General features: G+C 64.1%; 1 protein-coding gene and 1 long non-coding RNA gene across 5 annotated transcripts; both read left to right on the forward strand.

The window, feature by feature from the left end:
* The first annotated feature begins 15,337 nt into the window (after positions 1-15,337).
* On the forward strand, positions 15,338-16,831 carry LOC123927235. Its single transcript, XR_006815390.1, has 3 exons — positions 15,338-15,389; positions 15,876-16,017; positions 16,668-16,831. It is a non-coding gene; the product is annotated as an uncharacterized LOC123927235 (long non-coding RNA).
* Positions 16,832-29,430: 12,599 nt separating this feature from the next.
* On the forward strand, positions 29,431-52,448 carry SLCO4A1 (solute carrier organic anion transporter family member 4A1). 4 transcript variants are annotated; one of them, XM_045980914.1, is made up of 12 exons: positions 29,431-29,562; positions 40,013-40,896; positions 41,755-41,845; positions 42,474-42,595; positions 42,954-43,065; positions 46,401-46,555; positions 47,242-47,437; positions 48,409-48,574; positions 48,671-48,843; positions 49,093-49,157; positions 49,530-49,678; positions 51,374-52,448. In XM_045980914.1, the coding sequence occupies exons 1-12, from the start codon at positions 29,489-29,491 to the stop codon at positions 51,536-51,538; spliced, it is 2,352 nt and encodes a 783-aa protein (XP_045836870.1). In that variant the 5' UTR covers positions 29,431-29,488; the 3' UTR covers positions 51,539-52,448. The 4 variants fall into 4 exon arrangements, with proteins under 4 accessions (XP_045836870.1, XP_045836872.1, XP_045836873.1 ...); XM_045980915.1 differs by lacking the exon at positions 29,431-29,562 and adding an exon at positions 29,596-30,881; XM_045980916.1 differs by lacking the exon at positions 51,374-52,448 and having other exon boundaries at positions 48,814-48,925; positions 49,530-49,671.
* The last annotated feature ends 14,084 nt before the right edge of the window (positions 52,449-66,532 follow it).

The raw sequence follows: 66,532 nt of genomic DNA on the forward strand, positions 1-66,532 counted from the left end.
GTCCAGACCCTCCGAAGACAGCTCTGCCCGCACAGGGATGACCATGCCCCTCCCCCCAGCCCGATCCTAACCGTCAGCAGGAAAGGAGAGGCTGGGGCGTCCGTGTCCGAGGCAGCACCTAGGGCCTCCCTGGCTGGGCGGCTCAGGTCCCGAGTCAATGCGTCCGGCCATCCCTCCAGGCCTCGCTCATCCTGGGACAATGACTCAACCCATCCATCACCCTGACGTTCAGCAGACAGCGAGGGCTTAAAACCAGCCAGCGCCCCCGGGCCTTGGACGCAACGGTGTCCGCGAAGCCAAGGTTTGGCAGAGGACCGAAGCGCGGGCGACGGGCACAGTATGGTCCGCCCCGAACCGGCCTTTCCTACCCCAGCTCTCAGCGGTGCCCGGGAGCCAGTCCCAGCCTCCGAGAGAGCCCCACGCGGGGCCAGGCCTTCCCAGGCTGGGCTGGGCTGGCGCGAGGTGGGTAGGGCTCTGTCTCTCCTCTTCGCCCCATGGAGGCCCTGAGACAGATGGCAGAGGTGTGGGGCAGCTGGTGGACTGCAGAGAGACAAGCACGTGGACGGGGACGCCGGCTCTGCACACCTAGCCGACACCTGCCTGCGGCCGTCTCGGCACCAGCTCACCCGCAGAGAGGCTCTGTGGGGACGGCATGGGCTGGGGCCTTGCCAATGCCAGCGGCGGGGCTGAGGAGGGCCTCCCTGGGCATCTACCCTGGGCCATCCTCACGGTGGCCACAGGGCAGGCCCCTTGCTCAGGAAAGGACACAGAGGTCCCCACAGGCCGGGGGGCCCCGGGCAGGGGGAGGCATGAGGACGACACATGGTGGACCCGGTGACCGGCCCGTGCTGGCTCCCAGCATTAGGATCTGGCAGAGATGAGCTCCCCAAAGTCATCTCAGGAAGGCAGTGACCTTAAGCCTTCAAGAGCCAGGAGGGGAGACAGGGCCGGTGGCCACCTGGGCCTGCTCTATCATCGAGCTCTGAGCGTCCCTCCCTGCCAGCCCCCCGTGGGACCTGTGGGAGGAAGGGCTGACTCTGGGTGGGGGTTCTGAAGCACACGACAGCTTGCCCAGACAGTCACCGGGGGCTCTGGCCGTGTCCGCCTCGCTCTGACCAGCTGTGGGTGCAGGAGAGACAGTGCGGGGCTTCCCTGGGCAGGCGGAAGGGAAGGCCGGGCCACGTGAGCATCAGGCCAGCTCAGGTGGCCCTGACCGTACCGTAGACCGGCTGCTTCCGACAACAGAAACTCCTCCTGTCGGGCTTCCGGAGGCTGGAATTCTGAGATCAGGGTGCCAGGGTTCTGGTTCTGGGCGAGGGTCTCGCCCACTTTGCAGACCGCATCCTGTCACTCTCCTCTGATGGCCCCTCCATGACGTGCCCGTGGGCAGGTTGACCCACCCAATAGGGCCCAGAATCCCCCCCAGGATGGTCCCATCCTCATGGCTCCATCCACCCCAATCACTTCCGCCACCGCACACCGTCACGCTGGAGTTAGGGTTTCAGCGTCCGAATTCTGAGAGGCTTTGGGGTGGGGTCATAAACATTCAGTCCATTACAGATACAAAATCCTTCAACAAATACCGCGAAACAGAATCCGGCAAGAATACAAATAAACGCTCTCCTGACCCAGCGGAGTTAACCGCACGACACGCGGCTCGTGTGGTATCGAGTCCCGCGGTCGCCACATGGACAGTTCAGAGAGCAGGCGCCGTGAGAACATCTCTGATGTTATAAGAGAATCGGAAAGTACTTGACGTCAACTCATGATGAAAACCCTCAGCACGCTCGGAATAGAGGGGGCTCCTCCCCCGGATGCCGGGCATCTGCAAAATAATAATAATAGACAAGAAACCCACACCCAACCTCACTTGATGGTGAAAGGCCTGGACAGCGTAATAAGACCGCGAAGAAGCTGGTGTACGAACTGCGGCGGGAGAGACCCACAGAGCCGTCTCTACCCACGACGACGCGAGTCTGCAGACACAGCCCCAGAGGGCTGACAAGAAGCTGCAGGAGGCAGTAAGTGAGTTTTGCGAGTTCCTCGGATACAGAGTCGCCACACGGAAATCAGTACTAGGTTTGTTACTAGCGGCGAACCCCTGCAAACTGAGATGAAAAACAGTTCCATCTCTGACGGCACCGAATACACACGAGATACTTGGATAGAAATCTAGTGAAATGAGAGAACGTTGGGTCAGCTGAAGCCCGAAAACCCGGACTGTAGAACTCAGCTACGACGCACACAAACGGAGAGGCGAACCATGTTCATGGATCGCTTGCGTGTTCCTTCCCCCAAACTGGCCCACAGAGCCAGCGCAAATCCGAGCAGAAGAAAAAGCAGCAGGATGTTCTGTAGCCGTTGGAAAACCTATTTTTAAGACTTACGGGGAAAGGAGAAGGAGCTGGACTCGCCGAAAGAAGAGCAAAGGGGCAGATTCACACCACTTACGGCCTGATAGACGCACGGAACAAAACAGAGACGCCAGAATGAGGCCCACACAGAGTCGACTCCCTTCACTGAAGGTTCAAAGATAATGCAATGGGGAAAGGCAGTCTTTTTGACAAACGGCGCTGGAACCGTTGGTTATTAGGTGCCAAACAAGACAGAAGGAACGGCCCATGCGTTGCAGCATATTCAAAAAGTTAATTCAAAATGCCTCAGAGACCCGAATCGAAAATCGGCAGCCGTGAAACTTCTAGACGATAGAAAAGGAAATTCTTAGATCTGACACATAAAAACATTGACCCATTAAAAAAACAGTTTGTAAATTGAATTTAATGGACATTAGGAACGTCCGCTCTTTCTGGGGTAGGTCAGAGTGCATGAAGACGGGAGCTGCAGACTGGGAGGAAACACTTGCACGTCCTCTTACCTGACAAAGAACTTGAGTTCGGAACGTATAAAGTTCTGAAACTCAGTAAAAAGCAGCCTACATTTTTTTTTAAGATTTTATTTATTCGCGAGTGAGCATGACTGGGGGAGAGAATGGTTGAATGCCGTGTCCCTTCGGATGACTTTATCTGCCCGTGTCGGTATGTAACGCATCTCCTGTGGCCGGTGCATACTGGGATGGGCTTCCTTATATCCACTGCATCAATCTCCAGCTTTTGGGGTTTTTTTCAAGTAGGCTCCATACCCAGGGCAGAGCCCGATGTGGGGCTAGAACTCGCAACCCTGAGATCAAGGCCTGAGCGGAGACTGAGTCAGACGCGTAACCGAGGAGCCAGCCGGGGTACAGAACTTTCTCAGTGTGGTTTTCTTCAAGTTTATCCTCTTTGGGATTCTCTGAGCTTCCTGAATGTTTTCACTTATTTCTCTCACCAAAGTTAGGGTGTTTCTGTCATTTTTCCTTCAAATACTTGCCCACCGTTCTCCTCTCTTCCCGGAACTCTGAGAGTGCACCGGACCCTGCCGTTGTCCCCAATCCCTGAGCGTCCCTCCGCTTCCTCTCCCTACCCCTCTCTGGAGATGGCGTATTTCCCCTTCACCTTCAATTCACTGACTTTCTCCTTCATCTCTGTTCCGCTCTGGGTCCAACAGTGAATTTTTTTTATCTCAGATACTGTATTTGGGGATGTGGAAATACTCATTTGTTCATTTCTTATATTTCCTACTTCTCTGCTGAGAATTCTTACATTCACTTCAGATCCTGTTCTGTCCTGTCTGTGAGAGAGACGGGGCACGGTCTCACCGACGGAGTTAGGACGCCCTCTGGAAGCCGCGGTCAGCCTGGGGCTGCTTGGCCCTCGGCCCTCCTCCGGAGGGTGGGTCCTTTCCCTGGTTTCCGTTGAGCGATTCTGTTCTACATCCTGGGCGGCCGTGCGGTGCAGACTCCGGGTCCCGCTTCCCTCAGACGCTGGGCCACGCGCGGGCCTGTCTCGCCTTCTGTGGACCAAGCTTCGCGTGTGGCCTACGGGGCCGTCCCGAGGCGTGCACAGGGCCATGCTCACTACGGGGAGACCCTCTTGTCCGGCTCTCTCCCTCCCGGGAGTCCCCCCACTCCCTTGCCTGCAGGGGCCCCCTTTCCTGGTGTCTCTCTGCGTCCTGTCTCCTGTGCGGACCGGCCGGTTTGAGGCCGGGACTTGCCGCCTGGACAGAACTGCAGGAAAGACCCCGAAACACCTTTCAGGTTGTCCCTCTGTGTCGGTGTGTCCTCAGCAGCACTCGCTGTTTGCATCTTGTCCAGATTTTAGTCAGCATTAGTGGAGGGATGGGCCAGAGCCCAGTCCGCACCAGGGCCGTGCTCCCTCAAGGGTTTCCTGAGAGTGAGGCTTGGTGGTGAGATCGCTGTGGGCCCCGAGGGGTCATGTGGCCCCCGCTGTGTGCCGGGCCCGGGCCAGGTCGAGCCCGTAGCCCAGGCCGGTGGTGAGGACTCTGCAGGGGGCTCTTTTCTGGGGAGCTGGTCAGAGCTGTCCTGCATCCGGCAGGGGCGGCCGGCCGGGTCAGGCCGAGGGGAATGTCATCGTTGTGGGGACACAGCGTCTTCCTTTGCTGAGTCTAAGTCGGACCGAGCTCCTCAGACGCGGGCAGCAGCAGGAGCCGCCGCCAGTCGACCGGCAGCCGTGGGGACAGGAGGGGCAGAGCCGGGGCTCAGGACCATGTTCCCCACCACGCGGAGGCCCTGCCTGGCATTCTCGGAGCCACTCCCGCCGCTTGGTGCAGCAGAGCCCGCGTGGGACCCAGGTTTCCTTGGCGCCGCGCCGCAGCTCTGGGACTGAGCCCGGGGGAGAGGGTCGGTCTGGCTGAGCAGCCGTGACTCGATGGCTAGGAGGAGACGGGAGCAGAGGCTTCTCCTGCTCAGTGGCACAGAGGGCTGGGAAGGAGGGTACGTGCTGGCGTGTGGACCATCCGGCCACACCCAGGTGGCCATGAACCCGGGCTCCTCCCTGCCTGCTCCCTGGGACGCCCACTAACCTGGGGGGAGCCTCCCAGGACCCGCCCACAGGAACTGAGAGGTGGGGGGCTGCGGGGTCTGAGGGCCCCAGACCCAACCCTTGCCACCCAGGGCTGCAGTCCGGCCCACACGCTTGGGTCCTTCCAGATCTGGTGTCCTTGTTTGGGAAGAACGGTGAGGTCAGAAGGGACCTGGGCATATCCCCCAAAGAGCCTAGAGTAAGAGCAGATCAGCAGGCCCCAGGCAGCGAGAGCTCCCTTGGGGACAGGGCTGGCCCTTCTCTGCCGCTGCAACCCTGTCACTCCCCACCCGCAGGGGCCACCATCAGTCCCCCGGTTCTCCCAGTCGCTCCTGCCTCCGCACTCAACACCCGAGCATCCAGCTCCTACTGACCCGTCCACGAGCGGCGCTAGTGATTGCAGGGGCAGTCCTCATCCCCCGCCCAGCCCGCTCCCTCCCGGCTCACTGAGTAGCCCCCCCCAGCCAGACCAGGGCTCCAGGGCTCCCTCGCAGGGCTCCCCCTCCTGTCTCTGAGATACCTGCCCACCTGGATCTCCGCAGGCAAAGGCACCCAGGCAGCGCTGCCTACCTCCACTCAGGACAGCGGGGTGCCTCTCCCACGGACACCCAGCACACCCCCCTGTATGTTTGGCGCCCTCTGGGGCTGCTCAGATGAGGTCACGGACGGCCCAGACCCCTGGAGGTGTCTGAGCCCCCCTCCCCACGTTGGCCCCGGGCTTCCCTCTGCGGCACCCGAATCCTCACCATAGCCCTCACAGCCCCTCCGCGAGGACTCTGGGCCATATCTGCTCACAGGTCACTGTGTCCTTACATGCGCAGTGACTGGTGACCGGGTCGTTACCCTGGGGATCCCCCGCTCCCCCCTCCGCAGGGCCCCGGGCATGTCTGTGCACACAGACGTGTGTGGCCCCTGTTCTGATCCTGTGTGACAAACCATTCCCTTCAGGGAGCGCCAAGTGCGCCCTAAAGCTGAGCCTCCGAGCGAGCTCTCCGTGTGAGCGGCACTTTCTTATTTAAGAGCAGCCTGTAAGCCCGGCTCTTCTTCGGGACCCAGAGGAAGCTCTCGTCCCGGCGCTAACTGTTTTCGGGGAGAAGACAGTGCCTGGAGACCTGCCAGCAGGTTAAGGATTTGGGATTTCAGGAGGTGCCCAGTTGATTGGGGGTTCATACTGTGGTGGGGGGTGTGAGCTCCCGGGCTCAGGGGGAGGTGGGGCCTGCAGAGGGAAGACTGGGCCGCCACGACCCCTCTGCTCCAGACATCCGACTGCCCCCCTCAGGCCCCACCTGGGACCCCTCTGGGGTACCAACCCCCCCCCAGGTTCCCCTGCATTTCAGCCTCTCTGGGGCAGCAGGGTGTTGCCTGCTGCGGTGGGATCGGGTCGCCGGGGCAGCGCAGGAAGGCTGTTCCGCGGGCCGGTCCCAGTCCCTGTCCTGATGGGCGTGGGGCAGCTCCGGCCCTCATGCCAGCGGGCCTGTGGCTCTGAGCGGAGTGAGCGCGGCCAAGCCCCAGTGGCCCCTCCGGGACTGAGCACGAGCGCTTCTCTGAGGCCGCGCTGTGGCTTGGTCCGTGATGGGGCCAGCGTCCCGGGGAAATTTCAACGCTGCCCCTTTGGGGAGTTGCAGGCAGGCGCCCGCCTCCCAAAGGCTCCCGCTCGCCCCCTGCAAGCAGCTCTGCGTCCTGGTTTCCTCGGGGAGGGTCACAGTGCTCCCAGGTGACGTCCCTCGACCAGACACAGGCCGTTTGCTTTCACACCAGCGGAGGACGGGACCTGACCGCCGCAGGGAGGGGAACGTGCAGCGCCAAGACTGAGCGGGGGGACAGCCAGCAGGAGACAGACGGCCGGCCCTCCTGGCACAGCAAAGGGGGCGGCCGGTGAGGCCAGGCTCTCCCTGCTCCCCGGGACCCTCACGTGGACCCTGAGCCGGGAAGTGCAGGGCTGGACCCGCCGCTATTCCCCAGCAGTTCACGCAGTTCATGCAGCAGGAGGGTCGAGGGGCTGAGGAGGGGCGCCCCAAGCCGCAGCTTCCTCTCTGTGCTCAGGGCTCTGTCCTGGGGGGTGCTGCTCCCCAGGCCTGCCCACGGAACGGCACCAGCCGACGTGGGCCACCAGCTCCGGCTCTCGGAGAATTTGGAGGCCCCGGGAGGGGTGGGGGCCGAGGGCGGATACCTGGATTGGTGACAGCTGCGGGCGTCAAAATTCCCTAGCATCCCTTGCGTGTCCCCTACCACAGGTGACCAACACCCCAGCAAAGCCGCTCTGCGGGCTTCGGCCCTGGGACTCTCCTGTCCACACCACACTCCAAGCGGCGTGCCAGCCCGTCTCCCGCTGAAGACGGTGAGGGCCACTGTGTGTCCATCACAGGCCAGGGTCATTTAGGTCATCGTGAAAATGAAGTTCCTCCATAAATCCCATTCGAGGGAGCGAGCAAACCGTCGCCTCCCCAGGCAAGCTCCTGGTGAAGGACACGGGCCTCGTCTACACCATGCATGGGCCTCGTCTACACTGTGCCCCAAACGACCTTTCTCATCCTGCAGACACCTCTTCGTGGCTCCGGGTCACTCGGCTCCACATACGGGGCTGCTTCCGACCCAGGCAACAGTGCCTCGTCACCCGGAATACCATCGTGGGGGCATCGACACCACATCTCACACTGTGTGATCGGAGCCGGGGCTGAGGGCAGGAGCCACCCTCCACGGGGCTCCAGGGCCTGTGTCTGCTCGGGATCTCTTCTCTATCGCAGAAGACATTCATGGGGGACCCAGTCCCCTCCTCCTGCGGCGGTGGGCTGTGTTTGCCTTGGGCATCTACGGCTGCTCTGTTCTAGCCCATGCATTCCCGGCACGGCCGGCTGGCAGCCATCCACGCTGGAGCATGCAGCTCTGGGAAGATCAGTGTGAGTCGGTTCCAGGAGGTGGGATTTGGGGCTGCATCCGTGTTGGTGAGGTGGACTCATGAGGACAGAGCCAGTGCAGGTGAGGCACAGAAATCTCCTCTTAGCAATACGTTTTAAGCCCTTGATCAAGCCATACCTGAAACAAGCCTGCTCTGAACTTCCAGGTTGTGTCTTCTGTCACCTGCCACTGAAGGAGGCCACCGTGTTCAGGCTGAAGCAGTGGGCTGGGTGGTGCAGCGCTGGGCTTGTGTGACCTGCGTCGGGCAGCAGAGAAGACATGAAGAGCCCATCATGGGAAAAGCCTCAGAAAAATCCAAATTGAGGGGCATTTACAAAACACTGGACCAGTCGTCCTCACAATTGTCGGGCCACCAAAAAAAGGACAGTCTGAGAGAGAGAGCATCCCAGCTGAGAGGAGCCCAAGGGGACATGCTGACCCAGTGTCCTGTGGGTCCTGGGGTGGAAAGAGGACGTGAGGAGAGTAGTGAAGCCGGTTCCCATCCCGTGTTCCCTTGTTGTGACAGGTGTTCCACGACGGTGTGTGTTGGGAGCTGCCGGGCGGTGTGGGGCATGTGGGGATGCCCCACACTCTCTTTGCAATGTTTCTGTAGATCCAGAACTCTTCTGAAATGTCAACGCATATTCAGAAAAGGAAGGAGAAAAATAAATCAGGATCTGAACGTTCCCTGCAGAAGGGACCGTTTTGCGGAGACAAGGTGGTCGGTTTGGTGGCAGCTCTGGAAGGGAGGGGCTCGAGGGCTGTGTGGCCACACGTGGGTCTGACGCCTTGTTGTGGGTGCGAGTGGCCCAGACGACCACAGAACCCCGCGGCAGGAAGCACACAGGCACTGGGCCCGTGGGATGGGTGGGCGCACACCGGGTTTTCGGCAGACGTACTACTTGAGAGCCGGTAGCCACAGTAGAGAAGAGTTTAAATTCATGGTATTGTGCGGAGAAGAGTCGGGGAGGAGGTGGGCGGGGGGGGGGGGGGGGTAGGTGCGGGGGGAGGGTGTGGGGGGGAGGAGGCAGGGAGAGGGAGGGGGCGGGGCAGGGAGGAGGAGGCAGGGGCGGTCCCAGCATCTCCTGAGGGTGGGGCTGGAGCCCAGGGGAGGGGGGAGAAGCCAGGCGGGAGGGCACCTCCCTGCCCGCAGCCTCTGCAGGCAAACAGGCACTCAGCCCACATGCCCTTCCCAGCTCGCTGCTCTGCTGAGCTGCCATGGGGCCGGACCGCTCAGGCAGGACCGGGGCCCGTGTGGCCCAGAGTCTGTGCCCCCGCCTCTCGTGGCTCAGGACAACGGGGACGATCACAGGGTTGGCAGAAACTCAGAGTGAGGGGCTGTGAGGACCGTGGCCTCTCCCGCCCCATTGGAAGTAAGCGCTCGGGCAGAGGCAGCAGCCGCCGGCTGTAGCCGTGGACGTGGCTTTTGGAGTGGGGCCGGCCGGCAGGCTTCCTGATGGCTGAGGGACCTGCGCTGCTCTTCAGCAACGCCATGGCTGGGCATGGAAGGCGTGGGGGGGGGGGCAGACGAGAGGCAGGAGGGGGGAGCTCCGCGTGGGAGGCAGTGGGGCCCTGCCCGAGGGATGTGGACCGGGCACCGTGGGGGTCAGCTTGTAAGAGCAAAGGACGGCTATCAGTGCGCTTTGCCGGGGCGGGGGGGTGGGTGGGAAGAGGGGAGGGAGGGGAGACAACACCTGAATCCCTGAGACCTCCCAGCTGTCACACACGGGGTCAGTGACAAGCAGCCCCAGGGGCAGGAGGCAAGAGCATTTCCTTCTCACTCCCGGGTCTGAGGTTGGCGGGGCAGGGCGGACCCAGCTGGCTCCGGGCTGTGGGCTGGGCTCTGCCCCCGCGTGGCAGGTGCTCCCCCCAGGCCACATCGGAGGGACGGCACATGCAGGAGAACACAAACCCCGCATCTACGCACAATTCAGGCCTTCGCTTGGGTCACGTCCGCCAACATCTCACTGGCTAGTGGACGGAAACGCCTCCCACCCGCAGCCCCACTCACGGGGGCGGGGAGGGCTGCTGCTGCTGCACTTTCCTCGTGGGCGAAAAGGAGGACCCGCTCTATGGCGGGGACGTCCATCAGGAAGGGCCGCTAAGAGGCCTCCCGCCCCTCGGTAGGTGCAAACTGGAGCACAGTGGGCAGCTGGTGGCGAGTCCTAGCCGCCGGGGGCTGTTCCCGTGGAAAACAGCGGTGTCGTGAGGGTCCAGCCAAGAGACCTCAGCGTCGGCCCAAGGATCACGAAGCGCCAAGATTCCCCATCGGCCAAGATTTTAGGATCGGAGCACCCGGGAGCGGACAAACACCGGTCACGGTGGTCCCGCGCCGTCCCGTGCCTGCCGAGCCCTCAGCCGCCGCCCGCAGCCCAGGCGTCCGCTCCAACGCTAAACATGAAGACTGCTTTCTGGAAAACTGCTGATGCTCGGGACTCCAGCAAAAAGCGCTTGAGCGAGACTGGCCTCCCGGATCCACAGGACACGTGACAGCTGAGACGTTAATCAATTTTCAACCCTTGAAACAAAAATAGTCTTGACGTATGAAATCCCACAAGTCAGGTCTTCACCACGCCGACCAGCACTGTGAGCAGGGGCGCCCTTGCCTGGTGCGGGGCAGCCTTGGGTCTGGCCCATGGCCCTCCCGGGCACCTGCCCCTCCCTGGCCCGCTGGGCAGACCTCCAGCCACAGCCACGCAGCCCCGGCCACACCCCACGTGGGAAAGAGGATGCTGCCCCGGGCTCTTCTTACCCTCGTCAGAGACCTTGTGTGCGCACGTGGCGGTCGGCGGAGGCCCTGAGAGGGACCCCAGCCCCAGGGGTCACTGCCTAGTAGGCGAGAGATCACCATTTGGGGGAAAATCATTCTCTCCAACCCCACGGACGGAAGCCAGACAAGTTTGCTCTGAACGGTTGATGAAGACTCGTAGAAAAATTAGCCTCTACCCATGTTCAACCTCGTAATTACACTCCATCTGCCGACGCCGGTCACTACGCTCATTACTGACATAAGCAATTTGAACCAAAGCTTAGAAGCTTCACATCACTGTGTACCCAGACCCACCAGTCAGAGGAAAGAGCGGGAATGTGGATGAACCGCGTTATTGTTCTGGGCTGGTGAGTCCTTGCCAAGCACTGAGAAGATGGACATATCGGCCACATAGGAATTTAAAACAGCCGGGCGCCTGGGTGGCTCAGTGGGTTAGGCCTCTGCCTTCAGCTCAGGTCGTGATCTCAGGGTCCTGGGATGGAGCCCCGCATCGGGCTCTCTGCTCCGCGGGGAGCCTGCTTCCCTTCCTCTCTCTGCCTGCCTCTCTGCCTACTTGTGATCTCTGTCAAATAAATAAATAAAATCTTAAAAAAAAAGAATTTAAAACAGCTGATGGTCAAAGATACCATGGACCCAAATTAAAAGCAAACCAGGAGAAAATGTGTCAGTATGTGCTACAAAGGGTTGCTGGTGATCTCGCAAAGCAGGGACGAGCACGGCTGCAGAAAATGGGCAAAAGACCTGCACAGGCATCGCGCAAGTCACACGGCAGCCAGGCAGCCGGCGACCAGCTTCCCTTCACTGGCAACAGAGACTCCATGAAAGCATCAACGGCTCTCGGCCAATCTTCCGTCAAACTGGCAGGTAACGTTTTAAATCACTGAAGCAGTTCTGGCCAAAGAACAGGGAAGGGCCCCCATGCCCGCCGGAAGGAGTGCGGTTGGCACGGTGTTTCCGGAGGGTGGGAAGACGGGCAATGGCGGTGCGTTTGGAGACAAGGAACCGAGAGCCCAATCAAATTCATGGGAATGCGTCCCAACCACATACGTCCCTGCGTGAAGATTTGCACGTGGTAGTCACGACACAGCCACGCTGGAAACGGTCTACACATGCGCTCAGATCACGAAAAAACTGTGTGAGGCCCCGAAAACGCTGCAGAAGAATGTTTATGGACAAGGACTGTGAGCACAAGCACGGCCGGGAATTGGGCGAACAGTGGGCAGACGAACGCTGTTGCAGAAGAGAGGAATGGAGAGCGAAAACACGGAGGCCAAGGGCACGTGGGCACGGGTCACCCTGCACATGCTGTCCGGTGACCAAGGGGCCTTCATAAACTTACTGCAAATCAGAAGAATTGACAAGACAAGCCGGTCAGTTTCCTCGTCTCCCGCTGGCCACTCCTCTTTCTGTTCCCGTTGGTCTTGTCTACAAACACCTGGAGTTGAGTTCTTTGGGGTCATCATTTGAAGAGGCGCACGCTCGGACAAACACGGGACCACAAACACGGATGGGCACCAGCCTCCTGGCAAGCCGGCTGTCGTCGTAACAGAGGAGGAGAGAGCCGGGGAGCTGCGGCAGGACGACAGGCACAAAATTTCCCTTGCCATTGACGCTGATTTTTAAAACGGAAACACTGGCAAGCGAGAGGCCGAAGACAGGGATAAAGACTTACACTGCGGGACCAGCGCCCCCGTCCCCGGGGTTGGGCCCCGGGCTCCACACCTATAGCCATGGACCCAGGGCGAGCTGTCTAACTTCCTTGTTTTATCCTGACCTGTAACGTCGGAGAAATAATCTGTCTGCCTCACGGACGCGCTGCCCAGTGTGAGGGTCCCCGTTGGAAACATTCGGTGACTGCTTGGACGGCGGTTAACCTTGGTATCACGGCCGAGTTTGCCCTCCTTCCCAGGGAACCTTGCTTGGTGCGGGTTACTGAAGCCCCGCTAGGGCGCGGGTGCGCCCCGGAGCCCGCACGTTGTACCCATGGGAAGTGCGCAGGGGCTCACGGGCACCTGCTCCGCTGGGCGAGGCGGCGCCATTCCTAACAGCCCGAACAGGCTGCAGCCCAAACGCCCGTGAGCGGCTGCACGAGGAGACGGCTGTGTGTCTGTCTGAGGGCATACGACTGGGCGAGGCCAATAAACAGGCTTCAGCTGGGTGCAAGGATCACGTGCGTCTTCAGAACAGAGTGTTACCTGCAAGAGGACAGCCACGCCGGCGAGCGCCGGACAAGTGCTCCCGGAGGACAGCACGAGATAGGTGACGCCGGGAAACGGGTGGCCGTCCCTCATAAAGTCAGAGTCAGGTGCAGAGTCCCTGTCTGACCCGGCCGCTGGACGGACGGGCATAACCCCCAGAAGAACGGACGGGGTCTGGAAGCCGGTCTGCGCGCCCTGGCTGGGCGCGCAGCAGCCATTCCCGGAGCTGAGAGGCAGACGCTGTCCAGGGGGACATCGGTGCAAGAAGGGATCCGTGTGGTCTGTCCGCACGACGGAATGTAATTCAGCTTAAAAAGACTAACAAGCAACCACGTGGCTGGAGCTTGAAGACAGTCTTGTGAGTGGGGTTAGCCAAACACAGACACGTGTGTGAGCCCCGCGCTCCCAAGGTCACCCTCCGTCCACAGCGCTCGGGAGATGCCGCGGCTGCTGAGCTCAGCAGGGTGCAGCCCCTGGCCAGCTGGACGCCTCCGGGTTCCTGCGCTCTGGGCCCCTCCCTTTGCTGACCTGCTCCCCATGGGATGCCTGCAGACACCAGCAAAGATACCCCAGGGTCCTGGGGCTGCTGGAGCCAGAGGGGCCCAGAGCAGGACCCCAGCCCAGGCAGCCTTTCTCAACAAGCCCTGAGGCCCAGGGCCACCAGTGTGCCCCTGAGCCAGGAGCACAGAGAAGCTGGGCCCTGCCCCCATGGACATGAGCCCCTTCCTCCCCCATGGACACGAGCCCCTTCCTCCCCATGGACACGAGCCCCGTCCTCTCCATGGACACGAGTCCCTTCCTCCCCCATGGACACGAGTCCCTTCCTCCCCCATGGACACGAGTCCCGTCCTCCCCCATGGACACGAGCCCCTTCCTCCCCCATGGACACGAGTCCCGTCCTCCCCCATGGACACGAGCCCCATCCTCTCCATGGACACGAGCCCCGTCCTCCCCCATGGACACGAGCCCCTTCCTCCCCCATGGACACGAGCCCCGTCCTCCAAGGGCAGCTCCCTTCTCAGCCACACATCCCTAGAACTCTTTCTGGAGCAGGAAGGAAGGGAGGAGACGGTGGTGACAGGGACACAGGGGGGTCCAGCCCTGGGCGCTGTCCAGCCTGCCCCGTGTCCTTAGCTGCTTTGGGCTGCCCCACCACGGCTGGCCAGCTGCTTTCCCACCCTCCCGAGTGTCGTCTGCCTTCTCAGAGCCCAGCCGTGTCGCCCACAGGCACCTGCTCCTTTTCAGTGGCACAGAGAGGCCGTGTGTCCAGGGTCCCCGCTGACTCGTGCCGAGAGAGGAGAGCTCGCCTGCAGACGGCAGGTCCCTGTGCCTGGCGTCCCTCAGTCTCTGGTCCCATGTCTCTGCTAGGGGGTGTAGCCAAGGCCGTGGGGGCCACAACGAATCCGAAACCTCCTGCCCCCTACAACCGGAGAGATGCAGGCTGCCGGGGCGGGCGGTCCTGGGAAGACCCCTGACTGGCGCTCAGCGTGGCTCTGCTGGGTTCTCTGTGCCACTGGGACCCTGTGTTCTTACGACAGGACAGCAAACGTTAAAAGACGATGGGATGTCAGCGTTCAGCTGCCTCGTTTGCAAGTTAGGGAAACCGAGGCTGGGCGGAGCAGGGCACCTCTCCAGGGCTGGGGAAACTTCTGCTGCTGGTTCAGACCGGCGGGGCCGGGAGAGAAAGTGAGGTGTTGGCACAGGGCCCAAGCGCGCTGCGGACACAGGTCGGCGGCCAAGGGTCAGGACGGCGCTGGGCATCACTGCTTGGGACGTGACCAGCCACAGCCCCGGGGGCCTCCAGCATGGGTGTGCACGCACCGCCAGCTTCCCGGGCCCAGTGACCGTGTGGCCGTGGCAAGTGGCGGGAGACACGTGGGTCTGCAGTGGTCGCCCACTGACACCTGCCCTGGAGCCTCCGCTCGCTCCCGACCCACTGAGCCACCTGCACGCCAGCCCCGCCACGACGCTCAGAGGCTCATGTCATCACTACTGCGGCTGGGGCCGGACCTCCGCTTGCCCAGGCCATCCACGCAGCTCGGGATCAAATGGGGCAGCGCAGTCGTCTGCGTGAACGGTACCCCGTGCGCCGGTGGGGCCGCGGCGGCCTGACTCACTGGGTAGGGCGCCCGCTGGAGTTGGCGTCCCCCGCTCTCGAGACACGGTGCGACCCGCCAGGCGACGGGGGCCCTTGCTCGGCAGCCGGGAAAGCGCCCCAGGAGCGATGCTCTGTCTCGGCGGAGCCCGGTCAGACCCGGTTACTGAGAGACACCGGCCCCGGGGCCCGGCCTGCCTGGGACCTTCCCTCCACAGTGGCAAAGAGGCCACCGTGCTCCTGGGACGTACCCAGCCGGCTCCGTGGCCCGTCGTCCAGGGGCCCCCCACTGTGCTTGGACCTCAGCGGTGGCAGCAGGTCCCCTGGGTCCTCCCAGCCCCTCCCCCCGGCAGCCTGGATGTGTGTCACGTGAGCGGGCCCGGAAAGAGCCCATGACAGCAGCTGGGCCCTGGCTGTTGGCCTTTCCTGCGACTCTCCCTCGGCCCGTGGGAAAGACAGTGCCCGCGCGTGAACTGGAGTGCTCGCCGACGCGGGGGTTGCAGGCGTCCCCTGTGGTAAGCCCCAGCAGAGAGGGGTCTGAGCTGGGGGGTGGGGGTGGGGAGGGGACGGGGGGGGGGGGCACCAGGCCACACCTCCATGCCGTGCCCTCTGAGCCAGGAGCGCCGTCACCCGAGGGGCAGGGCAGCTCGGCGGGCCTGGGACAGGAGCCCACAGATGGGCGGGAAGAGAGGAGGGGAGGCCAGTCTGCGCAGCCGGGAGGGTGCCGGCCCCCAGGGTCAAGCCTCCTCTGCTGCCTGGAGACTCCCACGTCCCTGACGGTGACAACAAACTAAAACAAAGGGACCAACCCATGGTCTGTTTTTAGAAAACCTCTCGGGCGCCTGGGCGTCCTACTCTTGTGATCTCAGGGTCATGAGATCGAGCCCCGCGTTGGGCTCTGTGTTCCGGGGGAGTCTGCTGGAGGTTCTCTCTCCCTCTGCCCCTTCCCCCTCTAAAAAAACTAAAATAATAATAATAATAAATGTTTCTTTTTTTTAAAGGCAAGGCCTTGAGGCTGCGTTTCCTGTGTGGACTCGGGCCAGGAGGGCCTGCGCGTGGGTGCGGTGGGGTCAGCGCGGGGAGCGGCCGAAGCCTGTCACCGGCTCTCCAGGCGCCTCGTGCTCTCCCCGCACGTTTGTGCAGGTTCACGGTTTCTCGAGCCCCACCGGGTGGGCGGCCAGCAGAGGTGCGCCTGCAGGAGGGGGGCGGGACTCCCGCGCGCTCGCGGCGGCCCTGCTCACAGCTCTGGGTGCTCGTCTGCGCGGCTCAGCCCGCGGTCTGAGCCAGTGCGGGACACGGACAGGGAAACACAGCTGCGAGCTTGGGAACGAGATGGGCCTCTGCCTGCTGGGCCATGTGACACGCGTTCCAGAGGGAGATGCCAGGATCGCGAGTGGAAAGCCACCTTCTTTCTCATTTACCCAGAGTCAGGGCTGTGGGGAGGGCTGCCGGCGCCTTCCCGGCACTTCCACGGACCGGCTGGCCTGCGGGGGGACACGGGAGGGCTGGGCACCTCAGCGGACCTGGGACACGGGCACCATGTCCCACACCAGTGCGTCCCGGCTGCTCTCCGGGTGGGCACAGCCCTCACCCCTGTGTCCTCTTGTCGCCCACTCCCTCGAAGCCTGTCCCAGCCTGGGACAGCAGGCCCTGGGCCTCAGTCTCCCCATCCGCCCTGCCTGGCCACAGGCAAATAGGGGCAGAGGCCCGAGGTCTGAGGGCACAGCTGCCCCACAAAGACCGGGTAGTTTCCCAGGGAAAGATTTATGGCTTATCAAATGTTTCCACTCCAGGTCCTGTTGATGGTCACGGAGAAACCACGGTGACCCCACGTGACCTGCTGTTTCCTGAGCGTGGAGGCCTGGGCTCTGAGTCATGCTGGTGTCGCGGTGCCCCCGGAAGTGGTCTTGATGTGAGGGAGATGAGACCAAGCCCAGCCCCTTCCCCAAGGGCCCCTCGGGGTGGCCTCCCCACCTCCCTGGCTCGGCCAGCTGGGGGCCAGCGGGGGCCACAAGGAGGGGTTGGCAGGGTCCCCCCTCCACGCTGGCTGGTCCCTGGTGTAGCAGCCTTGTCCTTTTTTTTTTTTTTTAAGATTTTATTTATTTATTTGACAGACAGAGATCACAAGTAGGCAGAGAGGCAGGCAGAGAGAGAGGAGGAAGCAGGCTCCCCGCTGCGGGGCTCGATTCCAGGACACCGGGATCATGACCTGAGCCGAAGGCAGAGACTTTAACCCACTGAGCTACCCAGGCGCCCCAACAGCAGCCTCGTTCTTTACGGGGAATTCTCTTTGGGGTTTCGGGGTTTTCCGAAGCGCAGCCCGACCAGCAACGGCAAGACGCTTCCACCAGGTGGCGCAGGGACGCTCCCGGGCTGGGCTGGGCTGGGCTCCCGCGGCCCCCGCGTCTGGCCAGCCCAGGCCATAAAAGCAGAACAAGACACACGTGTCATTTTGCAAGAAACAGGCCAAACTGATCTCAACGGTACGTCCTGTTTCATTCAGTGTAGCCATAATGTGCCCCCGCTGCGCGTCATGGATCTGAGGAGTCGCGGTGCGAGCCCCCCTCCCCCGGCCGTCGAGCTCTGCCGTCACACGGCAGCAGCCGGTCTCCACTCACCGCTGAGTTCTTGACGGAAATCGCCAACCGTGCTCGGACGTCGTAGAACGTAGAAAAGGACATTCCTTTGCTGAAGTTATTCCAAACATCCTTAAAAGTTCTCAGTAACTGAACCGTCATTAAAATTTTTTAGATCTAAATTACCGGGGCGCCTGGGGGGCTCAGACTGTTAAGCATCTGCCTTTGGCTCAGGTCGTGATCCCGGGGCCCTGGGGTTGAGCCCCGCATGGGGCTCCCTGCTTGGTGGGAAGCCTGCTTCCCCCTCGCCAGCTCCCCCTGCTTGTGCCCCACGTCGTGCTGTGTCTGTCATGAATAAATAAAAAATCTTCTAAAAAGTCGAACTGAATTACGGTTGAATTAAAGCAGCTGTGGCCCCGGGTGTCAAAGGCCACGTCGCCAAGCGCCACCTGCAGGCAGCCCACCCGGGTTAGTGGCCGTGAGGGGACAGACACTATTGGCTTTCTGAGGGACAAGCAAGCCCCAAGGCCACACGAGCTGGGGTACCCAGTGGGGCCGGCCTCCCAGGAGACCCGCTCAGGGGGCTCCAGGGGACCCAACAAGTCTGCAGGGGAGGCCTGGCAGGAGCCCCAGGAGCCCGGATTCCGCCCTTCTTTCTTCATCATCTCTGCTTCTGTGGCGAGTCCACGCCCCCCACCCCAGGCCTCTGCCCCCAGACAAGGAAAGCAACACTCCCCGAGCCAGAACAGACAAGGGCTTGGGTTCTCCCCGGAGCCTCCAGAAGGAGCCCCAACCTGTGCACACCTCAGCCGGGAGGCCGGGGCTGACGCTTGGCCTGGGGCTGTAAGGCCATGGGTGTGGGTCGTTCTCAGCCCTGGAGTCATGGCAGCAGTGGAAAGCGCCCACGGCCTCTGCAGCAAGGACAGTGAGGTCACGGGGACCGTGGAGGGCTTACAGCAGGGACGAGATCACAGTCTAATTGGTGCTCCCTGACGGTGAGCCTGTGCTTGGACGGTGGCCCCTGGGCAGCCCGGGGCGCACACGACCCCGCACATGGTGGCACCGCTCTGGCCACGGTGCGGCCGGAGCCCGTCTCACAGCCTGGTCGACCGAGGCCCAGAGCGCGGCCGAGCTGCTCGGGGGCGGGGTCGCAGAGCCGCACAGGTGCACCCTGGGGGCAGACCTGCCCCCCCACCCCTGGCCTCCAGGCTGAGCCGGCAGCTCGGGAACGGTGACTTCTGCTCGCATGACTGACCTCGTGCTTCACCTGTCCCGGTTGTGTACCTGACACCAGGTGCTCTCGCAGGGCAGTTTACCTAGGGAAGGGCTGGGGCAGGGGTGCGGCTGCTGTTTGAGTCATTTCGGCCGGTCACTGGGGTTTCCCGAGACTTCCAGAAGGGGCCCACGTATGTTCAAGTACGCAGCTCCCCCTCTCACGGAGGACAGAGTTTCTCCAGCACACGCCGGCTGGTGTCTGTGGGACCGCCTGGGACACGGCTTTCCCAGCTGCACAAAATCTGGAAATTGGTCGATTGGGTTTGTTTGTTTGTTTGTTTATTAGGAGATTGGCTCTAATAAAGGTTACCAGGAGTCAGTGCTTCTCCTCGCAGGATGAGACCAGCCGGGGAACTTCTCCCTCGGACCAACCAGGGCAGAAACTTCCCTTGCTTCCTGGCCTGGTAATTTTCCAGTCAAAACTTTCCTGTCGAGAGGCAGGAAGGACATTCAGCCACTGACAGCTCAACCAGAAACATTTGTGCCCGACCAGAAGTCACAGGCGCCCAGAGTGGGATCCGGGACGTGACTCAGCAGCGGAAGGGACACCAGCAGAGTGGGGGGTGCTCTGTGAGGCGAAGCGGGGGGCAGCGGCCGCTGGGGGAGCCACGGTGGGCGGGGGGCCAGGCCGCCAGGCTGTTGCCCACCTTCAGACCATGCACACCCCTGGCCACATGGGAGCGTCCCTGACTGGGGACAGAACATTCCAGGGAGGAGGTCCAAATGGCCAAGGACTTAGGACCCTCGTTGAAGGTGCTAAAGAGGACGGCTAGACGTAATTCGTTCCCGGGTCCCATTTGGTGGAAGATCCGGGGGAGACTAGTGTCAGAGGACGCAGTCTCTGGGACCCCGGCTCACGGTGCGCGCTGGCGGGGGCTGTGGGGCTGAGCTCCGCCCCACTTCCCGAACCAGACCAAAGCAGATGTGCTTGCTAAGCGAGGTGGGCCTTCTGTACCTTCAGGCGCATGGCAGGTGGTCTCCTCCTGCCCGGAGTGGGAGGGACCGCAGGGAGAGGGACAGGAAGTGACGGTCTCTGGTGCAGGCCGCAGACCTCAGCCCGCGGTGGGTAGCTCACTGGCTCCTCGTCCACTGGCCTGGCAGCGACAAGTTCAGCCTCCCCAGGGCACCCCCAGGAGCCGCCAGGGACGAAGCCTGGGCCCTGGCCCTGGGCGTTCATGCCTGTGCCCGCGCCGCACCTCAGTCCCAGAAGCTCCCGGAAGCAAGCTTCCTCTTCTAAGAAACCTCCAGGCAATTCTGTTTTTGGATATTTCTTTTTTTGCATTTGGATATTTTTAAGGGAAGTTCTTTATTATTATCCCAATATGTCACTATCAAAAAAAGGGAACTGCCCATCCACACCACACTCTTTCCGGTTTCACCAGAAAGGGCAGATGGTGCCAGGACTGGGGTGGGGAGGGCACAGGGAGCCGTCCTCCTGCCTCCTAGAGATGGGCACGATGGCTCTGTAGCTGCGACATGTGCGAACAGGGAGGACGCATCCCGCCAGCAGCGGAAAGCCACCGGCTGGTCTGCACAAAATCCCGCGGGGTCCGCGCGGGTCGGCAGCGCCCAGGCACATGCTTCCGAATCACGCGTGCAGAGGCTCCAGCCTTTACTCCCCAGAAATGAGGCTGAAGAATGTTTAATGCAGATCCCATGGTAGGAGCTCGGTTTCCCCATTTCCAGGTAACTGACTGCCTGTGATACAGAGTGGAAATACAGAAAGCGCATTCCTGGTGTGTGCCCCGGGCCGCAGGGAGCCGAGCCAGGCCATTGTCTGGGGCCAGTGAGGGAGAGCGGGCCAGGCACTGAGGGGCAGAGGTGGGGGCCTGTGAGCGCTTTCCGCTCCACCATGCAAATGCAATCCCACTGTTTCCATCCTTTGGTTTAGAGCTCAATGTCACCCTAAACCAAGAGAGAACACAACGCAACTGTGAAAACCCGCCCTGGGCAGGCCGCCTTCCTGCCCACCCAGCCACAGTGCCGGGACAAGAGCTGCTGGAAGGCATATTCTTGTGGGGTCTGGTCCTGCCGCGGGCGTGGTTGGCATGAGAAAACGGTGCCAAAGAAGGGAAGGAGGAGGCCAGCCACCCTGCTGTGACCAGGCATGCATGCGGCTAAGGGCAATCCGGGCTTGAGACACAGGATCATAAAGCAGGATGTTACGAGAGACTAGAAAGACCATGTGCCCAACGCCCCCTCCTTCCCAGTCTCCTCCCTGCCAACCCCGCACAGAGGGCCCCCAGCTCTGGTCTCAGATAGATGCCACCTAATTATCACAGTGACATTCCATCTTTCACCGCCAGGCCTGACTACCCCCAAAACCCAGAACTGTATGTCCAGCTTCTGACCTGCCGTCACCGTCACCGTCACCTTCATGAGCATCACCGTCACCGTCACCGTCACCACCATCATCACCATCATCATCATTATCTTCATCACCTTCATCATCACCACCATCATCATCATCACCACCATCACCGTCACCTTCATGAGTGTCACCATCATCATCATCCTCATCACCACCACCATCATCACCATCACCATCATCATTATCTTCATCACCTTCATCATCACCATCATCATCATCACCATCATCATCACCATCACCGTCATCATCACCGTCATGGCTTGTCTATAAAGTGAGAGAGCATCGCCCTACAAGTGGGATCCAGGAAGCAGAGACACGCCCAGAGAGTGTTTCTGTCCCTGTGAGTGAGACCTGGACAGAAGGAAATTAGCATCTCCCAGGCCACGTAGAGACACAATGAATGAAGTGTATAAGGAAAATATTTATTAACACTCTTGGGGTTTTTCCATTTCCCTGATCTGAGGCAACCAGCTGTGAGTCACTCATCACTAGAAGTTGAGTTGAGCGGGCTGGGCAGCCCCAGTCTCACTCAGCCAAGTATGCTGCCTGCCGTCTGGAACCCCGCCCAGCGCCACCGCCCCATACCAGCCCCTAAGCCCGAATATCCCTCTGCATAGACATACACACCTTGTTCGTCCGTCCGTCTGTGGATGGACCGTTGGGCTGCTTCCCTCCCCCCGTTGGATGCTGTGAATGGGGCTGCCTTGCACGTGGGCATGCTCCGTGTGACTCGAGCCTGCCTGCCCATCTGGGTCAGCCCCTCTCCAGGGAGTTACACCTCGACCCATCCAGAAGCTGTCAGAACCTCCCATAGGGGAAGGGGTGAGGGGGGCACCTTCTCTTGGGGCCCTTAGGGAGGAGCGAACATCGCCCTGTGGACGCAAAGGGTCCAAGTGCAGCCTGTGTTGGAGCTGAGATGGCAGGAACGAGTCGGAGGCTGTGGTCGCAGCCATCAGGAGACCCGAGCTGGGAGATAAGGATGGGGGTGCGGCACCAGCTCACCTGGGGCAGAGCCCTAGTGGGGGGGGGAGGAAGGAGGGAGAAGGGAGGGATAAGAGAGGAGGGGGAAAGAGGAAAGAGGAGGGCAAGAAGAGGGAAGGGGGAGGAGGGAGGGAGGCGAGGAGGAGGGGGATCAGCCTGTTGGAGGAGGGGGCTAGAAGCAGGAAACCAGCCCCACCCCGTGGGTGGTGTGTTGACCGAGGACGGTGGCCGGCCTGGCTCAGGACAGAGGCGTGCAGGAGGGACGGAGGTGGTAATTGCCGGGTGCCAGGGGCCACCCAGGGAGTTGGCGCCCGGGGAGGACGGAGCCCACCCTCCGCGGCGCAGTGTCACGGCAGGGCAACCTCCTGAGCTCGGCAGTTCACCAAGTTCCCATCTCTGGCTGCTCCCAGGGCACCAGGTGGGGGGCGGTTGGCTTCTGGGGTGCCTGGGCATTTCTCCAGACAAAGGACTACATGCTTCACGGACCGGGGGGGCCAGGAAAAGCCAGCCCCCCCCACCTGTAGCCCCCATGCCGACAGCACGCGCCCTCCCCACCTCTCACTGAAGCAGGTGCCACGTCGGAGGGACGCAGCTGCCATGCACTGTGCTCGCACGGACACACGTGTGACAAAGGCCCGGCTCCCGTGTGACGGCCGCGGGCGGCTCCCCCGAGACATCCCTCTGCTTGTCTGTGCCTCCTCAGTCCAGGCCTCGGAAGCGCGGCCAAAGCTGCTCCCCCCACGGCCAGGGCCAGTGTCCCCTGTGCCGGCTCCCTCAGGCAGAGCAGAGCAGGTGACAATCTGTGATCACTGCATCGACCAGCCTGGCACGATGGCCCAGACCCTGCCTGCGCCGGCCGTGGCCACCCGCGGGGACGGTGGCTGCACTGGCGACCAGGAGAGGTCAGCGCGGGAGACGCGGACATGCTGCTACCCGAGGACGGTGGCCTCTGGAGCTGCGTGGAGCCCATGCTGTTGCTGCCCAAGGCCAGGAGTAAACAAGAAAAACAGGGAAAGCAGCCACCGGGCTCAGGTTGTCGGGCCGGGAGCAAACGTTTCTCCTTTAAACATTTCCTGTCATGCTGTCATAATGCCGCTTTTGCAACAAATACAATTCCTGAGACACGCGAAGGCAGAGAGAGAGACGAAGCAGTGAGAGACAGAGTCAGAGACAGAGATGGAGAGACAGAGAGAAGGAGGCAGAGAGCGAGTCACAGAGGAAGGGGACAAAAAAGCCTGGCAGGGAGGAAGGGCAGTGGGACCCGGGAGGGGGCAAACAGGGCTGGCCCCAAGGAGGCTGTGGGACATCCTGGCTGAGGGGTCTGGGGGGTCGGGGCAGCCGTGGAGGTGGGACGCCGGGGAGGGACACGGATGTGAGCAACACGCGGTGAGACAAGGAGCAGGGAGGGCGCCAGCCACTCTCCCGACACGCTGAGACGCGCGGGGCTGTCCGCAAGGGTGCCCAGCCCAGCTCCTGACCCACATCCGGGAGGTCCACCAGGGGACCAGCGGGGACGGCAGCAGGCAGGGGTGAGGGGAGACCGGGGGACAGGAACACGTGGGCCCACATGTCCCCGTGTAAGAAGGGGACACCGGGAGGGAGCACGCTGGGGTCCAAGGAGGAGGCCCCGGGCCAAGGCCAAGGTGGGGATTCAGCCGGAAAGACCCACGCGGACGTCCTCCTGGGGAGCACGGGGAGGTCAGCGGGGGATCTTGGGAGGCAAAGCTGGGAGCACACCTGGTATGGACACAGGCTTGGAGCTGGAGCCCCGGCGAGCCTGCCAGGCTGAGTGGACGGAGGGAGTGGAGAAGGACGTCGGCCTGTCAGTTGTCAGAGGGCAGAGGTCCGTGTTCCCGGGGGCTCGTGGTGGGGGTCACACCAGAAGATGTGGGGTCCACGTTCGGAGGCGACCTCAGCGGGCCAAGCGGGTAGCCCGAGGGGGGGTTTGTGGGAAGCATCTCTGGGGGAGATGGCTTGTGTGACTGCAGACAGGGGCCCTACAGGCCTGCCCTGGGGGGGCCGGGAGGGAGGAGGAGCCTCCAGGGAGGGGCGAGGAAGGCCGTGCGCCCCTGCGGGCCCTGCAGAGCCTCAAGCCACCCCTTTCCTGTGACGGGACAGGCCATCTGGGATCCGGAAATTAAGCCAGATCTTCAAATCCCCTCGGGGTCTCCGTGTTCCTGAGGTTTAAGAGAACATCCAGTCCTCTCCGCGAGCCAGAGAATACCCTGGGCGTGTGTACCCTGGGCTGGGGAAAGGGCTCGGCAGCCACCGACTCTCAAATCTCGGGGACTTTGGGAAAGATCTCCTCACCACTAAGGGGGCTCGGGGTTGTCACTCACCTTCCCCAAGGACCCGCCCGAGCCCACCCAGCCCCCTGGACCAGCCTGCCCCGGCTTGGGGCAAGAAGACGCAAGCTGACGGGTCGAGGGGCACCCGGGATGCTGGGGGAGGACTCTCTCTCCCCACTCCCCCCCCGGGGGCCTTCTGGGGGCATCCGCCAGCTGCTCTCTGCTCACAACAGGGCTGCTGGGAGACAGTCACTCATCCCTCTGCCCCGCGAGAGGCTCTCCAGGGACACATGGCCTCTCGGGCCAAGTCCCAAAGTCAGCTCGTCCCACGAGGGTGGAGGGTTGCTCTGGGCTGGAGGGGTCTTCTCTCTGTCTGTGCCCCTTGCTCCCCCAGACTCACGCCTGGCCAGCCCCTGCCACCACAGTACTATCTCCTTGCAGAGTGCGGCCCCTCCTCCGTGGGACTGCAGCCCCTCTGCCCTTCCTCCGTAAGGGCCACCGCTGTCCCTGCGGTCAGCCGCCTGAGGTCAGCCTGCCTCTGCCACCCGCACCGGCCGGCTTTGCCCTCCCCAGCTACCCCAGAGCGGGGTTCACAGCAGGAGAGCAGGCCTCCCCCACACCGCAGCTCCCATGTGGGAGGGAGCCGTGTCATCCAGGACAAAGTTTGGGGTCATGGATCAGGGAGGAAAGTGACCCAAGGGCTCAGGCCACTGACTGCTCTGGTCCAGCCAGACCCATGTCCGGGTGACCCAGTGGACAGAACCACCTGGCCGGAAACAGTTCTGGGAGCAAGCAGAGGGGACCTGGGGCTGGCGCCAGGCTGTGGATGTCCAGGATGCCTCCCAGCGCTGGGGAAACTGAGGCAGCCCCTTGTGATCATGTGTCAGGAAGGTGCGTCCCCTCTTTCTCACCCCGGGTGCCTCGCTCGCAGCTGGGAGGTCAGACGCTGCGTGGCCCAATTGCTGGAAGGCGTGCCACCTGGGAAACACCAGGGTGAGGCCTAGGCCCACAGACAAAGACCTACAGGGCTCAGAGAGCCGGTTTCCAGGGGGGCGAGACTTCCTGCAGGAGGTGGGCTGGAGACGTCCACAGTCGGCAAAGAAGGAGTTTTGAGGAAGAACACGGTGGTGGGTAAGGCACGGGGGGTGGGACGACCCGCGGGGTGTCTGTGGGGCCAGCGGGGCCGGCTGGCATGGGGAGGGTGACCGGAGCGGGCAGGAGGGCAAGGCAAGGGGCCGGGCGCCAGGCGAGCCGTGTGAGCTCCAGCCCCAGGCCGGTGGGAGACACAGGTCCAGGGACATTGGACGGGGCCGGTCCAGGGCCAGTAGGGCACGGGGGTCTCTGGGGCATGGGGACAGGCCCCCCAGCTTCACGATGGGCATGGAGGCCCCTGTGTCTTTCACTTCCTGGGGAGCAGCCGCAGCTTGAGGGGACGAAGGTGCGGAGGGCGAGCCCAGGGGTCCGGAGAGCTTCTGCCCGTGCTGGCGGCGGCTCCGCGGTGGTTCCCAGCAGTAAACCGTGAAGGACGGCCGGAGCAGGCCTCTCCATAATTGTTGGCTCTGTGCACGTTTGCCCTAAGTGCCTGCGACACAGAAGCCCCTTGGATGCAAACAACCTTGTCAGTCACGGCAAGGGCAGGATTCACGAGGGACGGGGGTTCCGTGGGTCCCCGTGAGAGCAAGCTGGAAGGCCTAACCCTCTCGGGCCTCATCGGGGGGCCTGCGCACAAGCCTGTGACGCAGCCAACAACGGCCCTGGCATGAGGTCGTTCCGGAAGGAAGGGTTCTGCCAATGCACCTTCTGACCCCACCGCCTCCCCGCCGGGCCAGGCCGGGCAGTGCGGATGCCCTCTGGCTGGAAAACACAGCCGTCTCTTCACAGAAGCGAGCGCCGAAAGGGGATCTTACGAAGGTCATATGATCCTTCTAGGAAAGTGCTGGGCAGCTGCCCCGGGTCTGGACAAGGGCGGGGCTCCGCGGGCACTGGGGGCCTGGCCGCTGTCTCCCTGCCGCTCTGGAAACGCCTGGCTATGGGGCCGCCAGCACAAAGGGGTTCCCCCCACTCTGCGGGGCTGCCTTTCCTGGAACTGAGAGGCCCCCGTGTCCTCAGATGAGGTCCTCAGAGCTCAGGGCTGTGTGGTCCATCCTCCTCCACCCAGACCCTCGTCTCCGTGACCGGTCTCTGAGCAGTGACCGGTCCGCTGGTGGCCTCTGCAAAAAATGTGGAGTCTCCTCTGTCCGCTGGGGGAGTACTAGGACACCAGCAGTTTGGCCATGAACCTGTCCCAAGACCCGGAGAGAGTTTCTCTCTCTCTTCGCTTCCGAGCTTGGGAGGAGACATCTGTCCCAGACGTGAGATGAGTGGAGAGCCAGTGAACGTCCACAGCAGAAGCCTGCGTGTTTCAGTGCTTTGGGGTTTCGGGTGCCTCCAGGGATGGGAGCCGAGGAGAATGATTGACCATGAACACGAACCTGGCTTGTTCAGAGTCCCTGGAGGCGTCCTGATGCACGGCCAGGCGTCCCCCCGAAGGACCACAGGGGAGCCGGTGGAACTTGGGTTTTTCCTTTCTTTTCCTTTTAATTCCTTCCACTCCAGACAAAACCCCGCCAGGACAGACATTATTGAGTTCAGAATGTTCCAGGGCATTTTATCAGGCTGCCCTTGTTCTCAAAGCCTGCTGAGCTCCGTGGGTGACCTCTAGCCAGCCTCCTCCCCACCTCTCCTAAGGTGGGGTGGCTGGTGGACAGGAGGCCGCAGCCTACTCCCACGGCTCCAGGGGCCTGGAGTCTGGGCCAGCACCCAACCCAAGGCACCACCCCGTCCCTAGGGGCAGGCTGCATGGGGTGGGTCTCCGGCACACGGGGGCTCCCCGGGCCTCTCGAGGTGCCTACGCTCTCGTTAGCTTTGGAGAACTGACGGCCTGCAGTTTGCATTAATATGTCTGAAATGTTTGCTCCTGATTTACCTTTCAAATCGTGCCCATGGGTGAGCGCCTCGGGAGGATTCCCGGGGCAGAGCCTGTCTGGCGGGAGGCTCAGCCTGGCAGTGCTGACCGGGAAGGGCCCTGAGCCCAGGCTCGCTGGCGGATGGTGTTTCCGGGAGGTGGACGAGGGCCCCGGCGCCAGGACGACGGATGGAGACAGGACCCAAAGAACCGGGGACAGCAGTGAGTCGCAGGGGAGCTGCTCCCTCCCTCCCTCCTCGTCCCACTTGCTGGTGGACAGTCTCCTGTCCCTCGGGGACAGCCCATCACTGATGCTGTCTGACACCAGCCCTTTGGCAAACAAGGAAGGAGCAGGTCCCAGGCTCAGGGCTCCCGAGGGGTAGTGCTTGGCTAGAAGTGAACTCTTGTCCTTTATCTGGCCAGTGCCAGCCTCTCCAGCATAAAGACACGGGTTCACTTCTGTGGAAAGAAACGTACGGTTTTAGTAAAATAAGTGAGTTGTTCATGTGGATACGTCTCAAGGAATAAAATCCAAAGCGAAGTTTGGAAACAGTGAGTCCAGAGCTGCTCCTGACACGTGAAATGCTTTCCCCGCATCAGTACCGGAAGGTCAACCAGCTCTGTTCACACACTTCCCGTGACAGGGAGCTCACTACCCACCAAAGTTACCTCTAGTCAGCTCCACTGGGAAACGCTGCTCCCAGCGGGCTCCTCCCCGAGGCCAGGCCTGCAGAGCAGCTCGCCAGCCTCTTCCAGGCGGACAGGGAGGTCCTCCCGCTCTCCCTCATCCTCAGAGAGAACGTCTCCTGGGAACGCTGTTGGTGGTGTTTCCTCTTACAGGTGGGGCCAGGAGTGGAGGCCGATATTCCAGGAGCGGCCAGACCTCGCCCCAACGTCCAGGTGTGGATGTGTGCATGGAGGCGAGGACAAAAGCGGGGCCCTGGGGCCTGGCACGAGTGGGCAGCAGCCAACCCTCTGAAGGCAGAGCATTTCATACATAACCGAGCAAATGCGGACGCGTCCACGAGCCCCAGCCCCGGCCCTCCCCAGCCCCCACAGGAAAAGGTCAGCCCCTCGTCTCCTCCGTGGCTGCGGAGGCCTCAGGCTCTGCGTGTGCCCCCCCCAGCGGCCCCAGGGTCGTGTCTTCCTGACCCAAGCCCAACTGCCGTCAGGATCTGAACACACACACGCAGCTGACTTGTGTCGACTTCTTTCCTTTTCTTTTTTCCTGTATTTTGAGAGAGAGCGCAGGCATGTACGAGCGCCGTGGAGGGGCAGAGAGAGGGGAAGAGAATCCCACGCAGGCTCCATCTCATGACCCCGAGATCAGAACCTGGAGCTGAAATCACAGGGTGGTCTCTTGACAGACAGACCCCCTGCCCCGCCGCAGGAGCCCCTAGAGAGACTTCTTCTAAAATGAGTTCATTTTGTGGAAACGAAAAGGGAAGCTTTGTGGGCCATCAGTGTGGTCTGCTCTTGCTGTACTAACTGGGCAACCCTGGGAGGCCCTCTCTGTGGCTTGCCCCGGCCCCTGCCTCAGTCCACCTACTGCCATCAGGGACCTTGGAGGAAGTGTGCACCGCCCCCGCTGTACATGATGTAACTAGACCCAGAGAAGTTAAGCGACGTGTTGGAAGTCACAGGGGAGGACACTGTGAGGTTGGGACAGGACCTCCTTCTGGGGGCCCGTGGCCTCTGCGTCCCACCCTGCGGCGCCCGTCCCAGGGAGGGTCTTTCTAGCCAGGAGGCTGCGGGCAGTAAGGGCTGGGTTTCCCAGGCGCGAGCCACGGTGAAGCCCCAACCGGCATCCCCCCCCCCCCATTCTGGGGGCCCGGGTGGCCTTTCCGAAGGCTTGGCGGGAAACTTCACTTCCTCTCACCCTCGCCCCTGCTCTGACTCAGAGCCCGAGTCGCCACACTCCGCCGCCCGCTCTGGGCTTCCGGCCTGCAGCTGGGGCTGCGGAGTCCGGGAGCATCTCGGGGCTGCGGGGGAATCGACCCAGAGCAGGCGCCGAGCGGGGACCGCGGCGACCTGGGCACTCGCCCGGCCCGCCGCCCCCGCCGCGCGTGCCCGAGGCTCTCACTTGGGGGCGGGCCCGGGGACCCAGCCCCCGCGCGGCGCAGCCATTGGCCGGGCTGGGCGGGGCCGGCGGGGGCGCGGGGCCGGGCGGCGGGCGGGGATGAATGGAGCCCGAGCCCCGCGCCCGCAGCCGCCAGAGCGCGGGGCGCAGCGCGGCGGCCGGGAGTGGGGAAGGTGAGTGCTCTGGGCGCGGGGCGCGGGGCGCGGGGCGCGGGCTCCATCGCGGGCGCCGCCCGGGCGCGCCGGCCCCGGCCTGCTGACGTCAGGGCTGGGGCGGCAGGTGCCCGCTGACGCCGGGCTGGGGCCAGCGGGCTCGAGGTGGCGCCGCGCCGGCGGGGCGGGACGCAGGGCACGGGCGGTGCGCCCCGCGGCCCGGCTGCCTCTGGGAAATCGGGGCAAACGCGCCTCCGTCGCCGCCAGCGGCCGGGGAGGAGGCGGGCGACGGGGGGCGGAGGGCCGGGAGGGGCGGCGGGGCTGGTGGCCAGGGCAGGTGGCTGGGGCGCACGCAGGCGCAGGCCCCGCGGGTCAGGGCAGGGACGCGCGGCTCCCCGGGGTCAGAGGGGCGCGGCCTCACCTGCGGCGGGTCGGCGCGGCTGAGTCCAGGAGGAAGTCGTTAGGCGCAGAAGTTTCTCGCGCGCGGCCTGGCTTTGTTCGCGCCGGGGCGCGGCACACACGTCGCGGCGGGCCGCCGAGCGGGGCTGGGGGACCCGGGCGCCCCGGTGCGGGCAGAGGGCGGGGGAGGACGGAAGCGAAGATGCCGACCCGCTTTAGGCGCCCGATGGGCGCCCTTGGCCCTGGACAGGGAAGACCCGGGCGGACGCGGGCCTCCCACCTTTGCGGCGGGCGCCGGCAGGGCGGACCCGGTGGAAAGAGGCCCGCTGGGGCCCTGCGGGGTCAGCGCCAGGAGGGCTGAGACAGGCAGAGAGCACGCGCTCCCTCGTGCGCGGGGGACCTGGTGGCGGGGCCTGTTCTGGAGGCGCGGGGGCACCTTGGTACTTTTCCGCCCAAAGGAACCGCTTCCCATCGCAGCGCCACACCGTGCTTTTTGGGGCCTGGGTTCCCCCGGCCTAATCCGATACTGGCTTTATTTGCTCAGTGAACCCAGACGGGGACGTGCTGGGAAATTTCTGTCGTTGCAGGGGGGCTCCGGGTGGCGGGGTTCCCGGGAGAGGAAGCCTCTGGTTGTAGTGGGTCGTAGTCGGAGCCCAGGCAGAGCTGCTCAGGGGGCGGGTGGATGGCCCCGGGGTCAGCTGAGTGCTCTGAGCTCTCGGCTAACCCCGCACAGCACTTGAGGTGCTGCTCTTGCTCCGGCCTCGCAGGGGAGTAAACTAAGGCAAGAAAAGATTGGGGCACGTGCCCGCGGGCGCACAGCAGCGCGTGCTGGGGAGGCTTCCATCCAGCGTTGGGCGACTCCTGACACTTAGCAGCTGTGTTCCTGGCGGGGAGAAGACTACCTGGTGAACCAGGCCTGGCAGACAGCGGTGTCGCAACAGGTGGACCCACGGCTGGGGAGGCTGGGGCGGTGGGCCCGGAGGGCCGGTGCCTGTGGGACACAGGGACGGGGGGGTGGCGCCTCTGGGGAGCGAGCCCACACAGCCAGCTTTCGCAGGAGCTGCGCGGGGAGGGGCAGCAGGTCCTTGGGGTCAGACCCCCATGGCGGCCCTGCCTCAGTGTTGTTTCCTGCTGGGCAGAGCTGTTGGGCACTGCCTGGACCTGCTTCCCTCGATCCGTCCGGGGTGTGGCCCCTTGAGCTAGTCCCTGTGCAGGTCCCAGCCAAGTCCCTCCCGGTCTGTGGTGAGGTGGCTTGGTGTCCGGAGGTTGGGCTTGACAGTGGCCAAGTGAAGGGGGTTTGGGGGCTGATGTTCCGTCCTTGTCAGAACACCAGTTCTGAGTGACTCCACTCGACTCGTCTGGCTGTCCCTGGTCTCCGGCGGACCCTTGCCTCAACAAGCGGCCGTAGCATCCTGGGCTCTCGGTCTGGCTTCCGAGCAATCTAGAAGGGTCGGAGCCCGTTCATCCAGCTCCCAGTTCAACAGGGCTGAGCCCGTGTCAGTTTCTGGCTTTGTGGACTCGTGCTGACCGTGGCAGTTTTGGTCCCCAAGGCCTCGGCATGGGTCAGAAGGGAGCGGGGCAACGGGTCCCCCGACAGGTACCCGGCAGACTCGCCCGGCCACGCTTCTTTCTCCGTTGGGGACAGAGGCCACAGAAACACTCCCTCCTGAGCCACATGGCCTCCTGTTTTCAGGCATGGCAAAGAGCCCATTGTCTGCTTTTGAAAGGGGACACACAATAACCCTGAGATACTCCCAGCTGCTTTTGTTCTGGGACACTGAGCTGCCTGTCTGACCTCAGCATAGGGTGATGTGTGAAGGCCCACTCTGGAGCAGGACCCGGTTTCCCTCACGACAGGTGGTCCCCTGGCCCCTCAGGACCCCGCCCCGATGAGCGGCAGGAGGAACCAGCTTGGTCTCTGGCAACCAGGGCTTTTGGGGGAGGGCAGGCCCTGGGTCCCGTTAGCAAGGGAAGAGACTGGCCTGCTGGGCCCCGAGTCACCTCCCCTCCTTGGCTGGTCACAGGGACTCTTCCTGCCGCAGGCCCTCGGCCCACTGTCCTCAGACACCCCTCATTTCCCCTTGGTGGCCATCGTGCATGCCCCTCCCACCAGCCCAACACGGAATTAGCCTCTCAAACCACATTTCTGGGGGCTGGCGGACACGTTTCGCAAACCACGTGCCCTTTGGCAAAGCTGGTCCCTGTGCGGCAAGCGAGGCCCCCTGAGGACCAAGCACAGGGTCGGGAGGGTCACAGGCTCCTGGCCGGGGAATTGCCCACACGTCCTCTCCACGCAGGGGTGGCTTTTTCTCCACGGAGACTTGGGGGTACCCAAGGTACTGCTCCTTGGCCCAACGCCTTTTAGGACTTGGGATCTGCTGGTCTGAGAGTCACCCATTCCTGCCCCAAGTTTATGTGCGTCCTGGTGGTGGGCCTCTCACAGATGCCCTGGGGCTGGTCCTCTGACCCATGGGCCTAAGAAGCCACCAGGACCTGCCTGACCCTGCCTGTGCCCAGATAGGCCCATTACGGGGCCAAGCCTGTGCCCCCGCTGCTCTGTGAGGCCTTCTGTAGGTCTCCATCTCCCATGAGCTTCACGTGGGGCCCAGACCCACTGGGAGGAGAGGGGCTACCTCCCTCCTCCCCACGATGCCACATTCTTGCTGGGATCGGAGAAACACAGGCGCAGAGAGGCCCACCACCGGCCCAAGATGGGAACAGCCGCCTGGCCACAGCGCAGCAGCCTCTCTCCATGCCCCCCGCGGAGCGGTTGTTATGGGTGGGGAAGACGAGTGAACCTGTGTGTGCCTCTCTCTGGCTCGTCCTGCCCTCCCCATGTGTCTGCTCGCTGCTGGAGACGGTGGGGAGCAGCACGTCCAGGCGAGACACCCGCCGAGGGGCAGGTCCTCCCTGTCTCTCGGACAGTCCTTCATTGTTGGCCTCCATGCAAAGCAGCCAGTTTCCCGCCCACTCAGCCCTGCATGGTCACTAGGCATGCAAATACGGGGCAGGCCCTGCTCTAGTCGCCCCAGAGCCTGCCACCCGGTGTTCGCTCTCAGAGTAGCTTCGAGCCCCCTCTTCCTCAAGCGAAACCCCCCCACCCCCCCGCCCCCCGCTCCCTCAGTCAGAGGGAGCGACACCAGGATGGGCCTCGGCGGCAGGAAAGGAGGGCGCCTGAACGACCTCCATGGGTCACAGAGAGAAGGACCAAGGGTCGTGGCGCGGGGTGCAGGGGGGGACCCAGGGTCACAGTAAGGGGAGAAAGTACCCAGGGTTAAAGGCGTGGGAGGACCCAAGATCATGGGGAGGGGTTGGGGAAGGACCCAGGCTCACGGGGGGGAAGGACCCAGGGTCATGCATGGGGGGCGGCAAGCAACCAGGGTCACAGAGTGGGGGAAGCACCCAGGGTGTGAGGGGGCGAGGGCAGGAGAAGGACGGAGACGAGGGTGGGGCCCTGTGGTGTGGGAGCTCAGGCTGGGGCCGCCATGTGGCGTGTGGCACGTGTCACAGTGACTCGGGCTGTGGCTGTCAACCTCAGAGCGACCAGGTGCAGTCGGAAGGGTCCTCCGGGCTGGAGTGTAGAGAGGAAGCAGAAACGAAACCCGCCGGCGCCCCCAGCTGCCCCAGCCCCAGCCAGTGGGGTTCTGGAGGGAGCCCAGGGGCGCCCTGGCCCTGACATGGAGGGGCCTGCTTCCCCCACCCCAGCCCCGGGCCTCCCTGGGGGCGTTTGCTGGGCCAGAGCCAGACTGTCCCCGGGAGCCCGGCAGAGGAGGACCGGGTATCGTGGCGTCAAGGGACCCTGTGCCCCTCCCACCTGCCGGGTCTGCAGACGGCCCCGTGCAGGTGTCTGTGGCGAGCAGTGGTGGCCCCCCTGGACTGAGACCAGGCCCAGCTCTCAGAGGCGGGGCTATGGCGAGCCACCCAGGGGCCCACTGGCTTCTCACACAGCAGCTGTTGGGGGGGCTTATGGTGGGGGGGAGAGGAGGAAGTGGGACCTGGATTTCTAGGAGCCTAGTGGCTCAGACTCTGGGAGGTGTGGCTGACGGCCAGGCCAGTGTAGACCCGTAGTCTCCTCCTGAGCGAGCCACACGCACGCACACGCACAGACACACGCACGCACACACACGCGCGCGCCCTTGCCCCTCCCACTGCAGCCCCAGGTGCAGAGCTGTCTGGCGAGAGGCTCCAGGGAACACATTATCCTCACGGCTAATCCTGGGCGCCTAATCCCCAAGGGCTCCTCTCCCAGGCCGGAACAGATGGAGGGCTCCTCGATGCGGTGGGACCAGGGACAGGCCTGGAGGGTGGGATAAGGTCCCAGGACCCTGGGCTCCCTGGGAAGGAGCTGGAGGAGGGGGAGGCTGTCCGGTGTGCGTGTCTCGGGTCTGGAAAGCCATCCGGGGCTCCTGCAGGGTAGCTCACAGCCTCGCTGTTTGCCCATGACGGGGACGGCAGCAGGGAGGGGCCGGCCCGATGTGTGAGCTGCGCCCCAGACCGAGCCCGCAGCCCGCCCAAATCATGGGGAGGTAGGGGCCTCCTTCCTGCTGCTGGCGTTCCCGTAGAGGCCTTGTCCCTCATCCTGGGGCCGCACCCCTGGCTCCGTGGGGAGGACCCGCCCCCCGAGATGGGCGCGTGGCTGAGGACTCAGCCCACAGAATGCTTGTGAACGGCGACAGGGCAGGGCAGGCAGCCACGGGGGCAGGGCAGGCACCCGGCCCTGGAGCCTTCCTGGGGCCCCTGCAGGCCAGCTCCGCCTCTCGCCTCTGCTGGTCCTGCTGTCCTCACTGCACCACTGGCGCCAATGTGACTTCCCTGGGCGTAGGGGGCTGCGAGCGCCTCACGCATAGGACCGGGTCCTGGAGGTCCCCAAATGCCACTGCCCGGCACGGGCCTCGAGGACAGCAGGTGCTGGTTCGAAACTATCTGCTGCGTCCCTCGGGATTCTCCGCAGAAATGGTCAGGAGGAGAGACAGACACACAGAGAGATACATATGTATCTGTTCGTACATAGATCTTTCTATGCGTCTCTTTGTATCTCTGTAATTATTTATATGGATTTTTATATATTATTTATATTATTATACCAATAAATTATAATATATTATATATAATATATATATTATATATAATAATATAAACATATAGTGTAATTAGATATAAATTTATATATTAGAAAACGTGAATAACGTGTTATGAATATTATGCATTTATATAAATTTATATATTGTATATAAACACACATACTTTATATATTTGTAGATTATATGTCAGACAGAGATTCATTATTAGAAACCTAGCCCACGCAGCTGTGGAGTTTGGCGGCCCCGTCTGCGGCAGTGAGCTGGGAGCCGGGGAGGGAAGAGGGGGGCGTGCACTGTCGTCCGGACCCGAGCGCCGGCTCAAGACCTGGGAAGGGTGACGTCCTGGTTCCAAGGTTCCAGGCAGGAGAAATTCAGGGAAGGGTTAGCCCTTCTGCTCTGTCTCAGCGTTCAACTGATCGGACGAGGCCCACCTGTGTTGAGTACGCCAATTCAAGTACTCATCTTTCTAGAAACACCCTTGCAGACACACCAGGAATGCGCTGCCCACCAGACTGACAGGTGGGCCCACCATCCGGCTGCAGCAGTCGCTCCGGGCGGAGGACGGAGAGGGGTCACCAGGTGGGAGGCCCCAGGGCTTTCTTGGGGAGGATACCTGCGGACGGTGCCTGGAGCCCCGAGGAGTAGGGGCAGCCTCTCGACCTGTCCTTCCTGCTAAGCACTGTCTGTGACCCTTTGCTCCCCGTGGGTCCGCCTCCTGCCTCTGCCTCCCAGGCACTCTTGTCCTCTGCCCTTCCCTGCATTGCCCGGCCCCGACTCCAGCTCGGCTCGGCACCCACTGACCGCGAAGTTGGCCCCTACAGAAGGGGCCCACCAGGCTTCATCAGCAGCTGGAAAGCAGGCACACGTTTTGTCCGGACCGGTTTGTGATGGACATGCTCTCGGGGCTCCAGGAGAAGGCACCGTGGTGCCCAGTCCTTCCCCATGGGGTGGGCCACTGGGTGCTCCAGCCCCTGGCACCTTCTGCCCATCCTCCCCACAGGGGCCTAAGAGACAAACAATAGACAGTGTCCACGGAGCCACCAGCCTGGCCTTAGTGTGGGTCAGCTGGCACTGCCTGGGTGGCCAGCAGGAAGGGCAGCCGGGAAGTCACCTTCTCCCGGGTGACCACACTGACCCCCTGGGTGTCCCTCTGCCCATCTTGGGAGCAGATCCTGGAAAGAAAGTGCCCGTGAGCAACCTGGGTCACATGCCCACATCCCAAAGGACTGCCCACAAGGGACCTGAGGGCCAGGAGACGGAGACAAAGCAGCTCTGTGCCCGCTGGACCCGCACGTCCCGGTGGGTGCTGCTGGGCTCGGCCACTACAGCTGTGAGGCTCCCAGGCAGGGCTGCTGCCCCCCGCGGGCCGGGCCCCCCAACAGGCCTCTACGGGAGATGGTGTCCTTGGGCACACAGCACGTCCTCGGACCTCAGACCCGGCGTTGGCATGACCACCGGCGCACCCTGGTCCAGAGCTGTCTCTGGCACCCCGCACACACACTGTCCCAGATCTGCCCGAGATCCTGGTGCAAGCTCAGAAACGTCCTCTGGAGGTCCCACGACCCTCAGGACCATCCTTGTGGCTGGGAGACTCCAAGTTTCAGAGGTCTCCAGACTTGTTCGGGCTCCTGCCACCGGCCTACAGATGGAGGGGACGATTCCGGGCACCGTCCCCCCTCCTCACGTGGTGTCCCCAGGGGGTCCACCTCCCAGTGTCTGACGAAGAGCCTTGGTGAGAGTGAGAGCCTTCCAGACCGTGCAGGGAAGCTGCAGCAGGACTCCAGGCATAAGGACAGTTTGCAGAGGCTCCGTCCCGGCTGCCGAGCTGCCAGGGGACCGCACAGTGGGGAGGGGGCACATGCCAGTCAGGCTGCTGACCAGAGCCGCTGGAGGAGGCCGCCCGGGAGGAGGCTCGCGGCCCACAACTCCGAGGGCTGCTGTTCAATTCTGAGGCGCAGGCGGCGGCCACCAGCGGGTCTTCCAGCTGAGGGTACCCCGGACTGGATTTCTGCCTTAAATAATGCAGCGCCCAGGCATGAGTTTCACATGCTCCCGTCCAAGCTGTCGGTGCACGGGCAACTCCGCCCCCGACTCGGCGCCGCACAGCACCGTTCTCCTGTGGCTCCCAGTTTCCAGAGGGAGACCTCTTCGCTGTGGCCGTCCGTAATCACAAAAGCCAGCTGCCCGGCCACATCCTGAGCCGTTGCTTCTGCAGAGGCAGGACCAGCGGTCAGAGCCCAGCGTGCCAGACGAGCTGGGGCTGAGCGAGCAGGTGTCCGATGGCGGCTGGTGTCGCAACCACTGACTGGGGATACCGACCCATGAGTCCTTCCCGAGGGCCCGATACTGACCTTTTACCCGCCGCAGGCTGCTGGGGGCTTCCCGGGGCTCCCCGGGGCTCCCATGGCCCCGGCCTGTTGAGGTTCCGGGGCTCCAGGGCCCGTCCCAGCTCTTGGCCCTGTGTGCGTGTGTGGTTTGTGTGTGAGCAGGTGTGTGCGATGTTGCAGACGGCTATGCGTGGGTGTGCTGATCCGCGTGCACATGGGCGTGTGCTCACGTGCACGCAGCTAGAGGCCTTGGAATTTGGGGTAACATCGACCCTTTGCGGTTCGTGTGCTGTTTCGGCGGCCTGCCTGAGCCATGGGGCTGGGAGGTGCCGGGGCTCGTGCTGGGCGCTGTGGTCCACGGGGCTCTGCCGTGGTTGGGGTGCAGACGCGGTGCGTGCTGGAGGTGGCCTCTGTGACCGCAGGCTCCAGGGTCTCTGTGCGCGCGGGCCTGCCAGCTCGCCAGAGCTGCTTCCGGGAACGGCCCCCCAGCTCTGCCCGTGTTCGAGCCTGCTGGCCTTGCGGTTCTGTGATAAGGCCCTAGCGCACTCGCGGCCAACGGGACGGCAGCCGTGGAATTCTGCTGGACCCGCATGGCCTCGGCGCTTGGCTCGGTAGCCTGCGGGTACCTGTGTCCGTGGTGAGCGGCCGGCTCCGGACACAGACGCCGCGGGCTTGGTCCCGGTTTCTTCACTGCGGTGTTAGCGGGGATGGCCGGTCGCACGCCCACAGGCTCTGAGGCGTCTGTTAAGCTCAGCGGCCACCTCCCCTCAGGCCTGTGGCCTCCTGGAAACCGGGACACATGGGACAGCTCATGGCGTCCCCAGGGACTGGTGAGTTTCCCACAGCTGCCGAGCAGAGCTCTACGAACCGGGTGCTTCTCCCAGTGCTGGGGGCCAGAGCCCGAGAGCAGGGTGTCAGCGGGGCTGCGCTCCCTCTAGACGCTCCAGCTGGGGTCCTTCCCGCGCGTCCAGCTCCTGTCCCCCCCGCCCCCCGGCTTCCTCGGGGCTGCGTCCGCCCAGTCGCAGCCTCTATTGTCACGTGACTTCTCTGTGCTTGTCTCCTATGGACACTTGTCACCGGATTGGGACCCACCCAAACCCAGATGACCTCATTTCAACCCATTAATCACAGCAGCAAAGACATTCTTCCAAATCAGGTCACATGTGTGTCTGGGTACACCTGTCTTTTGGGGAGACCACCATTCGACCCCCTCCAGGGCCCAGGGTCCTCGGCTGCAGGAAGGATGGGACAGCAGGGGCCCCTGCCGGCGTCCACCCGACACCCGGGACTGTGCGCAGGGGGGCAGGGCTAGCCTGGTGAACCTGGGTCTGAGGACACTTCGTGGTGTCCCCAACCAATGGGGTCCCCGCCCTGGGCGAGGCCAGCAGGCTGCTCCCCAAACCTCAGAGCTCAAGCCTGTGCTGCTTCCACGGCCTCCGGAGAAAGGCTCCGGACAAAGCCAGGTTTCACACCTGCTGGGAGCCTCTGAGCATGACATGGCCCAGTGCAAAGGGGGAAGGGTGTGTCAGAGTCCTGGGGCTGCCAGACAAAGGACCACAGACCCGTGGCTGAAACTCCAGGCCTTGCCTGTCCTAGCTCTGGAAGCCTGAGGGGGAGGGGTGGCCACTCAGGAGCCCCCGCTCCAGGCTCTGACCTTGCTGGTGGACGGCGTTCTCACGTGCTGCCCGCCTGTGCCCAGGCCTCCCCTTTCTCTACGACCCCAGTCCCAGCGAATCGGGGCCCATGCCGACGGCTTTTCACCTCTCCAAAGGCGCCGTGTCCCCGCACTCTCATGGCTGACCACGCCTCCAGGGGGACACAGCTCAGCCCACAACCGGAGGTCACTCGGGGGGAAGTTCGGTGGGCTTTGCAGAAAGGGCCCAGGAGCCTCCCGCCTCCAGCAAAGGTCGGGTGTCTTCTCCCACCGCGCGTGTGGGCTGCTGCTGCTTGGTTTCTGGTGGCAGAACCAGCCGCCTGGGGCGTGCGGAGGCAGCCGTGTCCCCACGGTGGTGCTGTGCTTTCCGACAGGGCCCCGGGAGCCTCGGGAGACAGGATTACCCAACCCCAGCCCAGGCAGGGCCCCCGGAAGGGGGCTGGCTAGGGAGCGGCAGACAGAGGGAGTGCGGGCGCCTTTTCTTCCTAACCTGTCCACGCCGCTGCACATGCGTCTCGAAGTGACAGCTTGAAAACCTGCCGCGGCAGCAAGTGCAGCGACCCTCCTGCGGGCGCGACCCTCCTGCGGGCGCGACCCTGCTTCTGCCCCTCCCTTCATTGCCCTCCAGACTCTGGACTAAGATGAGTGCTGGACGGGTGTGAGTTTAGGAGGAACGGAGGCTGGACAGCATGGGGGTCCTGTCCACCAGGGCGGTCCCTCCAGAGTGGTGAGCACAGCCCACCGAGCAGAGGCCACAGGGGACTGGGTGGGTCAGGGTGGTCCCGGGGCCCACACGGGCATCGACGGTGGCCTTGTTCGGGTGTTTGGGTCTGGGAGGTGCGGCCCTGGATGCAGGAGGGGCAGAAGGTCAGCCCCATGGGACTGGGGAGCGGGCAGCAGAACCACCGGCCGCCCTGAGGGACCAGGCACAGGACGGGGCGTGTTCTCTCCGAGATGTCGGTGTGGTCAAGCGTCCACGTAAGCTTTCTAACCAGAAGCTCTTTTCACAGAACAAACCAGCCGCTGGACTACCATCGGGTAGCTTCTGTGGCTGCCCCCTGCGCCCTCCGGGCAGAGATGCCTCAGCACTCCATGGGGGACAAGCCCCTGGTCTCCAAGCCGCAGCTGGTCTTCCCAAGCCAACCCTCAGCCGCGGACGGCGGGTGCGGCCACGGACCCCCTGGGCGGCGGGCATCCCTCGGCTCACCCCGGAGCCACGGCACCCTCGGTCCTGCCATGCACAGCCCCCCAGACGCCTGCAGGCAGCCACTGTGCCCGCCACAGGCGGAGAAGCACGGCCCCCGGGCGCCCCCCAAGATGCGCTACGTGGCGGCCGGGCCGCAGAGCGTGGCGTGCGGCTGGGGGGCCTTCGCGCCCAGGTGCCTGCAGGCCTTCAACACGCCCCGCGGCTTCCTGCTCTTCCTGTGTGCGGCGGCCTTCCTGCAGGGCATGACCGTGAACGGCTTCGTCAACACCGTGGTCACCTCCATCGAGCGCCGCTTTGACCTGCACAGCCACCAGAGTGGCCTCATCGCCAGCTGCTACGACGTGGCCGCCTGCCTGTGCCTCACCTTCGTCAGCTACTTCGGGGGCGGCGGACACAAGCCCCGCTGGCTGGGCCTGGGCGTGCTGGTCATGGGCTCCGGCTCGCTGCTGTTCGCGCTGCCGCACTTCACCGCGGGCGCCTACGAGGCCGAGGTGGCCGAGGGCGTGGGGATGTGCCGGGCCAACCGCAGCGTGGTGTGCCGGGACCGTGCCTCAGGCCTGTCCGGCTACCGGCTGGTCTTCATGCTGGGCCAGTTCCTGCATGGCGTGGGCGCCACGCCGCTCTACACGCTGGGCGTCACCTACCTGGACGAGAACGTCAAGTGCAGCTACTCCCCGGTCTACATCGGTGAGTGCGGCTGCCCGGGGCACGGGGCGGGCGCGTCCTCGCTCCTCGCTGGCCATGCGTGGTCACGGCTGAGGTCGCAGGTGCGCGTGAGCCTTCCCCTGGGGCCGGGGTCAGCCGGCCTCTCGCTGTCCGCAGGGGGTGGGCCTGGGCCCCCTGCTCCTGCCAAGATCCCCACGTTCACATGGAGGGAGGTTTCTGGGTTTCGGCCTCGTGCCCACCACATCCTCACGTCCCTCCTGCCAGGCCAGGCTTTGCCAGGGACAGGCGCTCAGGGACATTCGAGGGAGAGACCAGCTGGCACCCGGGGCCTGGCCACACCTTGTCCGCTGACTCTGGCCTCCTCCTTTCCACCTTGGGCTCTGTCCCTCTAAGCGGCTCAGCGGTGCCGCCCCGAGACACGGGGTCCCGTCACTGCACTGGGGCCCTGGCGGCACGGAGCGGAGCACCCAGCCCGCACGACGAGGCCCTGGGGACGTTTGCCCCCTTGAGGGACACAGAGTCCGGATGCTGCCTGCCGCTGCCTTTGACAGAAAATCTGTAGAAGTACTTTTAAACGTCGGCAGCAGGGGCGCCTGGGTGGCTCCGTCCGGGGGGCACCGCTCGCGTCTTGGTCGCAGGGTTGTGTGTTCAAGCCCTGCGTCAGGCTCCTCGCTGGCTGCGGAGTCTGCTTTAAAAAATAAAATTAAATAAATAGAAAATAAAAACAGAAGTTGACGGCAGCCAGGTCTCCGACACAGTGGAGGCTGTGTGGACGCGAGCCCCGGGCTGAAGGGCCCAGCCGTGGGGCAGAGGGTAGTGCTGCGGGGGCTCCTCTCTGGTGGCCCCGCGGCCCCTCCGCAGCTCCCCGTCTCTCCGCAGCCATCTTCTACACGGCCGCCATCCTCGGCCCAGCCGCCGGCTACCTGATTGGAGGCGCCCTGCTGAACGTTTACACCGAAATCGGCCGCCGGTGAGTGTCCTGGCTGCACCTGCCCCCGGGACAGCACAGCACCGTGGGGGCCGGACCGGGGGCCTGGGGCAGGGACAGCGTGGCAGGTGCGCAGCTCCCCGGAACCAGGCGACACCAGGCGCCGTCTCTCCGAGGCCCAGTGCGGGGCAGCTGTGGACTTCCGAGCTGCCAGGGTGACTTCTCCGTGCGGGGTCTCCCTGACGCTGGCTGGTGCCCCACATTCAACCCGGTTCTGACGGACTTCCCAGAGTCAGTGCAGAGCCTGCAGGCGACCCCCCGCGGCCGACGCCAGCCTTGGGTGCCGGGTCCCCCCAGCCTCCGTCCGGCCTGGCTGCACCACCCTGTCCTCGGGAGAGATGAGCCACTCGAATAGCTCGCGGGACTCGGGAAGGCGCCTCGCTCACTCGATGACCCACCCATTCATTAGACAGATTACAGGCCCAGAGCGGCCCGCTGGAGGAGACAAGAGGGCAGGTGGGGGTCCCCGGGTGGGTTCCAGTCACCCCACAGCCCACGGCCACCCACCTGGAGGCTCAGGTTTTCAGGACCGGCGAGCAGAAGGATGGCCGGCGCGGGTGCTCTGAGTGCCCGTGGACGGGACACTGACCCGACGTGCCTCTCCCCACAGGACGGAGCTGACCACCGAGAACCCACTGTGGGTCGGTGCCTGGTGGGTGGGCTTCCTGGGGGCAGGGGCCGCCGCCTTCCTCACCGCCATCCCCATCCTCGGCTACCCCCGGCAGCTGCCAGGTGGGTGCGTCCCTCTTCTCTTCCTCTGGGCTGGCGGGGAGCCGGGGACCGTCTGGCCAGGGCCCCCATCCTGCAGGGCTGGCCTAGCCCGTGCCACTGACCACGGGCTCCATCCCCCCGTGGCTTCTCCATGTCAGAAGCTCCTTCTGTTCCCCCTGGTCCCGGGGTGTGTCCTGCTGCTGGCTCTCTCCCACCTCTCTCCTCTCGGCCGGCAGGTCAGCGGTCACCGTGCCGCAGCCCCGTACCACATCTGTCCCTGCGCCCGCCATCCAGGGGACCTTCCCAGACCTGGGAGTGGGGAGGGGCTTCAAGCCAAGCCCTCGGTTCCCGACTCCCACTGACATCTCTGTCCTTCCAGGCTCCCAGCGCTACGTGGTCATGAGAGTGTCTGAAACACACCAGTTAAAGGACAGCGGTCACAAGGCTGCCAGCAACCCTGACTTCGGGAAAACCATCAGAGATCTGCCTCTGTAAGTCCCTTACGGGGGGTGGTGTGTGCCTCTCGCCTGTGTCCCGTGTCCTGAGGACCCTTGGGGAGGTCTGCACCCATCAGATCTTGACCCCAAGCTAGGAGAGTCCGTGTGAGCCGTCCAGGGCCACGTGGTCCGCGCACAGATCCTAAAACTCCCGCACGACCCGGGGCACTTCAGGTCTCTGCCCCAAAACGGAGAGACTAGGGAGCAGCAGCCGGAGCCCTCCTCCCAGGGCTAGTCCTGTGGGAGGGCCAGCTCCTCCCTCCTCTGTGCTCTCTGACCGTTCGGGAAGTGTCAGCTGCTGGGCTCCAGGCTCGTGCCCCCCAGTGCCTCAAGGTCGCTGAGGACTCTGGGAGGACGGGATTGTCCCGGCTCACGGCCCCGAACCAGCCCCTGCCCTCCTGTGTTCCTCTTTTCCTTCTTGTGTGTGACCTGGCCCGGCTTTGCGGTCTGCACAAACAGTCGGGATGGAAGATCCCTGGCCTGCTCTGGTCTCAGAGAGACGCGGGTCGGCGGCTCCTGGCTGCCCAGCCCCCCTCTTCACGGGCCCAGGCATTCGGCAGGCCTCTCCCGCGGGTGGGAAACGAGCCCCCCGGACGGTGGCCAGCCTGGGTCCTCGGGCTCACTGCGTGCCGTCTGCCCTCCAGGACTCCGGGGCCTGAGCCCAGGAACGGCCGTGTCTAACCAGCTTCAGGGGGCCGGGGGCTCTCCGTGGCGGGAATGAGTCCCCTTTGCCTGTGTCCGCCGTGGCGACGTGAGGGGCATCCGCATCAGAGTGGCCTCCGGGGAGGGCCCTGCACTGTCCGCTGTCTGCTGCTTTCCTTCCCTCATGCAGAGGAAACAGGGCTGTCCTGCTACGGGTGGGGGGTGGCCCCGGACCCATTTAGGGCTTGGTTCTCCGGCTTCCCGCTTCCTGTGAGACCAGCACAGCGCTGCCCACTCCTGAGGGCTCCCCAGAGCAGGCTGAGCTGGCCCAGGGCCACAGGGGCCAGGGGTACGAGACCGTCTGTGCGGGGCCAGCCCAGCCAGTCCGCCCATCCCGGAGCAGAACCTCCATTCCCTGCACCCGGCGCTGGGGCCCAGCAGGTCAGCAGCCCGGGGATGGCGGCAAGAGGTTTGTGTCCAGGCTTAGCTCCCCAAACCAGCTGCTGGTAAGAAATCCCATTAGCTTCACGGGATGAAGAGACGCAGACGTGCCCACGCCACAGGTGGGAGCAACCTCCTCCCTGAGCCCAACCAACCGCCCCAAAGCCTGGGTGGGTCTGAGCAAGGCCCGGGGAGGGGACCAGCCCAGCCCAGGGCATCCCCCACACCTAAGAGCCCAGCAGACAGGGTCCGGGGCAGCGGCGGGTACAGAGTCCCCCGGCACCCACTCTGGGGGCATCTCCTTCCCTTCCTGGACATGGGACCCAAGTGCCAAACCGAAGAGAAGTGTTACCAGTCTTCAAGCCTGAAAGTCAGTTTTGCTGAGAACCAGGGTGGGGGACGGCGCCTGGTGAGTGAGCGCCGCCCATGTGAGATGCCGGGGCCCAGGGGAGCGTCTGTCCTTAGTCCCTCCTGGCTGCTGCTCCAGGCCTCGGTGCAAAGGCTAGTCACGGCCGCAGGTTCCGACGTCCAGTTTCCTGTCGGCCTGCGTCCTGGAAAGAGTGTGAGCTCGAAGGCGTCCGCAGCCGCTGCGACAGGTGCACTGAGACGAGAGCGCCCATCTCCCGGTTGGCGCAGGGTGACAAGAGGCACCCCTGGAAGCTGGGTCTCTGGGGCCGGGGCTCCCGGGAACCGCACTGGCACCTGTCGCCTTCAGGGAACAGCTCTCAGCTGCTTGAGAATGTCAGCCCGGGGGGCCACTCAGAGCTGCCCCAGCCGCAGTCGGATGGTGTTCTCTATGGCCACGATCTGCTTTTCCCTCGGTGCAGGAGCGAGACGGCCCGGCCTGCCAGGACCGGGGGCTGCAGAGAGACCTCTGCCCCCAGCCCTCCTCGCTCACCAGCCCCGGGGGCAGTGTTTACCTTGGGACCCTAGTCCAGGCACCTGCTGCCCAGTGGCCAGATGGCTGGGGCCGGCTCGGGGAGTCGGGACAGGCAGGCAGGAGAGCCCCCCACAGAGGCTGAGCGCCTTTACTTCCGGACCCCACGGCTGTGATTTTCATGTTTTCCACTTGGAGGAAAGACTCCGTAAGGAGTCTCTCTTGTTCTGTGCCGCTCTTTTTTTTTTTTTTAAGATTTTATTTATTTGACACATAGAGATCACAAGTAGGCAGAGAGGCGGGGGGGTTGGGGGGAAGCAGGCTCCCTGCTGAGCAGAGAGCCCTATGCGGGGCTCGATCCCAGGACCCTGAGATCATGACCTGAGCCGAAGGCAGAGGCTGTAACCCGCTGAGCCCCCAGGCGCCCTGTTCTGAGCCATTCTTGACACTTACCCAGCAGGGAGCATCGCCTGAGTGATCAGCTCACTCTGGCCCTGCTTTGCCTGAGCCCCAACACGATGCAGAACCCCAGTTTAGCCAGAGCAAGTGGACCTCAAAGAAACTTGGTGTCTATCCCAAGCCCAGGCAGTGTGGGGCAGGCCTCGGTGCCCGGCCCGGCCCTCGTCGGGGGCATGGGCGTACAGCAGCCAGAGCTCACACCCAACACTCAGAGTTGGCCACAGTGAGACCTGAGGCCAAGCGTCCCCCAGGGCTATGCAGGGGTCCCATTCCCTGTCCACAGCGAGGGAGCGAGACCGGCTTCCCTGGGGAATCAGTGGGCCAGGTCAGGGGCCACTGCCAGGATCCTCCCTCGGGACCCGGCAATACCGCCCCCACCGAGTATGCACCAAGAGAAACGGGGGCCAGCCGTGTCCACCCGGAGCCTCCTTGGAGGGGCCCTCTGTCCCCCCTTCTCCAGGGCTGATAGTTGTGAAGGGGTCCCACCCCCCGGTGCCCATTCCCTTTCCGTGGGGGCCAGCCCTGGACGTGGGACGGCACCTCCCCCCGCCCCGGCTTCTGGCTCAGGCCATCTGCCCGGGTCGTCACAGCTGCCCCGCAGGCGACTGAACCGTGCACTCAGGGTTGCCCCGCACCGGAGAGGGGGAGGGCACTGATAAAGCTCTTCCCCAGTTTAGCAGCTCTTTTTCCTGGAGCCCGTTCCCCACCGCCGAAGCCCAGCCTCACGCCCTCTCTGTTTCTCTGGGATGGATGCAGAGTGACCACAGCTCACAGCCCAGTCCACTCCCCTCTCAGACCTAGGGCCTCTCTATACTCAGGTGGAGGGAACCACGGCCCCCGGGAACAGTACTTCCACACGCCCTGCTCTGGCCCACTCTGACCCTCTGTCTCTTCTCTCTTCCCCATCCAGCTCCATCTGGCTCCTCCTGAAAAACCCTGCATTCATCCTGCTGTGTCTGGCTGGGGCCACCGAGGCCACGCTCGTCGCCGGCATGTCCACCTTTGGCCCCAAGTTCCTGGAGTCCCAGTTGAGCCTGAGCGCCTCAGAAGCCGCCACCTTGTTTGGTGAGAACACTTGTGGCATCTTGGAGGGTCCTCGGCCTTCTCGTGAGTTCTCAGATGGGTGAGGGGTCTTTGGAGTATCTCTGGGAAGCGGTCCTACAGGGAATGCCCCGGGAGCAGGAGTGGGCCGGTCAGCGGTGCCGTCACGTGGACCCGATGGTCCTTCCCAAGAGGTGGGAGCGCCGACCGCAGCGTGCTGGCCAGTTCTCCCGGTGGACCCTCCTGGAGGGGATCTGCTCTAGCTGGGGGGGGGACGCGGGGGGGCCCCGCTTATCTGTGCTCCCCCCAGGGCCTGGACCTTCGTCGTCCCTGGCTCACTGCAGAACGGGTTTGGGTGGTGGTGCCCCCCTGAACAGCTGGACGCTCGGGCTTGGCCGTGCCCATGAGCCTTGGTGGGCCAGGGAACACGCTGTCCTGGGGGCCACCCCATCAGGCGGGCAGGGGCCACTGGACTCTCCTCCTCCCAGACCTGCCCTGCCCCTGCGTCCCTCTGCCTCCAGGTGGCCGGGTGTCCTTCCTGGGGGTCCCAGGACCAAAGCTCCCCCAGCGGCCCCCCCATCCAGCAGCTGCTGCATGGACAGACGGACGGCTCTGTCATCCCCGCCCGTAGCCTGGGGATGAGAAGAGCCAGTGGGTTGCCGGCCCTGTCCTGCACCCCCAGGACCACGCTGAGCCCCCCTCTCTGGCAGGGTACCTGGTGGTGCCAGCCGGCGGCGGCGGCACGTTTCTGGGCGGCTTCCTTGTGAACAAGTGCAGGCTCCGCGGTGCGGGCGTCGTCAAGCTGTGCGTGCTCTGCACCCTGACCAGCCTGCTGGCCTCCTGCGTGTTTTTCGTCCAGTGCCCCAACGCGCCCATGGCGGGGGTGACAGCCAGCTACGACGGCAGGTCAGGGCCGGCGGCACTCGGGGTTGGGGGGCCCCGGCACACTATCGGGGACACCAGTGGCCACGAGGGCTGGGGAAGGTGGGGCTGGCAGTTGGTCCCCGTTTGGAGAGGGTCACAGCAGCGAGACATCGGCTCGCGGTCACTCAGGCACAGCCCAGCCTCAGCCCTTAAGAAGCCCTGAGCCCAGGGTTCGGTCTGGAAAGTGAGACCGTGAATGCCCAGCTCCCCTCCACGTGTGCACACGGACCGTGGCCCAGAGTCGGCTCTCGCGTCCCGTCACAGGGATATGAGAGCAACAGCCCTCCGGTGGCACTTGGGGATGAGCGAAAGCCGACGTGGCCGGCCGTGGGCGGGGCGGGCCCCTCCCGGACGTCCTGCAGAGCGGACAGGTCGCGCAGAGCGCAAGCACCCGTGCTGGGACGGTCCTCTCACGGGGCTGGGGAGAGGGACCGGCTCCACCGCCGTGGGCCCCCCACGAGGGCTCTGCCACCATGGGAGGGAGGCGGGCGCTGGGCCTGCGGCCGGGGGCAGGTGCCAGTGCCAAGGGCGAGCAGGAAGGACCAGAGGCGGGTGGGAGAGGCGCTTCCTGTTTGAGTGGAAAAGAGGAAAACGTGCGTGTCCGAGATCGCTGCTGTGTGTGCACACACACGACCTGTGCAAACTTGCGGCCGGGGGGCTGGCGCCACGGCGGAGGGCTTTGGCCTCGTCCTCTCGTGGTGTCTGTGTTCTGGGCCCCGGGCACACGTTGCCTCTGGGGCGACGGAGTCAGGGAGGCGCGGGGCGCCCGCGGCCGGGAGCCGGAGCAGAACGGGGCGTGGCGCGTGTGGCGGGAGCGTTTCCGGCGACCCCGGCTGTGGGCAGCGCCTTCCTCGGCTGGAGCCCACGTGGCCGCCTGCCCGAGTCCTGAGGCGGGACACCACCCCGCACCCCCGGGCCGGCCCCCAGCCCACCGCCTTGTCTCCCGCCTGCAGCCCCCTGCCCGAAGGCCACCTGGAGCTGGCGGCCGCCTGCAACGGCCCGTGCGCCTGTCGCCCCGAGCACTACAGCCCCGTGTGCGGTGCCAACGGCCTCATCTACTACTCCCCCTGCCACGCCGGCTGCCCTGGGGAGGCGGCGCCCGGCGCGGACGGCCAGAAGGTGAGTCCGGCTGCTGCCCGCGAGCCGAGGGCGCCGCGCTCCGGGAGGGCCCCTGCCCCTCCCTCCAGTAACCGGCGCTGTTGTTGCGCTCCTCAGGTATACCGAGACTGTAGCTGTGTCCCTCAGAATTTTTCCTCTGGTTTTGGCCATGCTACTGCAGGGAAATGCACTTCAACTTGTCAAAGAAAGCCCCTCCTTCTGGTTTTCATATTCGTTGTAATTATCTTTACATTCCTCAGCAGCATTCCTGCGCTGACGGCGACCTTACGGTAAGCCCCGGGCCCGGGTTTCGCTCTGGTCCAGAACCTTCCCCTGCAGCACGCTGCGGTGGAGCTCTGCAGATCCCGCGGGGTACGTGCGGGGCCCCCGCGAGCGCGAGCTGCCTCTGCGCCGGGCTCCCCACCCCGGGAGGCAGTGACGCGGCCGGGGGCTGGGCCAGGACCTGGCTGCAGGCGTGGGGGTGACGTGGTGGACGGCCGCCCTCCCCTGAGTGCCGACGCTGCTGTCTTCCGTTTCAGGTGTGTCTGTGACCGGCAGAGATCCTTTGCACTGGGAATCCAGTGGATTGTGGTTAGAACTCTAGGTACTGTGCACTGCGCTGTGGAGTGGTACAGTTGCGTACTGTGTTCACTGCACAAGGGCACCCACCATGTGTCTCCTCACCTGGCTGGTGTGCATCCTAGGTGGCCTTTGCCCAGTGAGCGAAGGACGCCATTCCCTAACAGTCCGCTAGAGGGACCCATGGTCATTGATTTGCCCGGACGGTGGCTTCTCCTTAGCACAAAGGGCATCAGAGGTCCCCCCAGAAGGGAGCTTTGAAGCCCACCTTGCACCCCTGAGATCACTGAAGACCGAGGGCCCCTTTCTGAGAACCCACACAGTCGGGATCTCGGCGCGGCCCGCCTGCCCTGCCTGCCCGGCGCATGCCCGGGACTGACCGGGCCTCTCTTCACAGGGGGCATCCCAGGACCCATCGCCTTTGGCTGGGTGATTGACAAGGCGTGCCTGCTCTGGCAGGACCAGTGTGGGAAGCAAGGCTCCTGCTTCGTGTACCAGAACTCGGCCATGAGCCGGTACATGCTCATCACCGGGCTGCTGTACAAGGTGAGACAGGCGGCAGCTGGCCCGCGCGGCCCTGAGGGAACTCCGCAGTCCGCTCCAGGAGGCCGAGTGTCTTCTCCAGCTAGCTCAGGGGTCCGGGCGCCCCAGGGGGCCTTCCCGCAGCTCAGACCCCCTGCTCGACCCTGCTGGACTGGTGTCCAGGAGCAGGGTCCTTCCCAAGTTAGAGCGGTCGTGGTCGGGGCTGCGAAGCCCCGCTGCTGGGGAGCTCCCCGGCCCCCCACCTGCCTGGCCTTCACCCCACAGCTTGGCGGGCGGCCCTGGGGCTCCGGTCAGCTGAGGCTCTGCAGAAATGAAAGTCAGCTCGTTGTGTGAGCGCGTTCTGGCAGGCCTGTTCCCGGCTCGGCAGGGTCGGCCTGCCGCGTCCACTCAGGAGCAGCTCCCTCTTCGTCTAGCCTTCCTGGGCCTTGGGCTGCTCTCCCCTTCCTCAGCTCGACCCCGTTAGGAGAAACTCCTGCTGGGACCCTTGGCTCACGATGCGTGGGGACAAGCGTAGTATTCATAGTTTGAATTCTGCCCGATTAGAGGAAAAGGCACAAAACCTTCCAACTAACAGGAAATGCTCAGGCCAGTCCGTCAGGGCGTTTTGATCTCCTTCTGTGGGGGGAGGGGTGCTCCAGGGTGCTCTTGCCTCGAGCTTTTCTCCAAGGGCCTCGGGGATGCTGGAGGCTTCTCCGGCCCCTGCGTTGATGTCGCTGGGTGTGAGCAGGGTTTGTGCAGCTCTGGAGGTCAGCACTGGTCAGCTGTGAAGTCACCCTGTCCAGGGGGCTGCTCCTTGCTTCTGTGCCCTGCGGTCCCTCTGCCCAGAGCAGCGGGCCAGGCCGGGGACGTCCGTCCACCCAGACAACTACTGTCTGGGCGTCGACACGAGGGCTAGGAGCGCTCGGAACATCTCAGGTAGTTTCAGCCGGAGGAGCAGACAGGTTAACGTGTCCTAGCCGGTCACCGTCACCAAGCGGAAGCGGTTCAGGCCTGCCAGGCCGAGGGACGCTCCAACAAGCAGCATGGCCGTTCCCGCTGAAACCCGGCATTTACACATTAAAGCACACGCGTGTACCCGGAGGCCAGCTTGCGAGCCCAGTACCCCTCCGCGTGGGAGCCCTGCGCGGGGAGCTCCGTGCGGCTGGGGCCCGGTGAAGCAGCCTCGGCAGCACTGAGCGAGGGTCACGAACCCGGGGCTGCAAACTGTAAACACTGACCGTTTCCTCAGCTCTGGAGGCCAGAGGTCCCACACCCACATGCGGCAGGGTCCGTTCCCTCGGGGACCTCTGCTGGGGCGGTGGGGGGATCTAGGCTGTGTCTTGTCTGCCCCCCGGGTCACGTGGCCTTCTCCCTATGAGTTTCCTTGTTCCTATGAGGACACCTTGGGCACACCCAAACCCAGGGTGATTTCCTCTCAAGATCCTTAACTGAAGGGACACCTGCGAAGACCCATTTCCAGCGGCAGGTGTGAGGATCGGGACTGGGGCGTCTCTGCTGGGACACCCTAGCCCATGAAGCCCTCCACCTCCTCTGGGTCCTGCTTTTAGTCAAATGGTGTTTTCGTTCCCTCACGAAGAGCACTGGGGTCCTCACAAGGGCTGTGCAGGGAAGAAGGGTGCTCTGCTCAGAGCAGAATCCCGGGCTGGGGCCGGGCGGGCAGCTTTGGTGCGGTCCAGCGAGCTCCTCCTCTCTCCGCAGGGCCTGGGTTTCCTCTTCTTCAGCACCGCCTGCCTCTTGTACAAGCCCCCCTCGGAGTCTCCCGACGGCCTGGCAGCTTCTCTGCCCAGCCAGTCCTCGGCCTCTGACAGCCCCGTGGACCTCCGGGGTGCCCCGTCGGCCCCGTGGCTCCAGAGCGACGTCTGACGGCCCGCCCCTCCACCCACGGGCGCTTCCCAAGAACGCTGTCGGATTTCTCCCTGGAAGGGCGGACCCCTCACCGGTGGGCCCCCCTCCGTGCTGAGGACCCTCCAGAAACCTCCCACTGGACTCCAAGGGTCCTGAGCTGATGGGGGACGCGTGTGAGTCGCAGACACCAGGGAGAAAGCAAGCAGGGCCCGTGGAGAACGGGCACACCTCCGCCTGGCCCCTGGGGACCAGGGTGACGGTCCCTCCAGCTGAGGAAGGGCGAGGCCCAGCAGCTGTTCCCTTCCCACTTCCCGCTCCATGAAGGACACAGCCACGTGGCACTGAATTTTCCCCGGACACGCCAGAACCATCTATGCGATCTTACCTGTGCTGTTTGTTCAAGATGCCAAGCGGCCTGCAGACCTGGGCGTGGCTCCCGGGGCTCACTGTCCTGTCCCAGAGCCTGGGGACACCTCCCGCCCCCGCCTTCCCCGCGCACACGGGCCTTACCCTTGGCTCCATTGAAAGCACCGGATGGAAGAATGCTCTGGCCCCCGCTGCGGGGCTGTCCGCTGGCCGTGCTTCCCGGCGGTTTCTGCCCACGACACCCTGCCGGCCCGCTGGGCCTGACGTCCCGGTTCCTCCTGGGGACGGGGCACAGGTGTGAGTTCATCCGCAGGGGCACGGGCCCGCGGGAGCCGACTTCTCGGGGTGTCCAGCCTGCTCCCCTCCCGTCTTCAGAGCAGCCGCGGGACGGGAGCTCAGTGCATAAGCAGACATTCACAGACCCGTGTTTGGCATCGGCCCACGTGCAGGGCTCGTGTTTGACCCCAGTGGTGCACTCAGCGGCCGCAGGGCAGCGGGACTTTGCAGAGTGTCTGGAGGCGGGAGTCCTCAGTTAAATGATGTGTATAAATATATTTTAGTATTTAAAACCTATCTCTCGGTCTCATGTGTTCCATTTCCATGAATTTGCGGAGTTGGGTGGTTTTATACGTGTTTCCTGTGGGTTTCTGTGAGTCGGGGTCTCCAAGTCCGAGGGAGGCTGGCCCCAGATGAGCGCTTTCCGGCCCCCAAGCTCGCCTGGGTGGGCATCTCCCCTCCCTCACTGTGACCCCAGAGTCCCCTCCCTCCAGTGCAGCCCCGGTGGGTGGGCCTGAGTCCTCAAACCAGGGCCCCACTTTCTGCCACTTTCCGGAGCAGCCCAGAGCGTCAGGACTCAGACCAGGACGGCCGGACACAGTGGTTAGTGCGGGAGAAATGTGTGCACGTGTGAGAGGTGGGGAGACCGAGCCGTGACCACGTGGGGCGATGGCCTGTCCATGTCGTCTCCTAGAAAGCCGGCACGTGGCCACCACAGTGCTCAGCAGACACACCCTGGAAGAAGCCATGGCAGACGCTGGCCAGCGGTCTGGGCCCTGGTGCTCCCGCCTGGAGGTTCGGATCGGCCCCTGGCCCGGAGTCCCAGCGGTGCCAACGGCAGGAGTCCCGTCACTCCAAGGCATTAGGGTGCCCAAGGCAGGTGACCCTCGAATCTCATCCAACAGGCATGGCGGGGCGCCTCTGCCCCCTTGTCTTCTGGGGATGGTCTGTGACGGCTGGAGAACCAAGGCCTCGGGGATCCCGGGGCATGCCCTGCCTTCCCTGGTTGAGTTCAGGCACCTCTGGCTATGACTCCTGACCCCAACGCCAGCCCCTCCCAGGAGGGTGCCCGGAACCCAGAGAGTCCACAACGATGGCTGGTGGGTCCTGGGGCTGGATGAGCTTGGAGGTGTCCTGGGCTCCAAGACTGCGGACGGGGCCCTCTCTTCCTTCCACGCCCCACGTTTCTGCAAATGTGAGCCGGACGCCAGTCCTCCTTCCGGTCCTGCCCCGGCCACTCCCACCAGCCAAGAGCAAGGGGGCCTGAGCTGAAGGACCCAGAGGCTCCCTGGCCTTCGGGGCCACACTTGAGAGTTGAGCACCTGCAACATGCCCGGCTACTTGAGTGGCAGGGAACAGGGGGCGCTGCCCAGAGAGCTCCCGGCAGCAAATCCAGGCTGGCGGGGGGGTCGCAGGGGGCAGGGACAGACAGCTCAGCCAGGGTGTTGCAATTTCCCGCTGGGTAGTGCCCCATGCCCTCTCCTGGCGGGGCAGGCCCTCAGACCCCCTTCGTGGGAGGGATGCCAGGCACCTGATAGGAAGCGATGCTTCTGGAGTCCCTCCGTCCTGTCCCTGCCCGTGGACTGGGCACTTCCTTCAGCTCATTGGAACGAGCTTTATTGGAATATGAATCACATCCCATATAACTGACCCCATTGAAAGGAAATTGGTGGGTTTTCATCTCTTCACAGAGTTGTACGACCACCCCGCGGGCAGCTAGGACGTTTTCACCTCGGCAACAAGAACGCCCCCCTTAGCCGCCACCCCTGGCTCCCCGCCCCGCTCTCCGTGGCAACCACGAGTCCATGTTCCTCTCTAGCTGTCTGTTCGGGCGTTCACTATGGGGCACCACCACACGGGATTCTGTCTGTCCAAGGTGGAAAGCTAGTCCGCTCCGTGGGTGAACCTCCCATGGTGCTCATATCATTTAAAGGAGGAAGAGAGGGCCCTGCCCCTCCCAGCAATTCCCAGGCTGAAACACGTTTTGATCACTTTGGTGTTGGAGTCCGGATGCCGTCCTCCTGAAGGACTGACCACGGCCATGCTATAGCGTTCGGAGGGACCCGTCGCCGGGGCGGGCTGGACCACGGCGTCCTTGCCAGTCCACATCTGCTGCAGCCCCGGCCGTGAGGTCCCCAGGATGGGGCCTGCCACGCTCACCGAAGTGACCACTGGGCCAGGCCGGCCAGGGAAGGGCGTCCGGGGGCCAGAGCGTCCAGGAGTCGAAGTGCAAGGGCAAGTTTGGGGGCGGGCAGAAGCTTCCTGGGAGGTGAGGTCTGCACCCATTTCACGGGGGAAGGAGGGAGCAGGGTGCCCGGGACCAAACGGGAGCCAGGGCTGGCGGCGAGGCCGGCCACGTCGTGCTGGAGACCCCGGCATTGTTCGGGCAGGAGGCAGGTGGCGAGGAGAGGCCAGAGGGACAGGAGTCCCAGGTCAGCGCCAGGATGGGGTCCCACTGCCGCAAGGCACAGCAGCTTCAGTCGGGAGGAGCACGTATCAGACCTGGGAGCCCCCGAGGGCCCAGCGCTGCCAGGGCCAGACCCCAAGGCCTGCCCCTTCTGCCCCAGTGTTCCCGCAGCCCAAGTGAGGGCGGGAGGGCGGAGTTGGGGCAGAGGGTCAGCTGATTCCACAGGCTCCATCCCACTGTGGGAGCCACGTCCCCCGGCCCTACTGCAGAGGGCAGGGAAAGCCGGCCACATCCCTGCTGGGGGCCACGAGGCCCTGCAGAGCCGTGTAACGTCAAAGCTCCCAGTGGACAGTCCCACGCAGGAGGGATGAGCCCGGGACCGAGGCCTGGAGCGCAGCGGGGAGAAGCCACTCGCGTGCGGCTGCGGGGAGTGAGGGCTGGGGTGAGAGTCAGAGGACGGGGGCACCGGGGGAACGTGGCACCCGGCTCTCTGGGCCGGGCGCACGCACACGGGGCTCACCATCCCGTGTGGCCATCTGCAGGTGGTTGGCTTGTCCCGTTTTATGGAAGGGGCACCTGAGGGCCGGAGAAGCCTTGTGATGTTCCTGGAGGCCCCACAGCGGTACGGCGGCCGAGGTAGTTGTCGTGGCCGGAGGCGTGCCCACGTTCTGACCCTGAAGGCCCGGCCCCAGGGGAACGGGGCATTGGCCCCCTCTCTCTCCCCACGGTGGGAGAACCCAGCAGGAGGGTGGCCTTCCGCAAATCGGGAGGAGAATCCTCACAGGCCCTGGCCACAAGGTCCCACCCACCCCCTGCAGGGGGGACGGAGGCGGGGAGGGGTGGGCACAAATGTCAGATGCCCGTTCCTGAAATGCACCGAAGGAGGAGGCTAAAAGACACCCAGGAAAGGTGGGAACCGCCAGTGTCCGTCCATGTGGGACGCGGAAGATGTCACGACGGAAATCCCTGCAGTGAAAACTCACAGGGTAACTCTGTGAACGGACGGGGACACCAGCCGTGGACTCACGATGGGTGAGCACGGCAGGCCAGAGCATGCAGGGTAGAGGCCTGATGGGAACGGGGTGGGGGGGCAGACTCCTGGGCTGCCAGGGCTGGGGCAGCACCCGTCTCCTGGGAGGGTCCCCATGCTTCCATGGTCATCTGTCAGTGGCCTGGGAGACCCGGCACCTCGCAGCGTTCTGGGGGACGCCCCATCCCCAGCCACGTTGGCCAGAGCCCCGGGACAGGGGGGAGGCTGCCCTCAGCCCCCAGAGTCGGTCTTGGGCAGGGGGGAAGCTGCCCGTAGCCGGGGAGGGAAGTGGGCAGGGCTCCCGGGTCCCAAGCACCACGCCTGCCCGCCTTCCCCTGGTTCCTGGCGTCCAGTCTGGGGTTGGCGGGAAGATACAGGAGTTGGTGGGCCTCCGCTGAAATCTGGGGCATCGCCCCACCGAGTGGCCCGTACGTTTGTGTGCGCACGTGCGCTCACAGGTCCGTGCACGTACACACACTCACTTCTAAAGTGCTCGCCCGTGGAGGGTGGTTCCAAACCTGATCTTGGTTCCGGCACTTACAGGTGTGTGACCTTGAGCACGTGATACTGAGCCCTGCCTCCGTGTTCCCATCAGCAAACAGGGCCCATGCGGGGACCGGCCCCCCTCCCCCGCCGGGCAAGGAAGAATGGGTCCGTCTGGGCGGAGCTCTGAGGCCTGGCTGTGCTGGTGCACGGGACCCGGGGCTTCGAGCACACTGTGCCGCCCCCGGGGGGCCCCTGGGGCACGGACGCGAGGCATGGACAGCAATTACTCCGGGCCCTCATTTACACTCGGGTCTATTTTAATTGGCAGCTCATCAGAAACGCACGAGTGCTGGCCGTGGACGCCAGTCGCGGGCAGAATCCGTGGCACCCACAGCCGGCTCCCGCGGTAATTGCGTTCTGCTGTGTTTAATTCCTGGCTGGATCGTTTACTGCTCGTTGTGCGGGTCCCACAGGGGCCATGGAGGAACTGCGCTCTCAACCAGACGGAAGCCAGCTCGGAAGGCTTCAGGGGTGGCACGAACGGCCGCGACGGCAATGAGGACGATGAGAACGGAAAGCGAAGGCCCTATGATATCGGCTCCGTAGTAGCTACGGTTGGGCCTTTCAGCCTGGGACGGTGCCCTCTGAGCCCCAGCGCACCCGCAAGCCTGGGCTGGCCATGTGGCCTGGGTTTCACAGGGGCAGGCCTGGGGCAGACCCAGTGCATTCAGAGACGTGCGGTCCTGGGGTGTCCCTTACTCTTTCCGTGGCCTCGGTCTCCCCACCCATGAGATGGGCATGATGCCACTGTAAGGGCTTATTGGGGTTTACCAAGACAAGGGTCCCCAGGTCGGCGCTAAGTGCCGTGGGCGTGCTCACCGCCTGAAGCAGTCCTCGCCCTTGCTCCGCGGGTGGGAATCGGAGGCCCTGACAGCCAGAGAGCCAGCCCGCCTCAGCCGGGGTCCCCAGAGACTGACACGAGGGGAAAGCGTGTGTCTGCGCGGACGTCCTGTCGCCGGGACTCCCGGCCATCTGCTGGCTGCAAGCGTGGGCCCGGAAGTTGTTGGAGGAGTTCCCACGGAGTGCCACAGCCCAAGCCCCCAACCGAGGGCAGGACAGACACCCTCCTCCACTTTCATTCTACTCACGCCTGCAGGGGATTGGACGAGGCCCCACACTGAGGGGCCATCTTCTTCCCGAGTCCCCGGGAACACCCAGAAAAATGTGTCATCCGGGCTCCCGGGGACCGCCAGGTTGACAGGTGACGTGAGAAGTTGCACATGCCTGCCGGGCTGTGCCATTTCTTCCTTGAGCCCCATGCCCGCAGAGCACCCGTCCGCGGAGCTGGCTTGAAGCCACACATGTGCACGGGAACCGGGGACCCGCACTGAAAGGCGGAGCCCACGGCCCTCACGCCCCCGGTTCAGAGTTTCTGGGGAGGCCGCTGGGCTGTCTTCAGGGTTCTGACCGGTGGGAGCCCTGCCCTTGCTGCCGCTGCCCTCAGACCTCCTGAGCCCCTCCCGGGAGTCACTGCTTTGCTGGAGGGCCGGGACCGTCAGGCCGTCACTGCCCCTGGAAGGCACGAGTCAGGAGCCGGTGGGCCCCAGCCTGTCCTCGGCACGGCCGCCAAGGATTGGTTCTGCAGCTGATGGCCGACTTCACCGCAGACACAGCCCTGGGGACCGCCCCGTGCTGACTTCCCGCCTCCCCAAGGAGACAGCGCGCCTTGGGCTCGAGCCCCTGGGAGTCCAGCAGCCCCTCCAAGGCTAGCGGGTGGTCTGGCCGGGGCTCCCAGGTTGGGGCGGGGGGACCCCTCTCCCATCCTAGAGCGTGGGTAGGTTGGGTGGCAGAGTCGTAGCAGAGTCACCGCGGGGCGGGTGGGGCAGAAGGCGTCCGAGGTGGGACGGGACGGCGGCCCCCAGCTCCCCGAGACGGCCCGCAGGGCAGCTTCCCACACAGCCCCTTTCCGCCCTCTTCCGTGGCCTCACGCTGGCGGCATCGTCTCGTCGGGTCGCAAGGAGGCAGAGAAGGAAGCCAGGAGGCCACGAGGCCCGGTGTGTGCCTCAGGAATACCCCGACCCTCGGGGTGCCCGGCCCCTCACGCCAGGCTCAGACAGGACGGGACGGTGTGTGTGCTTTGTCTCCGTTTCCTTTTCTTCGTGGCGTTTCTCCCGGGCGGCTTCGTTCCGCAGAAGCAGACGGGGTCTCAGACGCGCAATACACAGTGCGTGTCCGCGTGTCCGTGTGCTGCTGGGGTCCGCGGGCGGCTGTGAGCGGGTGGGCTCGGGGGCGGGGGCAGAAGCCACAGGATTTTCAGCGGGGCGACGGCTCCTTCAAGGGTGAATGGGATTTCCCTCCCCGTGGACTTGCCCATCGCACCGGGTGGGCTTGCACCTGGGCGCCAGGGGCCAGCGGCCTGCCTTCCCCTCGGGACAGAAACGCACTTCGCCCCCCCCGCCCCCCACCCCACGCCCAGGCTGCGCACACAGAGGGGAGCAGTGGAGACCCCAGGAAACCCCAGGACCAAACCGACAGCAAAGGGTTCTCATGAGCCCTGCTCCCCCCCAGGAAGCCGCAGGGGGACGTCCTCCTCGGGGGGGGGGCCTTCCAGGACAGGCTTCCCCTCCCCCCTCCCTCCTCCTCCCCTTTGCTTCCTAATCCCCACCTCCCTCTGCTCCTCCCACTCCCTCCTCCCTCCAGCCCCCATCCTCCCCTCCTCCCCCTCCTCCCCCCTTCTCCTCCTCCCCACCTGCTTCCCCTCCCCCCTCCTTCCTCCTGTCCTCCCACTCCCTCCACCCTCCTCCCCCATCCCTACCCTTCCAGTCCTGCCCTCCTCTGCTCCATACCCTTCACCCCTCCTCGTCCCCACCTGGCTTCTCCTCCCCCTCCTCTCGCCCCCTCCTCCCCCTCCTCCCCACCCCTCCCCCTCCTCCTCCCAGTCCCTCCCCCTCCTCCCCAGCCCTTTACTCCTTCTTGCCTCCTCCCCCCACACCCTCCCCTCCTCCACCTCCTTCCTTTCCCTCCTTCCCCACCCCTGCTTCCGCCTCCCCCTTTCCTGTCTCCTCCTCTCCCACCCCTCCCCCTCCTCCCCTTCCTCCTCCTCTTCCCTCTTCCCCGCCTCCCCTTCCCTCCCTTCCACTCCTCCTCCCTCTCCCGCGGGCGCTGCGGTTGCAGGGCCTCTGGGCTGTCCCCTTCCAGGCCGCCTCTGACCTCCGAGGACAGCCCACAATGAAGACAGAGCTGTGTCCCGGGTGGTGCCTTCAGGGCCATGTGCCCAGTTATCTCAGCCCAGGGCACCTGCCAGAGCCGTCTTTGTGCTGGGGGGCGGCGGGGGCGCTGCACGGCCACTGCTTCCGGGAAACAGCTCGGGCCCACAGGTGACGTCCTGAGAACTCCTGACTTGACCGTGATCCCCGAGCACCAGCTTCCACGAGCCGTTCTCTCCCCGCCGCTGAGAAGCTGCCACTCCCCCCGCCTTGCCCAAGGACAACAGCGGACTGCCGGTCTCTCCGTCCCCTGCTGTCCACAGCTTCCCAACGAGGCTGTCTCTGGGCTGGGGGTGGAGGATTGGGTCTCCTGGCCAGACCCCGCCCCAGACCCCACCCTAGACCCCACCCTGAGGGCTCCCGCCCCGCAAACCTTCCCTGCCTCCCAGATATCGCTCCCAAGGTTTTGTTCACTTTTCTAAAAGAAACTGCCTTGGTAGGAGCTAGAAAGGGAAAGAGCGTGTTACGCTGCCGCTGCCATGCACCTGCCGGCCTGAGTGAGCTTCAGCTCTTTCTCCAAGGGCCCCTTTGGATGATGCGCGGGAGGGGAACGGGTGGCCACACAGGGCAGGCAGGAGGGAGGCTTGTGGCCGCCAGAACAGTCCCCACAACAGGTAGGGACCTCGGCAGACAACGGTCTCCATATTACTCCTCATTCTGGTGGCCTCTGGCTCAGCCTCACGAGGCCGCCAAGGCCCATGCAGACGACTGAAGGCTGCCGGCCACGTGAAGAGAGGGTGCCAGGCCCTTCGTCAGCGAGCAGATGCCCGCCAAGCATCTTCCCAACGCCGAGGCCACGGCCGCTGCTGAGGACAGAGCCGTGGCTGGCACAGGGGCCCCCAGGCCCTAGGGGTCCTCCACCCACACAGGGTACGTGTGGACACCTACTGCATGGGGGGCTGCGGAGGAGGTGCCCCGTGAGTCAGGGGGCCTGTGGAGAACAAGAGTTTGAGCTGAGACCAGGGAAGGACGTAGCAGGCAAAGGGGGAGCACACCGATGGCCGAGAGCCACGACCCTGGTCGGGGGGTGCATCTGGGCAGTGGGAGACGGCAGACGGCCCACCCCCATCCACACGGCGAGCCGGGCTGGGGCAGGAGAGGCAGCAGCATCAGAACCACAGACAGATCCCGAAGAAAGGAGCCGGCCCCCCACCCGGGCAACACCCTCTGGGACCCCAGGTTCGTGGCCACCTCTCTAGCCAGACTCTGTACCCCAAGGGCAGGCACCTGGGGTGGGGCGCAGAGCACGCCTGGCGGCCTGGGCCTCCAAGGAGGACATGCCAGAGGCCCAGCTGCCGGATGGAAGGGCCGAAAGCTGACGGCGCCAGCCGGGAACGCCCCGTGCTCCAAGCAAAAGTGCCCAGCGGAGGGGAGAGGAAACTGCCCGGGTCTTCGGGGCGCCCGGCTGGCGGAGAAAGACGGTTCTCATTTCCTGAGAAACCCACTCCTTCAAATAAACCAGATGAGGGCACAGCTCAGCACGAAAACACATCGGTATAGAAGTTTGGAAAATCAGATGCATCACGGCACATGAAATCCATTTCCCACGAAGACTTCCCTGACCTTCCCTTTTGCAGTCAGTCCTCAAGGTCCTGTCCAGGCGCTGGTGGCCCCCCCGGCTCCCAGAGGAGGACGAGCCTCTTGTCAAAGAACCAGTCAAACCCTGGCCCTCTGCGCCTTCAGCATCTTCCTCCCTGAAGCGTGGTGCCTCCTGACGGGACGTGAGCGGGACAGGGGACTCACACCCAGGGTCTTCCCTTCCTGTGCCCCCTTCATTTCATGGCAGGAGGGTTTGTGAAGAAGCCCGAGCGGACAGACGCCATCCTGGGCGCCGAGGACACCAGATGGACAGTAGAGGCTCGGAGCATGGGATGTGGTCCCGGCGGTCCCCGGCCCCCACCCCGGCGGGGCCAGGACAGCTCAGCAGTCAGTCTCGAGAAGCAGCCACATCCCACACCTTCCCCTCCTCTGGGGCCGAGTCCTTTCCAAAGAAAGTCCTGGAAGCCCTTGGGAAGTCTCAGAGGCTGAAGAAGGGAGCTGACCGCCCCCCCACTCAGGGACCCCTGTTGTGCTCCAAGCGGAGGTAACCTGCACCGTCCGTGCCCCACCCTGCGTGCGTCCACCTGGCTCTGGCTGGGCGGGTGAGGGCACCGTACGCTCGGGCAGGGGTGCCCCTCAGGCCAAGGAATCGGGTGGAACTGAAGAATGCCCCCTGGGGACATGGCCACGGGCACCTGCAGTCCCTCATCACACCTCAAGTCCCACTTCCGGGGACCCCCAGCAGCCGTGCAGGGAGAGCTGCTGCGGGCTGATTCGGCTGCCGCACAGGGGTGTGACGGGGGAGTGCAGGAGCCCTGGCCTCACCTGCCAGCCCCCAGCGCTGCTTCCTGGCCTCCTCCCCCTACACCCTGCCTGTGACTCCCTGCCCCACGTCTGTCCGGAGCACCCGCCAGCCGTGTGGCTCCCCGGGCGCCCCAGTACCGCTTCAACCCCCTCCGCGGCCCCATGAGGTGGGCCGACACCCTGTTCCGCTTCCCCACGGAGGACACAGAGCTCAGGAGAGGGTGTCCTCTGTTCCCGCCTCCAGGCCACCTGCTGGAAAGGCCGGAGGGGACCCCAGGCCATCTACCCCTCTGCCCCCTCCTCCGCCTGGGGAGGCTCTGCAGGAGCAGCAGGAGCCCCAACAGGAAGGGAGCAAGGGAGGCACAGCCCTCCACGCGCCCTGGACGCCACTCGGGCCCCAGACGGAGACCGGTGGGAAACGACGTCTCCGTGTCACAGGGGCTGCCTTGGTGGGCTCGCTCTGGGGTTTATGTCTGGACGGCGGAGAGGACGCACCCCACTGGTTTCCAGCCTGGCGACAGCAGCCAGCCCCGCCCAGGCAGGGGACGGCCATTCAGTAAATGCCGTTATCTTACGCCGGACGCGTTCTGTTAAGCTTGCGTAGAAGCACAGGGAGAACGGCGCCGAGCCTCCGTGGGCCCCTCCTGCCCGTGTTTTCCAGCACACACACCCCCGCTGCAGCCCCTCGGCAGCTTGGCCTCTAGCCCCAAATTGACAAGTTCAGAAGCCCTTTGTCAGTGCGCAGGCGCATTAGGAACATGTGGTCTGCTGGCCTCAGGGGACACCCCTGTGCTTCCTCAAGGGACATCCGCAGAAGAGCAGATGACCCGGTGCTGCCCAGCCCGGGAGGACGGAGCCGGGGAGGACCGCAACCTCGGCCGCTCAGGGCTGCTCGGAGAGCGACGTGCAGCGCCGAGGTTCTGGTGTGCTCAGAAAGGAGCAGAAAGGGCCTAGAATTCTGTGTTCCCACAAACGTGTTTCTCTGCAGTAACTTGGCAGCGGCCTGTCAGTGCGAGCCGGGGGCGTGCCGTTCGGAAGCTGATCGTTAGCTGTCACGGGGAGAAGCTAATTACCTCCTCTCTGCTCCCGGCGGATCGGAGCAGCTCAGAAGCTGCCGTCTCCATCTCCGAGCCTTGAAATTTCTGGAGAAGACGCGAGTCTGCCAGGCGTGACGCCGCCGGCGTGTTCCCACTGGGCGTGTGAAAGCGGCGACTGGCGGGGGCGGCTCTCGGCCCTCTCGCTCACTTTGCGCATCAAGGACTCTGGAACCCTGTGTGCGAAAACCTGCAAGGGACGTCTGGGGCGCCCGTGGGCGAGACACGTGGGGCCGGTGCTGGAAACTGAGTCAAACCCGCTTGAGGAAGGGCAGGGGCCGGCTCGCGGGGTCCCAGGAGTCAGTGCTCCCCGCAGAGTCGCGGCCTCGGAACCAGCTCAGCGAGCAGGGGTGTCTGCTCTGCCCGGCATGTGGGAGGGCTTCCGAGCGTTCACCCTGGGCCCCCTGGCCGTGGGCAGGGGGCCTCTGATTTCAGGGGGCAGGCCATGCTGGTGGGCTCCAGATCCCCAGACGCCAGTGACTGAGCAACAGGGGCGGGGCTGGGGCAGGGCTGGGCGGGGCTGGGGCAGAGCGCAGGGCTCAGGGCTCTGGACAAGCAACAGCAACTGATGCCCCCTCCAGGGTGGGCGCCCGCCGTCTGCACAGAGCAGTGCCCTTCGCCCCTTGTGAGGACAGACGAAGGGGCGCAGAAGTCCTGTCCAGAGAACCAGCCTGACAAACACGTGCATTAGAAGAGAGGATGGAAGCCAGGCTCTGAGAGCCGCGGCCGCTCCGGCTGTGGACAGCAGAGTGCTCGGTGCCCTCTAGGAACTGAGGAGCCTCAGCCCTTTTAAAAGGAAGACGGAATAAGCCATTGTGTCCCGAAGCCGTCCTGCTCAGCCGGGGGCTCCGTGTCAGGCCAGCCGGGGGCTGGGTGTGCGGGCAGGAAGACATGCGGGCCAGGACGCCAAAGCAGCCCCTGGAACAAAGCCGGCACAGAGCAGAGCTGGCTCCCGTGCGCACGTGGGCGTGTGCGCTCGCTTGAGAGGCACGCAGCGTGGAGCCGGCGGTGACGGCTCGTTTACACGAGAACACGCGTCCTCACGCATGCTTATGCTCCTTTTCTCCCCGTGATGGTATTTTTAAAAACCAGATTGCAGAACCCTGCTGGTGCGCTAACCGCGAACCCATCTTTCGAGGGAAAACACGCAGCCGGCCTCCAAGCACGTCTCGCAGACGCCCGCCATCCGGGGATGGACACTCAGCCTGGCCCCAGGAGGGGGCTCCCAGCTCTGAGCCTGGGAGAAGCTCCCCACTGGCTAGGCCAGCAGGGGTATCCTCGAGCAGGGACAAGAGGGACCCTGTGTCCCCACTGCCCCAGGACGGAGGGTAGCTTCACGCACACGCTCCTGTGCTCGCTGACCACGCTGTGGTCATGGGTTCTGGCCGCCCCTAGATGGTCCCGGCCGCAGGGCGGAAGGGCTGGGGCTCCACGGCTAACAAGGAAGGCCCCATGAGCCCCACGGGCTGGGCACTGACCGGCGCGGCCCATCTGCCCGTCCCCAATCGGAGGATCCGACAGCTCTCTTCACTGGGCTCTCTCTCTTCAGAGGTTTGGGTTCACGCCGACAGAACAGAGAATTCCTCACCAGCCTCTTGCTCCCCGTGAGCAGGGCCCCTCTCACACCACAGAGAGGCCACAGGCAGCTTCCCCAGGACCGCTCGGTCTCAGCTCCGGTCCCCACAGGTGGCACACAAGCAGCACGGGCAACGGGCCACTGCCCGACCCTGCGGGAGCTTGGCGCCCACGCTGCGGCTCCGACGTGGACAGGCAGGCCCCAGCAGGCTGTGGGCCGATTGGCCCTGAGCGGGAAAGGCCCCGGGTGCTGAGGCTTGGGGCACGCGGCCCGCAGGGACAGCACTCTGAAGGCCTCGACCAGAAACCCTGCATCCAGCCCCTGGAACGTGTGAGGACATAAAGTGGGCCGCGTGGACAAGACAAAGGGAGGGCATTGGTCCCAGACTGAGTGGGGAAACGCCCTCTGACTGCCGTTGGGAAATGTCAGGACCAGAAGTCGGAAGGCAGACGTGAGGCCTCTGTCAGAGGACCAGGAAGGCCTCCAGGAGCTGGGGGGACCCCCCGGCTGCCAGCCAGGACTCACGCCTCAGTCCTGTGGCCACAGGGACCCTGCGAGCCAGGAGACTCTGCCCAGAGCCCCGGATCTAGGGCCCGCGGGCTGATGGCTTGGCCAGGCCGCTGGACTTCCGGCTGCGGCCGCTGGTGATTGCAGGTGGTAATTGCTGGGCCTCCCGGGGAGGGGGAAGCCCAGAGGCCTTTGCTTCAGGAACGGGAGGTCCAGAGGGCAAGGCCACCACGAACAAACATGCGTGGCCGACGACAGGCCCCTTACGCACTGCCTGGGGACAGTGCCTGGCATTTAAGTAAGGAGGGGAGAGCCAGCAGGGGTCACCTGGCTGTCAACCAGGCCTCCCATACCTCGGGGCTCCTGTCCCAGAGACTGACCCCATGCGGCCTGGGCTGGGTCCACCCTGCTGGCTCCAGACTCCCAGGCCCGTCCCTAGACCCACCACTCAATTCTCCCGAGAGGGCCCTGGTCCCCTCTGACCCCCTCCCAGACCCCCCAAGCACCCTCAGCCTGTAGCAGGTGGACAGATGATGGATGCGTCGTCTGAGGTCATAGAGGCCTGTCTTAGGGCACTTTGGGGACGTCACAAAGACCTCTGGGGGGTCCTGGGAAGGGGGATTCTAGCACCTTCTCTTTTGCTGCTGGGCATCGCCTCCAAAGCTTCCAACACGGGGCCCCATCGTGAACCCATGTCGGGCGGCAGAAGCCAGAGGAGGATTTAACGGGAGGGGACGCCTTTCTCCTTACACCTGCTGGCCAGAGCACTCGCCTGTGCCCGCCTGCAGGGCAGGACTCACTGTGTCCACAGGGGAGAGTAAGGGCAGAGGGAGGAGGGAAACGGGGATGCCTGTGACGCCCCCTCGGCTGGGTCGCGGCTCTCTAGAGTCCCGGACGTGCTGTGGGGGCCGCATGGGAATCCACAGGCTGCCCGGCCTGCTGCCGCACCTCGGCGAGACCCGTCCTCCGTCCCGGGCCCCTGCGGTCACTCAGCCTCCGCCCCCCACACCTGGCTAGGTGTGCCCTCGAGCAGCCCCGGAGCTCTGAGGCAGGAATGACAAAAGAGCCTCCGGTTCGAGTTTATTTTTGGAACTCGTATGAAGTCACTACGAGATGAGAGACATTTCTTCTATTTAAATATTTCTAGGCAACTAGAACTCCTGATGACAGACAAAGGGAGTGAGCTCGGATCTGCAGAGAAAGCGCTGGGACCGTCAACATCATGTTTATGCAAGCGCCATCCTCCCCGCCAAGGAGGAGAGAAGTCAGGAAGCAGGGGCAGGGGCACCGGTGCCCCCCTGCCCCTTCCCGCCTCACCCAGGGAGGTGCTGGGGACGGGGGCATGGGGAGGGGTCCCCCGCACACGGCTGTCAAACGGCCAGCATGCTCTCGAGTCCAAGAACTCCCAGTCCCCCTTCCTCCTTGTCCCCCTTCCTCCAGATAATAAATAGAAGCGTCAGAGCAGCCGAACGGGACCCTCTCGGCTTTAAATTGCCTGTTATGTGCAGAGTGTGCCTGGGAAATTCAACCACAAATTGGTGAATTTATAACAGGCTCAGAAATTGTCCGTCTCCTAGGGCGAGAGCTGCAAACACACCGCTTTTCTTTGCACACTGAGCAGATGGGATTGTCCTTCTGTGTTAGACGTGCTCTGTGTGTGT

This window comes from Meles meles, chromosome 16, assembly GCF_922984935.1.
Source record: "Meles meles chromosome 16, mMelMel3.1 paternal haplotype, whole genome shotgun sequence".
Lineage (NCBI taxonomy): Eukaryota > Metazoa > Chordata > Mammalia > Carnivora > Mustelidae > Meles > Meles meles.

Coding starts and splice junctions, on each gene's coding strand:
- SLCO4A1 (XM_045980914.1), top strand. CDS start 29,489: ATGAATGGAGCCCGAGCCCCGCGCCCGCAGCCGCCAGAGCGCGGGGCG. Junction 48,844..49,092: donor GCGCTGACGGCGACCTTACG/GTAAGCCCCGGG, acceptor CTTCCGTTTCAG/GTGTGTCTGTGACCGGCAGA. Junction 49,158..49,529: donor GATTGTGGTTAGAACTCTAG/GTACTGTGCACT, acceptor CTCTCTTCACAG/GGGGCATCCCAGGACCCATC.